The sequence below is a fragment of the Zingiber officinale genome, chromosome 1A (genome assembly GCF_018446385.1).
Source record: "Zingiber officinale cultivar Zhangliang chromosome 1A, Zo_v1.1, whole genome shotgun sequence".
Lineage (NCBI taxonomy): Eukaryota > Viridiplantae > Streptophyta > Magnoliopsida > Zingiberales > Zingiberaceae > Zingiber > Zingiber officinale.
Window position 1 is genome coordinate 7,524,944 of NC_055987.1, and position 72,089 is coordinate 7,597,032.

The following is a 72,089-nucleotide window of genomic DNA, read 5'->3' on the forward strand; positions in this document are numbered from 1 at the left end:
TAATCTCTCCTAAGGGGAGTAGGTGAGGACGCGTTCCCCGAAGAGGGAACAGTAGGCGTCGGGTCGACCTAGGGTTTCCGGTTGGGAATCCGAAGTCAGACTCAGACAATCCGAAGACTGTCAGTTATTCCTTACCGTGTTTTATCAGATTCTAACACTGTCTTGCAGGGGATTTTGCTCGGACTAACCTGGTTTTGCAGGTGAGGAACCTGCTGGAAAAAGGTGGTCCGGGCGCCCGGAGGTCCGGGCGCCCGGAGGTCCAGGCGCCCGGAGGTCCAGGCGCCCGGAACAGGTCCAGGCGCCCGGGACCAAGTTTTATCCCTGCCGTGACTTCGCCATGTGGAGCATCCTGGTTGGTTGGCCACGTCACACTCCAGGCGCCCGAAAGAGATCCAGGCGCCCGGAAGGGATCCAGGCACCCGGAATGTCATATAAAAAGAGGGTCGAGGGTGCAGCCAAAAGAACAACGATTTCTAAGCTTTCTTCTGTGAAGTGCTGCCAACGAGACGACCTTGAAGTGCTACTACTCGACGTCGACAACCCAAAGCTCAGACTCTTCGATCTTTTGTTGTCGGTATTAGTTTTCTTATTGCATTAATTGTAATTCAAATTGTAATCTTTCCGATATTATAGTTGTTGCCCACCGAAAGCGGTCAAGGACCGCGGGCCTTCGAGTAGGAGTCGCCATAGGCTCCGAACGAAGTAAAACATCTGCGTCTGTTGTGTTTTTGCTTTTACTTTCCGCTGCGTTGAAACTCTGTGTTTTAAAATTGTTAAAATAGCAACGAGCGCTATGCACCACTTCCGACACTAGATCGCCTTGACTTCGCGTCACTCCTGGATCCAAGCCACCCTGACTTTTTGCCACTTCCGACTCCAAACATCCCCTAGCTCCGCGTCATCCCAACTTCGGGCCGCTTTTGTTTCCGTATAGTTTTTGACTCCATAGATAAGACATTGAGTTGTTACTCCCAAAAGATATGGGCAATGTGACCGTTTTCTTCAGAAAACGTAGGAAAACATAGACATTTATGTCAAGAAATATGGGTAACATAGGCATGAATCTTGGAGCACGTGGAGAATGTAAGGATGCAGCTACAACTCTTTAAGAGGTCATCCGCTCCTACGGGCATAGGTACGCGCACAGACACCATGGCTTGGATAAACATCCACTTTTCTTCTTCTTCTTCTTTATTCTCTCGTTAGAGATTTACTTGAGTGTCGGAGTGGTTGAGCCGGGGAACCCCTGGCCATTATTCTAACCCCCCCCTTTTCAAATTCTCTTCTCTCTAGGCTCCAATGGATACCTTTATAAATCCTGGCAGTTCTCATGTGATTAATGACTTAGTCAACCTAGATGCCAACTCATTGGAGATTCGTTTGTCGGTTGTCTCAAGCAAGATCACTCTCCTTTTATGAACTGGTCTTTAGCTTGACAATAATGAATTGAGAGAAGGAAATGTTTACCCTGAAGGAATTCATAAAAAATATTTTATGGAAGGAAACACTATTCTTTCAAAATAACTATTTGATATGGCCATATAAGCAACCATTTTCATATGGAGTGTTGCCCTTGTGTAAAAAAAATAGTATATACAAACTACATTGTACAATTTTTATGTAAATAAAAATCAGTCTTCGATATTATTGATGCCTTCATGCCAGTCCTATTTTGCATGAATCTAGTGTATTACAACAGAGCTAATGAAACCAAAGAAAGAGTAACATAACAAGCCCCACAATACGGTATTGATCGATCATCATTGCTAGCCAGACTAGATCTCACCCAAATCTTTCTATCAGATAAAGAGTAACATAACAAGCCCCACAATACGGTATTGATCGATCATCATTGCTAGCTAGACTAGATCTCACCCAAATCTTTCTATCAGATAAACTTGAAGGATTAAGTTCACATGGGTGGGCTTAATCTCTATAAGGAGAACTTGCACTTGATTAATACACACACAACTAATTATCATTAAGGAACTAAACTCCAATTAAATGGTCTAATACTTAATTGCATATAAAGAGGGTTTAGTTTGTCGTTGTTTTTGATTTCTATCCAATGTAACCTTATAGATGATTATAACTAGATCCTTAAATGTGTCCTTTAGTTTGTTTTGATGTATCTACATTACTTTTAATTGGTATCAGAGCTTAGTATTAGCTTATCATCATTTTTAAGGAATATGGAAAATATACATTGATTTTACATTAGATTTCATATGGATGAGCTAATCGATGTGTATCCATTGATTATAACATTGATATGCTAAGTTTTTACCTATATTTCAAGTTTTTCAACCTATTTCATGAAGAACACAAAGAATTGTGATGGAATAGGGTTTCTCCACTGCCATTCTCAAGTGTACAAGCAATAAAAAAAAATCTAAAATCGTGATTATCAGTCGACTGATGAGAATTACCAGTCGATTGATAGTAAGAAATTTGAGCATGGAATGCTATTTGACTTGATTGGAGCATTCTACAAATTCCATCAGTCGATTGCTATTAGGTCCAGTTGATTAATGTGCCTGAATTCGTGAATGAAAGCATATATCACTCGATTAGAACATTCGATTGATCTCATCAGTCAACTGCTATAGGATGACTGATGCTTATAAGGTTGCACATAGAAGTGAGTCGAACTTGACTATTACCATCAGTTGACTGATGCTTATAAGGTTGCGTATAGAAGCAAGTTGAACTCAACTGGAGCACTCGACTGTTATCATCAGCTGATTGTTACAAGATACCAGTACACTATGGCTCATGAGGTGGCGCATAGAATGGAGTCAAACTCGATTGAGAGACTCGATTGTTGTAGACCAGTCGACTACCATTCAACACTAGTCGACTGTTGTGTTCAAAACTTGGCACATGTAGTGTGCCAGTTGGCTGGCAAACGTGGGGACTCGACTATTGATAGTATTAGTCAACTGATATATGATATAGTCAATTGATGACTATTTAGCTTAGTTTTCAGCAATTTTTTCCTTTATTCTCCCTTACTCTTGCTACTTAGTTGAACCTATACTATCGTCAAAGTGAAAACTATTGGGGAGGCTAGGAGTATTAGTGTAGAGAGATGTATATCCATGATATGGATGGTTGGTGTTTAGCATGTTTTGACGCACATTCTTATGTTTTATACATGCTTTATCTATGCACTTTCATGTTCCTTGCTTTGCTTTTAGCATAAATATTTTTATTTATTTGAAGATATGCTTTTGTATGTTTTATGTTTTCAGGAGTCGAATTTGGAGAAGAATATAACCAAACGGAGGAAAAACGACTTTGGCGATGAGTGCCACACGACCTTGCAAAGGGGAATGGCCTTGGACGTGTGGTCATGACAGGGCTGTGTAGCATCAACAGCAAGGGAGAGTGCGTTGGCCGTGTGAGGTTACACGACCATGCCACCTTTTCCAGCCAGCCAGTACATGACCGTGTATGATTACACGGCCGTGCAGCCTTTCCAGAGCCGAAAAATGGCATGGCCATGTGTGCCACACGACTGTGCAACACTTCCAGAGACAAGAATTGGCCAGGCCGTGTGGTTTCACATGGCCATGCAAGCAGGCATAAGTGGAACATGGCACGTCCGTGTGAGGATCACATGGCCGTGTGACCTTGGCCGAGAGGAGGAATGCCTTGGCCGTGTGGATCTCACACGGCCGTGTCCTGGGCCGTGTGGCGCCCAAATCTCCTCCTCTATATATAGAGCCTCTTCCTTTTTGAAAGGGGGGCTCTCCCTTTGGGGAGATTGTTAGAGTGTATACTGAAAGCTTAAGCTTTTGTAAACATTTATTTTGAATAAAGAATCACATTTGGTCAAATTGTCTACATTTAGTTGTAGTTGTTCAATTAATTTATATTGTAGATAACATAGTATGTGGTGCCACATATAGAAGATGATGTTATCAGTACCTTATAAATTATAAACAGTAGCTCACGACCAAAATGGAAAGGAACAAACCATTGGAAGGTCGTAATGTAATTAGGAATTAGTTTATCTTAACTATATAATTACATTAGTACACTTAGAGTGTATTGAGTAGGACCATTTGAGGTCATTTCTTTTATACTAACTTTATAAAGGAACAAAGACCTCAGTTATTATGGAAGTGTGTGCTCTTAATCCTAATATAATAACAAGCACATATATTTGATATTTATTTCTTTAATTTATCAATAGGTGAGATTTAGTTCGATGAATCAATAAGCCCGATAAGTTGGGAAAGGATATCACTTATAGTGTGTGTTATTGATTATAGAAGGAAACTGTGTCCTAGTAATCTAGGTTGATAATGCCCCCAAGATGAGCTCATAAAGATTGTCATGTTAAACCCTGCAGGTGGACTTAGTCCGACATGACGATAAGGTTGAGTGGTACTATTCTTGGATGAAGATATTAATTAAATGAGTTGTCAGTAACTCACTTAATTAGTGGACATTTGACATCTTAAACACAGGGAGACTAACACACTCATAATAAGAAGGAGCCCAAAAATGTAATTTGGGATTGGTGCGGTAGTTCAATAATAGTTCTCTAGTGGAATGAATTATTATGGATAAAATTAAGTTGTGTGTTCGGGGCAAACACGGGATGCTTAATTTTATCAGGAGACCAAAACCAATTCCTCCTCTCGGTACCTATCGTAGCCTCTTATTTATAGAGTACTATACCCACCTATACCCACCTTCATACCCATGAGAAGGGGGCCGGCCAAGCTAGCTTGTGGATCAAGCTAGGGCCGGCCAAGCCTTGGTTCATGGGTGGCCGGCCCTAGCTTGAACCCAAGCTTAGGTGGCCGACCCCCATTAAATTAAAAAGAATTTTAATTTTAATTTTTTCTTATGTGAAAGATATAATTTATTGGAGAGATTAAAAATTAAAATATCTCTTTTTAAAAGGATCTACAAAAGATTAAAGAAAGAGATTAGATCTCTTTCCTTATTTGTAGATAGGAAAAATATTTTATTTTTTCTTTTTGTAAATTATTCACATGTTGAAAATTAAAATTATAGAAATTTCTTTTTATCAACCATGAAGGGATTTTAAGGGGAAATTTTATTTTTTAAAATTTCCGAAGACAAATAAGGAATTTTTAATTGTTGATTGAAAATTATCTTGTTTGATCTCCATGAGGTGGCCGACCATTACAAGGTTAATTGGGAAATTTTATTTTATTTTTCTTAATTAATTCATGTCAAGGAAAGTTAAGGAAATTTTATTATAATTAAATTTCCTTATTGCCAAAACCAAGGAATATAAAAGAAGGGGTTGGGGTGCCTTCAAGAGACACAACCTCTATTATTCTTCTCCCTCTTTTCTTCCTTGGTGTGGCCGGCCCCTTCAAGCTTTCTCTTCTCCTTGTTGTGGCTGAACCTCTTTTTTCTTTTGGAGATCAAGTTGTGGCCGGATACAAGCTTGGAGAAGAAGGAGAGAAAGCTTATATCCCTTGGAGCATTGGTGGTGTTTTTTTTCTTCATCCTTGGTGAAGCTTTTGTTTTGGCCGAACCTAGCAAGGAGGAGAAGAAGGTGCTTTGGTGGTTTCTCATCTCGGAAGATCGTTGCCCACACAACGTCCGAGGTTAGAAGAGGAATACGGTAGAAGATCAAGAGGTCTTTCTAAAAGGTATAACTAGTATTTTTCCTTTCCGCATCATACTAGTTATTTTTGGAAATAAATACCAAATACAAGAGGCATACGATTCTAGTATTTTGAATTTGTTTTCGATGTTGTGTTTTTTTTTTAGTTTTTCTTTTTCTTGTGATTTGATTGTTCTTTTCGGTTGACCTAAAGTTATTTAAGGAAATTAAATATTAACTTTCCTTAAAAGGCTTTGTCTAGTCGGTGGTGGTTGTTCCCATATCCAAGAAGGCCATGTGCCTCGCCACGTCAGTACTTGGAGCCAATTCTAGAAACTAATATTTAATGAAATTAATAACCTAGGTGATTTGGATCGAATGTGTTAAGTTCCGTAGGAGATCCGAGTCTACGCCTAAAAGAACAAATAGATTAAACTTTGGATCAAACGTGTTAAGTTCCGCAGGCGATCCAAGTTTAATTTAAAAGAACACATGGTAGCTAGGAAAAGGTTCAGACCTTTGTACAAAATATTTGTACAGTGGAACCATTAGCTTTTTCGAGTAGCATCCAACAGAGATATGTTCTTGGGTGAGTTTCCAGCATTCAGAAGATGATTTCTGTCCAAGATTTGACTCCAAGAGCGGAGGATTGGTTCCGAAGATCACTCGTTATATTGAGATAAGCATTCCTTTCTATTTTCTTGATTTGGATCGGAATGTCTTTAGCCTTCTTGTCTTCGATTCTTTCCTCACCTTCTATGGAGTAGATCTTTTTTTCTAGGAAGGAGGGAGTACTTGTGATGTAACTTGATGTAAGATTTATGGATTTGCCATATTCTTGATTCAAGGATATTGTTGTGTTTTGTATCAATCAATCTTGTATGGATTGTTGTGTTTTGTGCTTAATTACCATTCTTGATTGGTTGTTTGTATTTTTTATGGAATCTTGCTGAGGAATTCGCTAAATTGTATGACCGAGGGGTGTCGTGACAGGGTTGCCCCGCTAACGGACATTTTAGGGGATCACCTTTAGGGGTAAAGCAAGAACCTATAAAGAAGTAGGACGGATTGATTTGCTTAACTCTATATCTTAATGTGAATTGATTAGTGATGTGTTTCTATGTCGTATGACCGAGGGGCGTCGTGACAGGGCTGCCCCGCTAACAGACTTCATAGGGATCATAACTCTTTGATTACTTAAGGTTTAGATGTGAGTCCTTGGTCAGTGTTTTCTGCAAAAGATAACTAGTGACTTCTTACGAAAACATTACAATTGAGGACAAGAATTGGTTGATTGCATTACATCGATAAATATCACAAAGAAACCAAAACTCCTAGAGCCTTTACAAAACTAAATTTCTGCATTTAACCCTTCTAATCTTTAGTTATAAATGATCTTTTAATCGTTTGTTTAGCTAATTCATTTTTGAGACATCTTTAGTGATTATAACTAGTCCCTGTGGATTCAATATTCTTTTATTATTGACGACATAATCATACACTTACGGTTCATAATAAGTTTTTGGCGCCGTTACCGGGGACTACATCTATAACATTAGAGATTATTATTTGAGTTAGACTAAACTTTTCTTTTCTTATCTTACATCTAACTTGTAACTAGTTTTCTAATTCTGTTTTGCATTCTTTCATTACATTCTTTCATTGCATCTATTTTTTTCTTTCTTTCTCATTTCATTCATTCATTGCATTCATTGATCTTTAATTCTTTTTGTAAACTAAATTCTTTCTATTCTTTTCTTTTCTTTGAATCAAATTCTTTAATCTTGTTCTTGTATGCGAAGATCTAACTTTGCAGGAGATCTACTTCCTCTTGATCCCAAGATTGATAGAACATTCCATAGAAGGAGAATCTTGCAAAGACATCAAGAAGAACAAGAACAATCAAATATAGCGAATATACCACTTAAGGATTATGCAGCACCTTATGCAAGAGGATTTCACTCAAGCATTACAAGACCCTTTGTCGAAGCAAATAACTTTGAGATCAAGCCTGCAATAATCAATATAGTTTAGCAAAATCAGTTTGGAGGTGGACTGCATGAAGATCCTAATTAGCATTTGGAAGTCTTCTATGAAATCTGCGGACCATGAAAATGAGCGGTGTTCCTTCAGAAGCAGTTAGATTATTACTGTTTGGGTTTTCTTTAAGAGATAGAGCTAAACAATAGTTGAATTCTTTACCTCCAAATAGCATTACCACTTGGGAGCAATGTGAGCAGTAATTCTTAAATAAGTTCTATCCTCATAGCAAGACAGCTCATATGAGAAATCTTATTGCAAGCTTCAGACAATCCGATTCAGAATCTTTATTTGAAGCATGAGATAGATACAATAATATGCTCAGACAATGCCCACATCATGGATTAAAGAAATGGTTGGTTGTTACACACTTTTTATAATGACATAAACTATCATACTAAAGTGTCCCTAGATTCAGCTGCTGGAGTGACACTTATGAACAAAAGTTTAGATGAAATCAAAGAAATCATTGAGAGTGTAGCACAGAATCATCATCAATGGGCAATAGAGAGAAGTGGAGGCTATTCTTATTCAAACCCAACAAAAGCATCAGGAAAATTTGATGTAAATGCAGTCACTCTAATGACTGCAAAGCTGGATGCTCTTACAAAGAAACTAGAAAATATGGGGACTGGCACTAATACAACAAATGCTATAGTTTTCTGTTGTGAAACATGTGGAAGTTCTGATCATTCTCAAGACTCATGTCCTTTGGGAGCTATCTCTGAACAAATAAATCAATTAGAACAATGTGACGCTATCATGAGTTTTAATCAAAGGCAGAACAATCTATATTCCAACACATACAATCCTGGATGGAAGAATCATCATAATTTCTCTTATAGAAACAATCAAGAACAAGGACCATCCATGGGAGGCAAACAAAATTTCTAGTTGGGGCAACAGAATTTTTAGCAACAACAACAATCTTCTCAAAGCTATCAGTTTTCTAAAATTAAGAAGATCCTTGAGGAAATTATCTCCAATCAAAATGAATTGAAGCAAGATATTTTGAAGCTAACTCAGAGAATGGATAATTCTGAAAAGCATTAAAAGATTCAAGATAGCCAAATTGCCCAGCTAGCCTCGTCATCTTCAAGAGCACCCGAACAATTTCCTGGAAAACCTGATGTAAATCCAGTAGAGCATTGCAATCGAATCGAGCTTAGGAGCGAACGGACCTTGGGTAATCCTCAAGTGACTGCTCTAAAAGAGATGAAAACTAAAAAAGAGCTCTCTCCTCCTGCATTTGAACCATTTTAAATTCAAGAAAAGGAGGGGAGTACCAATAAGGTTGAAGAGACTCTTTCACTTAACCCACAGAATCAAGTAGTCCATTTTCCTCAAAGATTGGTGATGCTGAAAAAAGATGAAGAATTTGGCAGATTTTTGGAAAAAGTTAAAGAAATTTGTGTTGAAGTTCCTTTAATTGATGATATTCTACAAATACCAAAGTTTGCCAAATTTCTGAAGGACATCATGTCAAACAAGAGAAGAAGGGGAGATATTGAGACCATTGCACTTACCGAGGAATGCAACGCTTTATTTGAGAAGAACATTTCCCTAAAGCTTAAAGATCCAGGAAGCTTTTACATTCCTTACAACATAGGATCTGAATTCATAGAAAAAGCTTTTTGTGATTTGGGGGCAAGTGTTAACCTCATTCCCTATTCAATCTGTAATAAGTTAGGTCTCAAAAATATGAAACTTACTACCATGACACTTCAATTAGCTGATCATTTTTGCAGATATCCTATGAACATTATTGAAGACGTGCTGACAGAGGTTGGTGGGATTACAGTTCCCACAGATTTTGTAGTTCTGGACATGGTAGAGGACCCGAAGATTCCAATCATATTAGGAAAACCCTTGCAACGGCTGGAGCAATAATTGATGTTAAAAACCATAAGCTTTCATTGGTAATCGGTAAGGAAAGGTTGGAGTATGATTTATCTAACTCTTCTAACCATGTCTCTTCTTTCTTATTAAGTGTTCGCAACGGGGCGGACGCTTATCAGCTTGAGGATTGGAATTTCCATCCTCATGGGAGGCCACCGGATGAGGAACATGATCTGACAAGTGATATTGGGAGGAGACCTCCTAATAAAAATTAGAAATACGTCTACCCTCCTAGGGCAAGAAAAAGATGAAAGGGTCAAGGAGAGCTGTCGAGCTAAAGACCTTAAACAAGCGCTTCTTGGGAGGTAACCCAAGGATTCTTTTAGTATTTTCAGTTGTAGTTTTTCATTTCATTAGTTAGTACTTTTAAATTTGTTGTTACTTTTGTTTTCAGGTTGAAATTTACTGGCCATGACTTCTTCATGGGCATGGAAGCGTTGAAGAAGTTGGGAAGGAGCGAGATCGTCTAAGATTGAGCAAAATAGAGCTTGACCGTGTGTCATACACGACCATGTGTGACTTGCAGAGAAGGAGGATGCATGGGCCGTGTCTCTAAGACACAGCCGTGTAAGGGTTCCCGAGAAGAAAAACTGCCCGACCGTGTACCAGACACGACTGTGTGATGATTCCAGAGGAAGAGATGTGCTCGACCGTGTCCCACACACGGTCGTGTAAAAATCTAGAGGAGGAATTTGCACTGCCCGTGCCATCCATCACGACCGTGCAAGGCTACTCAAAGAGGAAAAGGATGAGGCCGTGTCTCACGAACGACCGAGAAGAAGATGGATGTGGCCGTGTCAATCAGCACGACCGTGCTGACCAACCCGAGAAGGAGAGGGTCGGGGCCGTGTAGATCTACACGACCCGTGTAAAGCATTTACTTTGGCCGTGTCTAGAAGACACGTCCATACCTAGGTTGTGTCGGCCATACACACCCCTCATCCTCAAGACATTCCTCTCTCCTAAACTCCTCTCTTCTTCAATCTTTCTTCTAAATCTTCTCAGATCTAGATCTCAAACTCGTTTCTGTCCACAAACTTCATCAAGATATGGATTTTAATAACACCTTTCTTTTCTCCTATCTTCAAGATCTACAACCCCTAGTCCCAAAGATCTTGTCTTTCAAGATCTATTCTTACAAGAACTTACTTCTCCAACAAAACAACACCTTTCCTTACTCAAGCTTGACAACATGTCCAATATTTTGAAGAAACTTCACAAAGGAAGCGGTGGATCTAGCGGAGGAAGGGAGCCTACCAAAGAAAAAGGAAAGCAACCGACAAAGGGCAAGGGAAAGAGGATATCAAGCGACGAAGGTAACGATAATGAATTCAATATTATTTTTAGAAATGAAGATCATAAGTCTAGATTTGAAATTCTTGTCAATAGAAAGATTGTGTGTACACGATATATGGACCCAACTGTTTTGGATATGCTAGGAATTAGAGATGATGTAGATTGGATGATTGGGTCCCTTGATTGAAATGATATTATGTACACACATATACCTACATATCCTCGTATCATACTGAAGTTTTTGAGTTCACTAGATGTTCACTTTGCTAATGAAGATGATTTTGTTGGAAAAATAACTTTTAGACTAATGAATCAAGAGTTTTAGTGGACATTTAGTGATTTCAATAATTGATTTGGATTATCTACCGGTAACTCTTACAGGTTTGACTCAAGATTTAATTGGAATCATTTTTAGAATTTGATTACTGGATTAGATCAACCCTATGGGCCCTCTAGAGCTAAAGCTTCTCATATGCAAAATCTTATTTTTAGATACTTGCATCGTGTTATGTGTAAAACTATTTTTGGTAGAGGGGAAAGTGACAGAGTCATTAAGAAAGTGAAACTTTATGCTTTGTGGGCTATGCTACATAAGGTTGACTTCGATTCTGATTTTCATTTTTTGCAAACCTTGGTGAGAGCCAGGAGGGCATCCTCGGGATCAATTATTTTTGGTGGGTTGATTACTCAAATATATATAAATTTGGAACTTGATCTAGATGGGTTGGAAGTCATTCATGGCAATGACATGATTGATATTGGATGCATGTCTTGCTATGAAAATGATTTGTCGGGATGAGAATGATTTTGCTTTTCCTAGGAAGAATGGTTTTCCATTACCTCTTCCTTATCCCGAATGTACTTCTATCCGTAAGCCTGCTAATTGGGTAATCACTGATAGAGATCCTGAGAATGTTCCTTCCATATCCGGAGACACAGAGCCCCACCTTGAGTCCTCGTCATCTAGACATCTGCAGCCTTCCGAACATCCGAAACATGCTAGGCACTCTTTTGCCTATGGTTCGGGTAGTTCCAGATTTGATTTCTCTGATTTTCATGCATCTCTAGACTCGCTTCATGAGAAGCAGGATGCCCAACGAGTAATGTTGGAGGGTCGCTTTTCTTTATCAGATGACTAGTTTAGAGAAGTACGGAATCATTTTCAATTCACGAGGAATTTTCAAGGTCAAGTGGCCGAATTTGTTCAGGACTATGATACTGATCAAGCTAGAATGAGAGAATTTATACAGGGCATAAGTATTACTAGTCAACAAGTAGATGCCCTCTATGAGTATCATAGGATCCTGAGTGAGACTCCAGGTTTTCCTAGCTTTCCTATTGGACGCCCACGCAGACCTCCTTTCCCTTGTCCACCTCCACCACCATTTTGATTTCATCGGGATGATGAAAAGTTTAAGTCTGGGAGGGGGTGGTTTGTAACCTGATTTTTTTTTGCATTTTTCTACACTTTCAGTTTTTAGTTCTACATTTGTTTTGCTTTGTTTGGATTGTTTTTGATAGTTATTTGACTGTCTTTTGAAAAGTTCTGTGGTATTCCTATTGAAGGAAACATCAATCCTCACTTTTATGCTTACTTGTTCAAAAGCAAAATTGTTAGCACATTCTCTATCTTGATTCATGATATTGTGAAAAATATAGCTTGACTATATTTTCGAGCCCTATTTCGTTCATAAATTTTGTCTCAAAAAATGACACCTATTTATGATTCCACTATGCTTGTATTTACAAGTGCAACATTCTCTTTTCTTCTTCTTTTTAGCTTTTGATTTGTTTCATCATGCTCTTTGCCTGCTCTTTCTTCCTCAATGGGGTGGAAAAATCTGAATTTGTATTTTTGTTTTCCTAAAGTTTAATTACTATTTTCATAATCTGAATTAATTATCATCTTTATTATTTATGCTCATTTAATATTGTTTATATGCTGTGTATATAAAGAAGAGAAGAGGGGACACACTAATTGATGCTAAATGAACAAGCAAATACGTACATGCATGGTTGATTTTATAAATTTTTTAACAACCCGTTTAAATATTCCTGAGCGGTGCTAGTTTGCTAAACTTCATTGTATCCAAAAATCTATCCCAAACTTGTATTTCTGTCCAGTTGATTTATGTTGAGTATTACTCTATTATCTTGAATGTTTTATTATAGTATTTGGTACTTTAGATTGTGTTTTGAACTTGTATGATGAATAGTTTTTTGAAGGTAGGTTTTGACGCGTTTCGGGCTGATAGTTATAAAAAAAATAGACAAAGATTGGATGTCAAAGAATAGGTTATCACATGAATATGAGGTTGGGGTAGAGTCTTTCTTGCAATTTGCATTGTGAAACGCTACCGATCTGAATGAAATACCTTGCCCATGTTCAAGATGTGGTAATCTACAAAAGAGAAATGTTAACATTATAAGGGCACATTTGTGTTGTAATGGTATAGATTTAACATATCATAAATGGATTTGGCATGGTGAAAGATCTACGATCAATAACTCAATGAAAGATGAATAGAAATCTTTTGCCGAGGAACCTATTGATATGGTACATGCTGCATTTGATAGTTATGCAGAGAATCCAAACCAATTTCATAAGCTACTTGAAGATGCCGATAAACCTTTATATCCGGGGTGTACCAAATTTACAAAGTTATCTGCACTTGTGAAATTGTATAACTTGAAGGTAAAATATAGTTGGAGTGATAAAAGTTTCACAGATTTACTAAGTTTGTTTGGAGAAATGCTTCCTGATGATAATGAATTGTCTTCATCATTGTATGATGCAAAGAAAAGCTTATGTGCTTTAGGAATGAATTATGTGAAAATTCATGCTTGCCCTAATGATCGTATCTTATACCAGAAGGAGTACGAGAATTTGACTAATTGTCCTATTTGTGGGATGTTAAGGTGGAAGTTTAGTAAAAAAAGCTATGATAAATGGAGTTCCTGCAAAGGTCCTTTGGTACTTCCCGCCTATTCCAAGATTTCAAAGATTGTTTCATAACAAGGAGATATGTAAGGAGTTAACTTGGCATACTGATAAAAGAGTACTTGACGGATACTTGCGTCATCCAGTTGATACGCCTGCTTGGAAAGTAGTGGATTACAAGTGGCCAGATTTTTACTATTGAACCTAGAAATCTTAGATTGGCCTTATCGGCAGACAAGATCAATCCCCATAGTTTGATGAGTTCTGTATATATTTGTTGGCCAGTTGTGATGATCACTTACAACCTTCCTCCATGGTTGTGTATGAATAGAAAATTTATGATGCTCACTTTGTTGATTTTAGCCCCAAACAACCGGGAAATGATATTGACGTTTACTTAGCACCTTTGATCGATGACTTGAAAAGATTATGGGATATAGGTGTTGATGCATATGATGCATGTCGAGAAGAAAATTTCTTTCTTAGGGCTGTCTTCCTATAGACAATCAATGATTTTCCTACATATGGGAACATGTCAGGTTGTGTTGTGAAAGGATATTGCGCATGCCCTATTTGTGGTGAAGAAACATATTCGACAAGGTTGAAGTATAGTAGAAAAATGAGTTATATAGGCCATAGAAGATTTCTGTTGGTGCAACATCTCTCAGGTCAAGGTTGACCTGGTTGACCAAACTTGAGTCTTGGTTTGGGTTTCGATGTTTGACAATACAAGGTTGATTGAAGAAGAGTCAAGTAGGTCAAAGATTGACCGAATACTTGACTGGGAAAGTCCTAACTGGAATGTCAGGCAGTGAGAAAATCCTAGTGAGTGAAGCTAGGTGAAAGTCCTGGTGAGTGAAGCTAGGCAGAAGAAAATCCTAGTGAGTGAAGCTAGGTGAAAGACCTAGTGAGTGAAGCCAAGCAGAAGAGAAGTCCTAGTGAGTGAAGCTAGGCAGAATTGAAAGTCCTGGTGAGTGAAGCTAGGTGAAAGTCCTGGTGAGTGAAGCCAGGCAGAGGAAAATCCTAGTGAGTGAAGCTAGGTGAAAGACCTGGTGAGTGAAGCCAGGCAGAAGAGAAGTCCTAGTGAGTGAAGCTAGGCAGAATGGAAGTCCTAGTGAGTGAAGCCATGCACGGGGGAAAATTCGGATGGGTCAAGGTTGACCAGACATCAGGTGAAAGTCCAAGTAGGTCAAGAGAGTGACCGGATACTTGGCATGATGAAGGAAAGTCCAAGTAGGTCAAAGGAATTGACCGGATACTTGACAAGATGAAGTAAAAGTCCAAGTGGGTCAAAGGGATTGACCGGACACTTGGTTAGGGAGTCCTAGCAGGTCAAGGGTAACCGGATGCTAGACATAATGAACCAACAGGTCAAGTTTGACCGGATGTTGATTTGGGAGGCTTGGGACTTGGTTTTGGGCAAAAACCAGCTTCCGGATCGATCAGCCGATCGATTGACTGGAGCCCAATCGATCGGCCGATCGATTGGGGTGTCCCTGCGAGAAGCTTTCGTCCCAATCGATCAGTGGATTGATTGGGAGGCAGTCGCGAGTGCACAGTAGCCTGCTGGATCGATCGGTGGATTGATCCAGAGGTCCCAATCGATCAGTGGATCGATTGGGAAGCTGCGATTTATCGCGATAAGCTTGGATTGATCAGCCGATCGATCCAGGCAAACTTTCCAGAGCACATAGGCGCTCTAGATCGATCCGTGGATCGATCCAAAGCCTCCCCGATCGATTGGGAGCAATCCAATCGATCGGGATCCGACCGTTGGCGCAGATAAAGGCCGTTGGCGTGCGTCTTCTTCGGTAGAGACTTACGAATCATCCCCGATCCTCTCCAGCAGCTCTACACACTTCTTCTCCACTCTACCGCCAGTTCTTGAAGATTTCTTGGAGCAAGGTTTGCTAGTGATTCAAGCTCAAGAGGCGGGCAACAACAAGAAGTTAGGGTTAGGGTTTTTACTGCATAACTTGTAAGCTTTTGCTTGTGTTTTGTTTCCCTTTCCTTCTTCTTGTATTGAGAGTGTTGTAGGGCTTCTCCGCCTTTGGTAGTTACCATAAAGGAGTGTTATTCATAGTGGAGGGTGTGTGTGTGCGTGGATCCTTGGACTAGTCACCTCTTGTGAGGTGGATACCAAGTAAAATCCATTTTTTAGTGTTGTATGCTTTTGTTTCTTTGTATTTCCGCTGCACATCCTTGAAGAAACAAGCAACGAAGCACACGAGCACGCGACGAGCTATTCACCCCCCCTCTAGCTACTTTTCGGTCCCAACAAGTGGTATCAAAGCGAGGTCACTCTTCACCGGAATCATCGCCGGAAGGGGCAAACAAAACAAGCAAAGCTAGAGGGTGAAGAAGTTAGAGCAAATTCATCAAAGTCAAAGAATTCAAGAAGCTCAACTTCAAGATGCAATTCCAAGATGGACTTGGATTTGACACAAGGGTGGCTCCACCATTCACTTCAACAAATTTCGATTCTTGGAAATTAAGAATCGAAAATTTTCTTGTGATGGAGATAGAGCAATGGTTCGCTCTAATGGAAGGATTTGAAGCTCCAAAGAACTCCAAGGGCAAAGCTCTCAAGAAAAGCAAATGGAGCTCGGAGCAAATTCAAAGGAGCGAGGCAAATGATAAAGTGACCAAGCTTTTGGTCAATTTATTGCCAAGCAACATTTTGGCTCAAATTGGAGAGTTTGAAGATGCCAAAGAGCTTTGGAGCAAATTGGCAAGAATTCATGAGATCCCCTCCACTGTACCAAATCAAGAAGAATCCAAAGAGGGCGACTCAATGGATCAAGACCAAGAAGAGGAGGACTGCGAGGTTGAGAGATGCTCAACCTCCGAAGAGGAGGTCCAAAAAGCTTCATCCTCAAAGGAGAGTAATCAAAAGAGCAAGGAAGGAGTATATTCCTTGTTTCATGTACAAGAGGATGAAGATGAAGAAGAAGGTGAAGCCTCCACCTCTAGGATTGAGGGGGAGCAATCTTCATTGACACCGGAACAAGAGCAAGAAGAATCCTCCACATCCGGGTCAAGAGAAGAAGAGGATGATGTAGCTTCCACCTCCACAACACAAGCAAAATCAAATGGAGGAGTATCATCTTCGGATCAAGAGGAAGCCTCCACATCCACATCACATGGAGAAGATGCCATCCCTACAAGCAAAGGTATAAATATTTCAATAAATAATAAAAATCATATCATATGTTTTGAATGTAGGGAATATGGGCATTACAAAAGTAAATGCCCTAAATTGGCCAAGAAGAAGGGCCAAGTGGCACAAAAGGACAAGGAGAAGCCCAAGGAGACTATCCTCGGAACAAAGAAGAGCAAGGAGCACATTGTGTGCTTCTCGTGCAATAAAAAGGGACATTATCGAAGTCAATGCCCTGAGGGGAAGAAGGTGATCAAGGCTCAAGGAGGAAGCTCAAGTCAAGGGGGAGCCTCCAAGGTAAAAAGAAAGGTAACTTTTATTGAGCCTTAGCCTTTAAATCATGGTAAAAGGCATGATAGGTCTAACTTATATCATTTTAATGCTATTTACCATGAAAATATGAAGCATGATAGCGTTAAGGAAAAATATATAGCTTTTCATGCTAAAACTACCACACCTAGGGTTAGGAAGGTAGATGAAAATCTAGGCAAGAAAAATAAGGATTTTAGTTATAGGCCTAGAAATAAAAATGCTCATGGGTTTAATGAAAAACCAAAATCTAAGGATTTAATGGTAGAAAATCAAGTCTTGAGGTCAAGGCTTGATAAAATGGAAAAGACCCTAAAAAGGATGGAAAATATCCTAAAAGGGCAAAATGAGCATAGCCTAGGTCTAGGAGCACAAAGGTCATCCAATTGCCATAGAGGTTTGGGATACAAACCAAAGGCCAAGAAGGATGTAATTTTCTATCATAGGGTTCCATATAGTTATGGAACCAATCCTAGGTCTAGTGGGCAAGCCAAAAATACTAGGGAGGTCATCCCTAAGAGTATTTTTGCAATAAATGTGACTAAGGCTTCTAAGAAGTCTAAGAAAGTCAGAAACAAGGTCACAAAGGAAGGAATCCCTAAAGTTAACCTAGAAAAAGTGACCAAGGCTTCTAAGAAGCCAAACAAGGTCACTAGGAAGGTATCTAGGGAAGTTATCCCTAGTGAATACCTAGAGCATCCAAGGAGCACCAATAGGTTTTGGGTTCCTAGGAGCATCTTCTCTACCCCATAGATGGGCTAGAGAGTGTCAACTCTAAGAAGAAGGGTAGTTAGCCCAACTTTGAAGAAATTGACACTCAAGGAGCATTTTCAAGGTTATTATTAACCTTTGAAAATGAAATGGATTTATGATTTACTCTTTGAAAGAGTAAAATGTGCCAAATTGGAGAAGTATTGATTTTATTTTAAAGTGGCACAATTTGAGAAAACATAAGAACTACCAAGTTGGGATTTTGGTATGTTCTTAGGAAATTAAAGGCAAGCTAAGCCTTAATTTAAAGTGCTATTCTTATGGAAAAATGATATTTGCCAATATTTGAGGAATACGCTTAATTTCAATTGGCAAAAATTAATCAAGAGAATTTGAAATGCCAATATAGGTTTTGGCATTTTCTTGAAGCACTTTTGGGCAATCTAAGTTTAATTTTTAAGTTAGCTAAGATTAAGGATACTTAGATAGGTAATTTAGGTAATTTTATTTATGCTAAACCTTGCCATGTTATGTTTGCCCATCACATGCCATGACACCATATTTAGTTTTATATTTTTCATTCATGACTTATTATGAAAAATACAAAAATACCATGTCATGTCATACATACATACATCATGTAATTATAGGAATCTTTCTTTTGAAAGCTATTTCATTTTGATGTATGCCATAACATTATCATGCATTATGTTTAATTCCTTAAAAGCAAGGACAAATGACATTTATCAACAAGTGTTTTCAACAAGTGTTGTCAACAAGTGGTATTAACAAGTAACATCCTAAGTGGATGTTCAATATCCACAAAATACCTAGATAGATATGCATGATCCCTAGATTAGGGCAAAACCAAACTTTACATCTCACAAAGACCAATAAGATGACTTGTATGTGTTTTAGTGCACATTGGATACAAGTGAGATGTTAGGATGATGAACAAAACTCAAGATGTTGATTTAGTGCATTTTTTTTAGTTTTAAGTTCATCAAAACATATAGTTATGTGTTTTCCCATCATTGGGAAAGCTAATGTACAAGTCATGTGCATTAAGCCCAAGGAATATGGTGGGATATTAGTTTTAAAAATGTTTTTAAAATAATTTTGGAAAACCTTGGTGAAGGCTATCTTTTGAGAGTAATCACCATTGAATAGTTAGACACAAACTTGAAGAAAATACTAAAGTTTTTGCAAGGTTTCAAGTTTGTGTCAATCTTTGAAAATATGAAGTATTTTCTTATAAAACTATTTTTCCTTGATAGTATATACCCTAAATAATGTCTACACAAATTTTTAAGGTTTTTGGAATTTTGTAGATTTTTCTAGGGGTTTCTGAAATTCACAGAAAGTGAATTTCAGCAATTATCATACCTCAATCGATCACCCGATCGATTGAAGGGTCCCAATCGATCGGGCGATCGATTAAGAAGCTTCTCGCGAACAGAAGCTTTCTGGATCGATCCACCGATCGATCCAGCCCTCCTAAATCGATCAGTGGATCGATTCAACAAGGTTCAATCGATTGGAACCCAACTCCAATCAATCCAAGTTGCTGACTTGGGCTGGGAAGGCCTGATTTCAGCATCTTTGAACCTATTTTAGTCTAGGTAACCATTCCAAACCCCTCAAAATACATTTGTATACATAAAAAGGGAGTTTTCATGTTGAAAACAAGGATGGATTGGTTAAGGAAGACTATATTGAAGTTTAGGTTGAGGTTTGTTTCAAAGTTTTGAATATTTGAACCTCACAACTTCAAAATTTGGGTTTCCTAAAGGTTTAGGGATTTCAAGTCATTGTTGGTGCAATGACAGAAGTTATCACCATGTCTTTAGGGGGAGGGACTCTTTAAAGACATGAAAACTTATTTTTCATGAACCTTGGAAGGTGGTTAACCTTCTGTGTGAGAAAATGCTCAAAGTTGAGCGTTTGAACTTTAATGGGGAGTGGATATCCTCATTGTTCAAGTTGTTCAAGTGGATAATGCTCAAGGATGGGCATGTAACTACATTGAAGGGGAATGTAGGATTAAGGAAAAATGAAGGGTATGGGACCTTCATTTGGATCATTGAACTTTGTTATTGCTCCAGGGCGAGCATTATTGATAATGAAGGGAATGGGCCCTTCATTATCGTGTTGATCACAACGAGTGAAGTTGTGAACCATGATGAGCAACTCTTCAGGGGGAGAGTTTTCAATAAGTGGATTTGTTGATGTGTGCTAAAAAATGGGACATGGTTTGATGTGTGCCAATAGGGGGAGAATGAAAGGACTTATGAAAGGGGGTAAGTTAGGCTTTCATTAACTAAGAGGGAGTTTGCCCTCTTAGGGGGAGAATGAAGAGCTTAACTTATGCTTCCATTACCTAGTGGTATGAAGAAGGTTTAGACTATGGGATTAGCCTAACTTACATGTGGTATTGTAAGTGTTATAGTGGTATTGTCAAACATCAAAAAGGGGGAGATTGTTGGTGCAACATCTCTCAGGTCAAGGTTGACCTGGTTGACCAAACTTGAGTCTTGGTTTGGGTTTCGATGTTTGACAATACAAGGTTGATTGAAGAAGAGTCAAGTAGGTCAAAGATTGACCGAATACTTGACTGGGAAAGTCCTAACTGGAATGTCAGGCAGTGAGAAAATCCTAGTGAGTGAAGCTAGGTGAAAGTCCTGGTGAGTGAAGCTAGGCAGAAGAAAATCCTAGTGAGTGAAGCTAGGTGAAAGACCTGGTGAGTGAAGCCAGGCAGAAGAGAAGTCCTAGTGAGTGAAGCTAGGCAGAATTGAAAGTCCTGGTGAGTGAAGCTAGGTGAAAGTCCTGGTGAGTGAAGCCAGGCAGAGGAAAATCCTAGTGAGTGAAGCTAGGTGAAAGACCTGGTGAGTGAAGCCAAGCAGAAGAGAAGTCCTAGTGAGTGAAGCTAGGCAGAATGGAAGTCCTGGTGAGTGAAGCCAAGCACGGGGGAAAATCCAGATGGGTCAAAGTTGACCAGACATCAGGTGAAAGTCCAAGTAGGTCAAGAGAGTGACCGGATACTTGGCATGATGAAGGAAAGTCCAAGTAGGTCAAAGGAATTGACCGGATACTTGGCAACATGAAGTAAAAGTCCAAGTGGGTCAAAGGGATTGACTGGACACTTGGTGAGGGAGTCCTAGCAGGTCAAGGGTGACCGGATGCTAGGCATGATGAACCAACAGGTCAAGTTTGACCGGATGTTAGTTTGGGAGGCTTGGGACTTGGTTTTGGGCAAAAACCAGCTTCCGGATCGATCAGCCGATCGATTGACTGGAGCCCAATCGATCGGCCGATTGATTAGGGTGTCCCTGCGAGAAGCTTTCGTCCCAATCGATCAGTGGATCGATTGGGAGGCAGTCGCGAGTGCACAGTAGCCTGCTGGATCGATCGGTGGATTGATCCAGAGGTCCCAATCGATCAATGGATCGATTGGGAAGCTGTGATTTATCGCGATAAGCTTGGATTGATCAGCCGATCGATCCAGGCAAACTTTCCAGAGCACAGAGGCGCTCTGGATCGATCCATGGATCGATCCAAAGCCTCCCCAATCGATTGGGAGTAATCCAATCGATCGGGATCCGACCGTTGGCGCAGATAAAGGCTGTTGGCGTGCATTTTCTTCGGTAGAGACTTACGAATCATCCCCGATCCTCTCCAGCAGCTCTACACACTTCTTCTCCACTCTGCCGCCAGTTCTTGAAGAGTTCTTGGAGCAAGGTTTGCTAGTGATCCAAGCTCAAGAGGCGGGCAACAACAAGAAGTTAGGGTTAGGGTTTTTAATGCATAACTTGTAAGCTTTTGCTTGTGTTTTGTTTCCCTTTCCTTCTTCTTGTATTGAGAGTGTTGTAGGGATTCTCCGCCTTTGGTAGTTACCATAAAGGAGTGTTATTCATAGTGGAGGGTGTGTGTGTGTGTGGATCCTTGGACTAGTCACCTCTTGTGAGGTGGATACCAAGTAAAATCCATTTGTTAGCGTTGTATGCTTTTGTTTCTTTGTATTTCCGCTGCATATCCTTGAAGAAACAAGCAACGAAGCACACGAGCACGCGGCGAGCTATTCCCCCCCCCCCCCCCCCTCTAGCTACTTTTCGGTCCCAACAATTTCTTCCTGCAAATCATCCTTATTGAAGGCAAAAAAAAACATTTAATGGGAACCCAGAGCTTAACCCAACACCAAACTCATTAACTGGGCATGAAATTTTGGATCGAGTTGAAATAATTAATTATCATTCAGGAAAAGTGAATGAGAAGTTTCAGTTAAAGCAAGGCGAAATTGTATCCTGTTGGAAAAAGAAATCTATATTTTTTGAACTTGATTATTGGAAAGATCTTCATGTTCGACATGTTCTTGATGTGATGCACATTGAAAAAAATGTGTGTGAAAGTTTTATCGGTACTTTGCTTGACATTCCTAGAAAATCAAAGGATGGAGTAGCTGTAAGACTAGACCTTGTGGAGATGAAATTGAGGATTGATTTAGCATCGAAGATGGGGGAGAAGAGAACCTTTTTGCCAGCGGCTTGTTATACACTAAGAAGGATGAGAAAAAAAACTTTACAATTCTTTGTTTGGAATAAAGGTCCCCACAGGATATTCATCCAATGTTAAAAATCTGGTGTCGATGAAAGACTTGAAACTTATTGGCCTTAAGTCACACGACTATCACACTTTGATACAACAATTGCTTCCAGTTGCCATCCATGGTGTCTTGCCTAAACATGTTAGAGATACTATCACTCGGTTTTGTGGCTTCTTCAATGTGCTATGTAATAAAGTGATAGATGTCTCGAAGTTGAATAATTTACAAAGAGAGATTGTGACAGTGTTGTGTTTGCTTGAAAAATATTTTCCCCCATCTTTTTTTCATATAATGATTCATTTAACTGTTCATCTTGTATGGAAGGTCAAATTGTGTGGATCGGTTTGGTATAAGCAAATGTACCCATTTGAAAGATTCATGAAGATATTGAAAGGGCATGTGCGAAATCACAATCGTCCTGAAGGGTATAGCCGAATGTTATATTGCTAAAGAGGCTGTGAAATTTTGCTCGGATTACATGTCTAGTGTATATACAATTGGGATCCCATCAAGGCATCGGCAAGTACAGCTTACTAGGCCTCTATCTAGCTCAGTAATACACTCAACTTGTCATGATGAGTTGCATCAAACACATCGTTATGTCTTGGAAAATGATGTTAATGTCGATCCTTATATCGAGTAATTCTCTTACTTATTAATATTTTATTGCATTATTCTTACGTTCTACTAATTAACCTATTACTATTCTATTAGTTAACTTATTTGTAATCATTGCATTAGGGAGCGCATGGAATTTTTGAACTCAAGCTTTCCTCATAAAGCCAAGTCCAAAAAGTGGCTACAAGATGAGTATAATCGGACGTTTATTGGCTGGTTACGTGATCGTGTGAGAGTAGTTGGCAATTCCACCTGTCAAATATCAGAAAGATTGAAGTGGATAGCGCGCGGACCTAGCAATCAAGTGTTGAAGTACTCTAGTTATTTGATTGATGGAGTTACTTATCATACAAAAGAGCATGATGATACATGAGCTATTCAAAACTTCGGAGTAAGCTTAGTTGCAAAGATAATGCAAGTTGCTAGTGCAAAGGAAAAAATCCAATTGTGTCGGACATGACTTTCTATGGAGTTATTCAAGAAATTTGGGAACTCGATTATCACAATTTTCAAGTTCCAATGTTTAAATGTAATTGGGTTGAGAATAATAGCAGTATTAAAGTTGATGAACTTAGTTTCACATTGGTAAACCTCAACAGAATTGGATTTAAATATGACTCTTTTATCTTGGGGAGTCAAGCAAAGCAGATATTCTACATTGAAGATTCTCAAGATCCTACACGGCATGTTGTACTTGCCACTCCTACTAGGGATTACATGGAATACATAGATGGTGATGAGTTGGAAAATGCTACAATCCACTATCAAAGTTCTACAAGAGGGTTTATATCAATGGAATCAATGGACATTGACGACATAGATGAAAATGAACCATCATGCATTCGCGAAGACTGTGATGAGACATGGATTGACAATAATTAAGTATAATCTAATGTTTAACCGGTGTGTAAACTTTATTTACTGATCTATTTTGTCATCATATTTTTTTCTTATTGTAATATAATTATCGTTTGTCTTCATTCTCGCTTTATTTTCTTTGTAATTCAAATGCCTAACAGGCTGTTGGCTTTTGCAGGAAATGGGGCATCAAGGAGCTTGACAATATTCTAGAATTTAGGGTTCTCATCATTTTTTGTGGACACTATGGCAGCTCATACAAAGAGATTACTGAGGATTGAGAAGGCTAAAGAAAGTATTTCAAATTCTGCCACTAACAATAGTTGTAAGGGTCAAACAACAATGGAATCTACAGAAACGGTGTCAACAAGAACATCAAGGGGGCGTACACGTATGGATAGGCTTGTTAGGCTAAGGGTCCAAGGAATTAAAAAGCATGTTAGCTTCAACAAAATTGGACAACCAGTTGGAGAATTTGTGGGTGAAATGCAAAGCTACATTGGCGTTCTTGTTCGAGAAAAGATCTAAATAAGTTACAAATCATGGAAGCAGGTGCCAAATGATGCTAAAGAGTTAATATGGGAATCGATGAATGTAAGTTAGAATGCTTTGAGAACTTAAATTAGTTCTCGAATGGTTATGCTATATTTAACGTGTTTGTTAATTTTTTTTATGTGTTTTTACAGCTGACATACAATATTGACCCAAGTTGGAGGAAAGGATGTTTAAATTCAGCAAATAATAAATGATGTAAATATAAAGATTTTCTCACTCAAAAGTTTGTTTTCAGCAAGCTAGATAAACATGATGAGTTGAAAGATTCACCGATTGGCTATGGTATTTCACAAGATGATTGGAGTTCCTTTGTAATAACTTTCATGTCTGCCGACTTTAGGGTAAAATTCAAAGTTTGATTTTAATTTTTAGAAGATAGTCATAATGGTCCTTAACTGATGTTCTACAATAGGATCTTTACTTAACATAGTGTGATTAATTTGTTCGCTGTTAGTTTAAAAATTTCCAGTTCTCCACCTTTTGAAAAATCCATACTAGGGGATTTTTATCTTAAGCAAATCTACTTGATGCTAGGGTTCATACTTTTACTCCTTTATGAAATATTTACTTTTGTTATAACATAAAGTCGCACTTCCTCATTCTTGCGGATAATTCTTCCTCAAAATTTCCTTTTGTGATCACTTTGACATGCATTTTCTTCCACATCCGTGTGTGAATTCTTTCAGTTATTTTATAATTGTTTGTGCCATTCGAAAGAGAGAGAGAGAAAAACAAAAGGAGGGTGTAATTCTAATAGTCGGGTTCTCTAACTGTTTGTTTCCTTGAACCTTCCATAGATTGCTATTTTTTCTCTACAACATAGAGAATTTGTATTAAAGTTCATATATATATATATATAGTGAACTTAATTGATTTTAATTTTTAACTAGAGAGTACACTACAAGAAAAACCCTCATAGACATCGATGGAACAGCAGCAGTTTTAAGTCAATTTCGATGTCTTTGAGTATTTTACACTGGGTTTTCCAAAAGTCGGCGTCTATGAGCTCAAATTTTCGCTCATAGACATCGGTTTTTTTAGCCGATGTCTATGAGCGCCTTTTTTCGTTAATAGACATCGATTTTAACAGTAGTTTTTAAAATTAGGTGTCTATGATAGCTTCCTTGTTCTATCTACGAAATCAGATAGTAAAAAACCGTTGTTAAAAGTGGTGTTAATGAACCAAAATAAAATAATTTAATTTTTTCACAAATACTTAGCCACAATTTGCAATACTTCACTCTTCCCTCCAAACCTAAACCTATATCGCGCCGTCCACCGTATACCGTCGTGACGCCACCACCACTTTCCTCCTCGCAGCTGGCCGTCCGACCATCTCTCTCAGCCTCATCTCCCTCTTCCCCTTCCTAGATCGACGCCCCTTCCTCTCCCGATCAAGATCAACACATGACGCCCTTGCTTCTCCGTCCAACCACACCGCATCTCCTCCAACTCCTCCCTTTGGGTGAGAAGAGGAGCCCTTCTTTACATTCCGGTAGTTTTTCCTTCATCCATCCGTCCAGCATTCACTGCCACTGCTGGAGTCCTTCTTCGCATTCCGGTAATTTTTCCTTTATCCATCGTCGCTACTGAAGTCCTTCCTCATCTTCGATAGTTTCATCTTCTTGATCTCTTGATTACAAATATTAATTGATTGATGCATGCAATGTGTTTGATGAATTTCCTCAAACACTACCCTGAGTTAATTTTATCATTTTTGTTTGCTAGATTGAGGAGTTGTTATTTCCTGTTACTAAGTTGGTTTTATGTATTCCTTGAACTATCAAAGTTTATTTATTGGTATAATGATGAAGTGCAAATTTTGTTTGTCATACTAAGTTAATTATTGATTCTGAAAATATGAAATAGTATGTAATATGACTCATTGTTGTAATTGTCTTGATATTTTTGATTGATTTTAGATTCATTAGTACAACAAAATGGACAAAGCATGGATGGAAAAGGATAGATTATCACATGAGTTTGAACTTGGACTAGAATCTTTCTTGCAATTTGCGCTGCAACATGCTACTAATCCTACTAGTATACCTTGTCCTTGTACGAAATGTGGCAATCTATGGAACAATAATATTAATAGCATAAGGGCACATGTATACTGTAATGGTATAGAATTAACATAAAAAAAATGGATATGGCATGGGGAAGAATCTGTATTAGGAGATTTAAAGAAAGAGAATGTTGCAGCTGGAGAAAGTGAAAACTATTTTGCTGATAAACCTGTAGATATGGTACACACTACATATGAAAGTTCAAAGAATCCCGATCAATTTATAAAATTACTTGAGGATGCTGAGAAACCTCTGTATACTGGGTGTACTAAATTTACAAAGTTATCTGCAATGATGCAATTATATAACTTGAAAGCGAAATACAGCTGGAGTGAGTTTTACTGAACTACTTATCTTGTTTGGAGAAATGCTTCCCGTTGACAATGAATTGTCTTTATCTTTATATGATGCAAAGAAAAGCTTATATGCAATGGGGATGCCTTATAAGAAAATACATGCTTGCCCTAATGATTGTGTCTTATACTGGAAGGAGTATGAGGATTTTACCGATTGTCCTACTTGTGGGTTGTCAAGGTGGAAGTTGGCCAAGAATTCTAAGATAATTGAAGGAATCCCTGCAAAGATTTTATGGTACTTTCCTCCTATTCCTAAATTTCAAAGAATGTTTCGGAGCAAGGAAATATCTAAGGAGTTAACTTGGCATGCTAATAAAAGAGTATATGATGCCTATATGCGACATCCAGCTGATGCACCTTGTTGGAAACTTGTGGATCATAATTGGCCAGATTTTGCTTCTGAGACAAGAAATCTAAGATTGACCATAGCAACTGATGGAATTAATCCTCATAGTTTGATGAGTTCTACATATAGTTGTTGGCCAGTTATAATGATCACCTATAATCTTCCTCCATGGTTGTGTATGAAGAGAAAATATATGATGCTCACGTTGTTGATTTTTGGTCCAAAACAGCCAGGAAATGACATTGATGTGTACTTGGTGCCTTTGATTGATGATTTAAAAGAATTATGGGAAGTTGGTGTTAAAGCATGTGATGCACACCGAGAAGAAAGATTCTTGCTTAGAGCTGTCTTATTATGGACAATTAATGATTTTCTGACATATGGAAACTTGGCAGGATGCACTGTAAAAGGATATCAAGCATGCCCTATCTGTGGTAAGAAAACTTGTGTAAAAAGGTTGAAGCACAGTAAAAAAATATCATTTACAGGTCATAGATGGTTTCTTCGTAGATATCATCCTTATCGAAGGCAGAAGAAGGCATTTGATGGGACACAAGACTTTACTATGGCCCCAAAACCACTAAGCGACGATGAAGTTTTAAAAAAAGTAGAAGGAATTACATGCCGATGGGGAAAAATGAGAGCAAATCTTCAATCAAAGGAAAATGATGGTAATTCTTGCTGGAAAAGAAATCGATATTCTTTAAACTTGAGTATTGGAAAGATCTGCATGTTCGACATGTTCTTGATGTGATACACATGGAGAAAAATGTTTGCTAAAGTTTGATTGGTACATTACTTGATATGCCAGGAAAGACAAAGGATGGAATTGCAGCAAGAAATGACCTACTGGAGATGAAAATTAGGGGAGAATTAGCACCACAAAAAGGGGAGAAAAGGACATTTTTGCCCCCAGCATGTTATACATTAAGCAAGGATGAGAAAAGAAGACTTTGTAATTCATTGTTCGGAATTAAGGTTCCCACGGGTTATCCTCCAACATTAAAAACCTTGTCTCAATGAAGGACCTAAAACTGGTTGGTCTTAAATCACATGACTGCCACACCTTAATGCAACAGTTGCTTCCAATTGCCGTCCGTGGTGTTCTGCCCAAGCATGTCAAAAATGCTATCACAAGGTTTTGTTTCTTCTTCAATGTGTTATGTAACAAAGTAATAGATGCCTCGAAGTTGGATAATGTACAAATAGAAATTGTGACGACCTTGTGTCTATTTGAAAAGTATTTTCCACCTTCATTTTTTGATATAATGGTTCACTTAACAATCCATCTCGTGCGTGAGGTCAAGTTGTGTGGACCAGTTTGGTATAGATGGATGTTTCCATTTGAAAGATATATAAGAATATTGAAAAGTTATGTGCGGAATAGAAATCGACCAGAAGGATGCATGTCTCAATGTTATATTGCTGAAGAAGCTGTAGAGTTTTGCTCAGAATTTCTATCTAATATGAACACGATAGGGATTCCATCAAAGCATCGTGAAACAGTACTCACTAAGTCCTTGTCAGGTGCCAAGGTGCACTTCTGTTGTCACGATGAGTGGGAACAAGCACATCGTTATGTATTGGAAAATGATGCCGAGGTTGATCCTTACATTGTGTAAGCCCTCTAGTTCAGTAATAATCTCATGAAATTATTAACAAAAATATCTTATTAATCTCTTCAAAATTTTTTGATTAGGAAACATATGACACACTTGAAGCAAAAATTTCCTATTAAAGGTGCAAAGTGGTTACAAGATAAGCACCACAGAAGTTTTATTTCTTGGTTCCATGAACATGTAAGTACCATAAATATTAGCATGTTTATTATTGAACACAAGAACTTTATGAAATTTAATAATTAAACCCCCTTCTGATGAATTGTAGGCTACAAATACAACATACTCTTTCTCCAATCAATTATCAGAAAAAGTGAAGCTGTTGGCGAATGGACCTAGCAAGCAAGTGCTAAAATACTCTAGTTATATGATTGATGGGGTCACTTATTACACGAAAGAACGTGATAATGCAAAAGTTTTTCAAAATTCGAGTGTAAGCTTGCTCGCACAAACAATGCAAGTTGCAAGTTCAAAGGATAAAAATCCAATTATAACAGGCATGATGTATTATGGTGTGATACAAGAAATATGGGAGCTCAATTACCATGATTTTCGAGTTTAAATATTTAAGTATGATTGGGTAGAGAATAACACTGGTATTAGAGTAGATGATAATGGTTTCACCTTTGTAAATCTTAAGAGAATGGAATTCAAATCCAACCCATTTATCTTGGGCACTCAAGCAAAGCAAGTATTTTATATAGAAGACCCTCAAGATCCCATATGGTCTGTTGTACTTTCAACTACAAATAGAGAGTATTTTGAATACATCACTGATGATAAGTTGGGAGATCCTTCAATCCACTACCAATTCTTCACAAAATGGATGCCATCAATGAATATTGATGAAACTGATGACAATGAACCACCCTGTATTCGTGGAGATTGTGATGGGATTTGGGTTGACAATGAGAATTTTTAGTGTGGTAAATTTATTTATGGTTTATATATGTAACTATTTACTTTGTTTTGGTAACTTTGGTTCATTGTTTGGTAGTAGTTTTTTTAAAATATACGAATGTTTACTTTGTTGTGATTTTGAATGATATGCTTTGCTCTATTTCAAATTCCCATTGTTATGACTAGGATTTGGACACTATGAACACTAGAAAAAGGTCAAATCAGCACGTGATGATGAGATAGTTGAACATGATAAGAATTCACAAACAAATGTTGAGGATAGCCAGGACATAGGATCAGACGGGATGACCCAAACAACAAGATCAAAAAGCGGTCGTACACAAATGAATAAGCTTGTTGTTCAAAGGGTTCAGGGAGTTAAACAAAGTGTGAAATTTAATGAGTATGGATAGCCAGTGGGCCAAAAGGCTTCTGAATTGAGAGTTTTATTGGTGTGCTTGCTCGGGAAAAAGTTAATATTAATTACCACTCTTGAAAGCAGGTGCCGAATGAAGTTAAGAACATGATATGGGAATCTGTCAATGTAAGTAACATGATACTTTCTTATGTGATGCATTTTTTTCCTTTCTTTTATTTATGTACTTAAGATATTTGTTTGTGTAGTTGACATACCAACTGGACCCAAATGGAGGAATGGGTGTTTGAGCTTTGTAAATTCAAAGTGGCATCAGTATAAAACTCACCTCATAGGACATTCATCCAACCAAATAGAAATAATCCGAAGCTTCTCAACAAGGTACCTCAAGGGCATTGCATTTCACCCGAAGATTGGAGTAGTTTTGTGATTAATCGGATGTCTGAAGACTTTATAGTAAGTTGTTTAAGGTGGTCTTTTTTAACTCTAGTTGATATATGTGGTTATAATTCATCTATCACTTTGTAGAAAAAAAGTGAACTACAAAGTCAAAGAAGCAAGGCAAACTTATACCCTCACCGTCTTTCTCAAAAAGGATATGCGGGTTTGTCTGAAGAAATAGTAAGTATTTAGTAAACATTGAATTCCTACTTATGGTTGTTGAAGTTGGTGTTGAGTAGGTTGACTTCATGTGAGTTTTTGCTTACAGTCCAGTGTTTTATGTGATGACGATGTGATAAACAGAGCCATCCTCTGGAAGAGAGGGCGACTCAACAAAGCAGGGGAATTTGTTGGTGATGAGTTGAAGCAAACAGTGAATAAGATTGTAAGCAAAAGTATACATAAATTGCTTATTTGTACATATATGATATATGTATATTTAAAGTTATTGTATTTGGATGCATGGCAGGATGATTATATTGTCCAAAAGAAGGATGGTAAGCTGTCCTTTACCAAACCATTTAAAGATATTCTCATGAAGGCCTTGAATTCTAACGAACATGGTGGACGTGTGAGAGGCATAGGAGCAAATGTCACTCCATCATCCTTCTTCAAGGTTGCTAGAGGGAAGGTGCAAATTGATAAGGATGCCTATGATAGGCAACATAAAGAGTTTAAGGAGGCAAAAGCTATGCTTTTTGAGCAAGGTTAAAGAATAGAAAAATTGGAAGCAATGGTGTTTAAAATATCTGGTCGAGAATTTGAGAGTGAGGAGAAGGGTAGCTGCTCAGTCAAACCGCAATGCCTCCTCGATATAAAACCTGAAGTTGAACTTCAAAGGTGCCTCGCTATGAATGGTGGTGTGATGTCGGATGGAGCTCAGGAACGTCGGAGGACCACCGCCGAACGTCGCTGATGGGAATCGGAGTCGTCGATTGGAAGACCACCTCCAAATCGGCGCGGGAACAGAGAAGGACAGAAACACAGAATTTGCCGGAGGGAACACCCGCCGGAGGCTCCAGCTGATCGGGATGAGCTGCCGTGAAACTCTACAATGAAGTTGAAGCTTGATAGATTGATTGGAGGAAGAATCGGGGCCGAAATCCGCTGGAAGACGCGCGCTGGGACTGAGCTGCGCGAAGGGGATCGACGAAGAAGCTGGGACACTGTAGCTTCTCATTTAAACAGATCTGGATCTGATCGGACGGCTGAGATCATTTCGGGCTAAATCAACGGTGAAAAGTCATCCAAAATCCGATCCGAAGGTACTGATGTTGATTTAGGGTTTGGATCTACCCTCCCGTAGGTCGGATTGATCAGATCATCACTGGATGGCCCAGATCGGCCAAGTCTTCATTGAACGGTCCAGATTAAGTCGGGCTGGATCAATAGCTAGATGAACTCAGATCTGCATTAAAACTTCTGGATCTTCATCAATAGCTCAGATCTACTCCCCATTAAGTTGGATCGGTCAGATCTTCAACGCATGGTTCAGATCTGTCCTATTCTTGATGAACGGTCCATAATGCTTCAAAGCTTGATCTTCTTGTTTGGACTCCAATTCGAGCCCAATTTCGGTCCAAATAGATCCAAATCTAAGATCCTTTGATGCCTGCAAAATAAGAATTAAATATTAGCATCAAATAACACCAAAAATAATATAATTTGTAATTAAGTCCAAAAATACACACTATGCACAAAATGTGATATAACCATGATTTAAACTATGAAATCAACATCAAACCATGCATATATGAATCAAAATAATGCAGTAAAATCATGGTTATCACTTGGCCTCCAATTTCCACCACCAGCTGGGAATGACATTTGTTGGTCCACCATGTTCTGGAGTCCACTACCGGAAGCTACATTGCCGCCGGTGCTGGAGTGCAACAGATCCTTCATCGATGTTGAGGTGAGTTTTTGTGGTCAACACCGGCTAAGAATTATTTGAGAGTTCTGTAGTCATCTCCCACCAGAACTTGTTAGAACAGTACAAAAACAAAACTTGGCAACTCTACCATGCGCCAACTCTGACGAGCAGTCCGCAAGTCACACTCCTGTCGCTCTCACCCCCCCCCCCCCCAATGCCCAAATCTCCACCGACGCATTTCGTGGTACTGCCAAAGAAGACTTCGCACATGATTTTGCTTCTTTGATTTGTTCTCCAACATGCCACCAAAATACCCCTCAAGAATAACCCTTTCATGGACCTTGTTCTCCTCAATGGTTCTTCCCCACTATAAAATTTATGGTCCTTGTTCTCCTCAATTGCTCTTCCCAGAGCGAGATGGCCAGTCGGACCTGTCCGAGCGACAATATCTCATTGCTCGTGAAACCGTAAAGAGGCGTTGTCATGAGCAGTAACATATTTCGATCGATTTATAATTTATCAAATGTCTTCTTGAAAATGATATCCACCGAATTCTCTGTATCCATAAAAGTTTGGTGAATAGTGTAGTTAGCAATTACCGTCCGAATGATTAGCGTGTCGTCGTAAGAGATCTCCACTTCCTCCAAATCACTGGGGTCGAAGCTAATCTTGGGCCCTTCTGCCTTCTTCCTGTTGCATCTTACGGCATGAATCTTCAATCACCGAGCATATGACTTCCTGGTTTTGTTGAAGTCGCCGCTGGTCGACCCACCGACAATCATGCATATTTCTTCTCGAGCGGCGTTGTTTCGATTTTATTCTTCCCGAGCGGAGACACTATTTTGCTCAATCAGAACTCAGGAGAGATCAGCGTTATCCCTCCCCTTGCGCTGATGGTGCCACTCGGCCGCTCTTCTTTCGTCCTCTCATCGTCCAACAGATCATTGTCTATGTTGCCGATCGAGAGTGAGAGATTAGCAACGGTATCCTCTCGACGTCGGTCGGCTATCGATCGATGTTAGATCATAGCAATCGCGCCTGTTGTATGTCTCCGACGGATGAAAGGAGCAGAACATTGACGTCCATATCTTGTCTCTTGTCGTCTTCTAACGACTAAAGGCCACATACTGCACGGTATGTGTCATGTCCTCTTATTGCGATCGCGTTCCCTCTGCTCTTAACCCTTTGGATGGCTAGTGGCTATTTGACGGTCTCGGGTGCCGACGTGAGCTCAGCCACTGTCTCCTTCTTCATTGCTGCTTAGGCTTCTTTCACATTTATTTATTCATTAGCGTTTCTGAGCAGATGATCGAAGTCCTTGAAGGCTTTCTGATAAGTGATCGGAAGAACTCTCCTTCAACTAATCCTTGACTGAAGGCGTTCATCATTGTCTCAGATGAGACTGAAAGGTTATCCATGACTAGTTGATTGAAACGCTTAATATACACTTGGAGTGTTTCCTTGGGCTCCTGTTTTAGGGAAAAGAAGCTGACGCTCGTCTTCTGATAGCGTCGGCTGCTTACAAAATGATGCTGGAACACAACTCGAAAGTCCTTGAAGCTATGTATTGAGCCATCCGACAGTCTTCAGAACTAGCGCTACACCGATTCGGAGAGAGTAGTGAGAAAGACTCGACACTTCACCCCATCTGTGTACTGGTACAGCGTGGCCACATTATTAAACTTATCTAAGTGATCATCTGGATTGATCGTTCCATTGTATTCCCCGATCGCCAGTTGAGTATAGTGCTTGGATAGAGGATCACTTAAGATTGTTGGAACCCCAAGGTTGGTTTTGGTGTGATCAACAAGTTAAGTTAGGTTCTGTTGTTTTCTAACCTTTTGTCTAAGTGTGCTGGAGCTTAGGAGCACAGGTACTCGAGCGGAAGACGCAGCTAGCGAAAAGGACGGCACGCGGTGCGTCCGAGGGACGAGGCGCTGCGGAAGAGTACACAGGCGGACGAGAAGGAAGTGCGTGCGATGGTTCCGAGGGACGAAAGCCGGAGCGGAAGATTGCTCGGGGAGCAAGAGACGCAGCTAGCGAGAAGGTCGACGACCGAGGGACGAAGACTGCGGATGAGTACGCTGGCGGACGAGAAGGAAACACGCGGCAATTCCGAGGGACGAGAAGCCGGAGGGAAGCACGCTCGAGAAGACCGAAAGTCGGGTTCGGGTGAGCCCTTTTCCGGAAGTCAGAGATCACCCAAACGAGCGGATCCGGAGCGGAAGAACCGGACCGAAGCGGTCCCGGATGAAAAAGTCAACTGTGTTGACTTTCGGGGTCCGGGGCGCCCGGAACTGACCGGGGCGCCCGGACCCCTCCGGGGCGCCCGGAACCCTTCCGGGCGCCTGGAACAGTAATTTTGACCAGATCGAGAATTATCTCGATTTAAATGTTGGGGGATAAATTTTATCCCCCCCAGGGCGCCCGGAACCTTTCCAGGCTCCCCGGCCAAGGCTATAAATATAGCCTTGGTCCAGAAGCTCTTCATCAATTCAGAAATTGTAAACAACACTTGTGTGCTTCCACTGTTTAGATTAGCTTCTGTCTTTCTGTGCTTACACTGCTTCTCCGCCTGAAGGAGCTCTTAGTGCGATCTTCATCCTTGGATTAATAACCTCCCCGGTTGTAACCAAGTCAAATTCGGTGCCTCGTTTTTATGCTTTATTTTCTGTTTAATCTATTTTTTATGTGTTAGCTTAATTGTACGAGAAAGGGTTGTGCTTGATTTTTCAGGGCTATTCAACCCCCCCCCTTCTACCCGGCCGCATCGGTCCAACAAGTGGTATTAGAGCCGAGGCGCTTCAGGAGGACTAACCGCCGAACGAAGCAACAAGATGGCCGGATCCAACATCCACGCACCAAAATTCGAAGGGGACTTCCCTAGCTGGAAAAATCGAATGGAGGTATTTCTTGAAACAGATTATGATTTATTACTAACAATGGAATTTGGCTATGAAGCACCAGAGGGCAAAGCAAGAAATCAATTGTCAAAGAAGGAGCAGGCTGACCACGTGGCAAACAAGAAAGCAGAATTCCATCTGCTAAGTGTACTTCCAACACAAGAAGTCAATCGAGTCGGTACCTACAAATCGGCAAAGGAGCTTTGGGAGAAATTCCTGGAGTTACACGAAGGAACATCCGAAGCCAAACTTGCAAGACGGGATTTACTTCGTAACCAGCTTACAAACCTCCGATTTGAAGAAGGTGAAACAATTGCACATCTACACTCGAGGATTCAGGAACTCATCACTAGGCTTACGAATCTCGGAGAAGAGGTAAGTAACCGAGATTCGCTAAGGTATGCCCTAAATTCCTTTCCTAGAAACTCAAAATGGGCATCACTAGTAGATGCCTTTTACATTTCAAAAGATCTAGAAAAAATTTCATTAGACGAATTCTTTTCAACTTTTGAAGTGCATGAGTCAAGATGTGCAGGTCCGAAGGAGCCCAAGAATAATGTCGCTCTTAAAGCTTCGAGAGACCAACCTGAGTCAGAATCTTCTCTCGATGACGAGGAAATGGTAATGATGGTAAGACGATTTAAAAATATTTGTAAATCTAGGAAATCTAACCATATGCAGGGAAGAAAGAAAAGAACCATCCGCTGCTACCATTGCGATGAAGAAGGGCACGTCAAGGACAATTGCCCTAAACTGAAGAACAAAGGGAAGGACAAGGGTAAGAAGCCTATCCAAAAGCGCAAGGCCCTAAAAGCGACGTGGGACGAAACGTCGTCGGAATCGGAAGTCGAGGAGTTCTCCGGGCTCGCGTTAATGGCGAGTCATCAAGACGACGACCGCGAGTCAAGCTCTTCCGAAATGAGCATCGAAAGCATCGATGAAGGGGGAGCCACGTCCGAAGAGAGCAGCAGTTCAGGGGGAGAAACCGACAACGAGATCGACAAGGTAAGTGAGGTACGATCTCTTCCTCCTGATAAAATGTTTAAATTCATTAAAATTTTAACAAAAGATTACTGCAAATTAGAAAATGAAAATAAAGATTTAAAAGCAATATTAGCTACATCTTGTCCGTTAGAAATGCTAGATAAATCAAATTTAGAAAATGAAAAATTAAAATTAGAAATTCAAAATTTAAAAATTCAAGTAGAAAACTTGAAAAACTCTGCTTGCTCATCTAAAACCAATTTTAGAAGGTTCAATAATTTGAATTGGTATTATAGATATCACCAGGGACAAATTAAAAATATCTCTAGAAAATATGTCCCTAAGAAATTTTTAGTTAATCCAGTAGGTTGGAACCTTTATTGGGTTCCTAAATCTTGCTTAGTGTAAATTTTTTAGCGCTTTAAGTGAGAAAATTAAACAAAAATTTCTTTATGGGCTTTGACTAGAAAGTGGTTGTTGCTCCAATAACCAAGAAGACCTAGTGCCTCGCCACTGCCTGGAAGCCAAATATTGAAATAAATGTTTAATTAATAAAGCATTAATACTAGAATTATTTAATGCTTTAAAAAGTTATTCAAACATGTTTCAAAATTTTGACATAAATTTTTTTTAATTAATTTTTTTTAAATTCTATTTTCAAAAATAACTTTTACTTAGAGTGTTTAGAAATATTTTCAAAAAATATTTTTTTCCTAAGTTAAAATTTTACTTAGAGTTTTTTTTTTGCTTTTATTGATTCAAAAATATTTTTCAAAATATTTAATTAAGTTTTATTGATTGCAAAATTTGACTTAGAAATTTTTTTTAGATAGCTTTTCAAAATTTTCTAAGTCTTTAACCCTTAGATTTTTTCTTGGAACCCCATTTTTTTTGTGATCAAAGGGGGAGAAGGATAAGTATAAGTCTAGGGGGAGGTAGCCTAAAACTATTTTTTTCTATCTTTGTGCACTAAATTGTAAATTTAGTTAGTTTATCTTTTTGTCTAGTTAACCCTAGCTTAACCTGGGTTGATCACACCAAAAAGGGGGAGATTGTTGGAACCCCAAGGTTGGTTTTGGTGTGATCAACAAGTTAAGTTAGGTTCTGTTGTTTTCTAACCTTGTGCCTAAGTGTGCGGAGCTTAGGAGCACGGTACTCGAGCGGAAGACGCATTAGCGAGAAGGACGGCACCTGGTGCGTCCGAGGGGCGAGTCTGCGGAAGAGTACACGGACGAGAAGGAACGTGTGATGGTTCCGAGGGACGAAGCCGGAGCGGAAGATTGCTCGGGAGCAAGAGGCGACTAGCGAGAAGATCGGCAGAGGGGCGAAGGCTGGATGAGTCTGTTGGCGGACGAGAAGGAAACACGCATGATTCCGAGGAGAAGCCGGGAGGAAGCACGCTCGAGAAGGCCGGAAGTCGGGTTCGGGTGAGCCCTTTTGCAGAGATCACCCAAAAGAGCGGATCCGGAGCGGAAGAACCGGACCGGCGGGGAACCGAGAAGCGGTCCGGATGAAAAGTCAACTGTTGACTTTCGAGTCCGGGCGCCGGAATCGGGCGCCGGACCCCTCAGGCGCCGGAACCCTTCCGGGCACCCGGAACAGTAATTTTGACCAGATCGAGAATTATCTCGATCTGAACGTTGGGGGATAAATTTTATCCCCCCCAGGGCGCCCGGAACCTTTCCAGGCGCCCCGACCAAGGCTATAAATATAGCCTTGGTCCAGAAGCTCTTCATCAATTCAGAAATTGTAAACAACACTTGTGTGCTTCCACTGTTTAGATTAGCTTCTATCTTTCTGTGCTTACACTGCTGTAAACGAGGCTTCTCCGCCTGAAGGAGCTCTTAGTGCGATCTTCATCCTTGGATTAACAACCTCCCCGGTTGTAACCAAGTCAAATTCGGTGCCTCGTTTTTATGCTTTATTTTCTGTTTAATCTATTTTTTATGTGTTAGCTTAATTGTACGAGAAAGGGTTGTGCTTGATTTTTCAGGGCTATTCAACCCCCCCCCTTCTACCCGGCCGCATCGGTCCAACAAAGATCACCTGAAAGAACTGCAAATTGATCCACTTGGATGATGCATGACTTCTAGGCACCTTTCCTTTTTGTGCATCTCAAATAAGGAGCATCGCCCGAAGATAACCCCCTTTCCTAGTTTGCTTGAGCTATTTCTAAAGGAATTTGAAACAAAGCACGATGAAAAAGGATAGGCACGAGCAACACTTCCCCTTGCGTGCCGATCGAATATCTATTATGTCCTCATTATCTATTATGTCCTCATATGGAAACTGATTCCGGTTGATCTTCCAATCCTGCTCGTCCTCCTGTTGCCGACGTTGTCGGCTATTGTACTAGTCGATACGGCTAGTGCTTGCTGTTATTGCTGCTCGGACATCTTCACCGCTCGAGCTTGCATGAGCATGTCAAACTCTTCTTTGGTGAGTGTCACGGTGATAAATCGTCCAATATCCTCCATCTTCTCAACTCAATCAATTAGTTAAGAGGAGAGGTTCTAAAAAGAGAAGCTCCGAGAAACTCCAACTTCTTTCTAGAACCTTAAGTGAGATTCCACCTCTAAACTTCCCCCTAGCAAGTGAGATTGTTAGAATGTATACTAAAAGTCTAGCTTTTTGTATAAACATTTATTTTGAAATGAGAATCATATTAGTCAAATGTCTGCATTTAGTTAAATGCAGTTGTCCATTTAATTTATATTGTAGATAACATGATGTGTGGTGTCACACAGAAGATCATGTTATCAATTCCTAATAAATTATAAATAGAAGCTCACAACCAAGATGGATTGGGACAAACCATTGGAATGATAATACACTATGTGTGTATAGAGAAGGACCATTTGAGGTTGTTCCTTTTATACTGACTGCATAAAAGAATAAAACCTCTGCTATTATAGATGTACGTACTCTTAATCCTGATATAATAACAAGCACATGTACTTAGTAATTATTTCTTTAATTTATCAAAGGGTGAGATTTATTTGTTAAATCAATAGGCCCGATAAGTTGGGAAACAATATTATTTATATGGTGTGTTGTTGATTATAGATGGAAACTGTGTCCTATTTATTAGGATGATGATGTCCCCTTGAGGAGCTCATAAGGATTGTCATGTAAACCCTACAGGTGGACTTAGTTTCGACATGACAATGAAGTTGAGTGGTACTACTCTTGTAGCTAGATGTTAATTAAGTGAGTTGTCAGTGACTTATTTAATTAATGGGCATTCGATATCTTAAACACAGGGAGATTAATGCACTCATGATAAGAAGGAGCCCATAATGTAATATGAGATTGGTGCGGTAGTTCAATAATAACTCTTTAGTAGTATGAGTTATTATTGATGAACTTGAGTTGGTGTTCGGGTCGAACACAGGAAGCTCAAGCTCATCAGGAGGCCAAAACCAATTCCTCCTCTAGGTCCCTATTGTAGCCTCTATGTATAAAGCCTAACATCCACCCAAGTCATCCTTATGGCTGGCCACATCCTTGCATGGTGCCCAAGCAAGGGGCCGGCCACCCCTTGCTTGGTGCCCAAGCAAGGGGCTGGCCACCCCTTGCTTGGTGCCCAAGCAAGGGGCCGACTAAGATGAGTTTAAAAGTAGGATTTTAATTTTTTAAATCTTTCTTTTTGTAGCCATCTACAATGTTTTAAAAGAGAGATTTTAAATTTTAAAAAATTTTCTTTTTTGAAGTCATCCACATGGTTTTAAAAGAGAGTTTTAAATTTAAAAAATCTTTCTTTTTGTAGTAATCTACAATGGTTTAAGAGAAAGATTTTATTTTTATTAAAACCTTCCTTTTTGTAACCATGATTTAGAAGAGAGGTTTTAATTTTAAAAATCTTTCCTTTTTTAAGTCATCTATAATGTTTAAAAGAGATATTTTTAATTTTAAAATTTTCCTTTTGTAACCATCCACAATAGGAAATTTAAAAGAGAGATTTTAATTGTTGTTAAAATCTTTCCTTTTTAGCCATTACCAAGGATTATAAAAGAGGATATATGATCCCTTAGAGGAAATAATCATTTACACAATTTCTATTCCTCTTCTATTCTCCTTGTGGCTGACCCCCTCATATTCTTATTCTCCCCTTGCTTTCTCACCTAAGGTCGGCGACATCAAGATGCTTCAACCATCTTGTGGCCGGCGGGTTGCGAGGAAGAAAGAAGAACAAGAGGTGGTGTTCCTAGCTTTGATCCCTTAGTGGCCGAAAGTCTTGGAAGAAAGGAGGACTTGGGTGATTTTTGTGTCTTGGTAGATCGTCGCCCACACGATGTCCAAGAGGAGGAGAGAAATACAACAGAAGATCAAGAGGTCTTTAAGCTACAAAGAAAGGCATAACTAGTTAATTGTTTCCGCTGTGTACTAGTTTATTTTTCTTTTGTATGAATCCTGAAGTACCAACACAAGAGGCTAGTGATCTTGTACTTTGATTGAGGTCTCCGTAGTTTAACCTAGTGTTTACTGTAAGAAGTTTAAATATTCAATTTCTTTGAAAGACTTTGACTAGGAAGTGGTGCATGATCCCATACCCAAGAAGGCCGAGTGCCTCGCCAACGACCTGGAAGTCAATCCTTGAAAAAGATATTTAATCAACTTCTGTAATATGATGTAACTTCTAATGAACACATGGGTTGAACTTGGATTAATAATGTTAAGTTTTATTTGCAATCCAAGTTTAACTTCTGAAAAGCACATGGATTGATAGGAAAAGTTCTGTGTTTGTACAAATTTTTATACAGGGGAAACAGAATGGAATTTCGAGTAGCGGCGACAATTAGTATCAGAGCTAGTTTTCTGCCTCTATGTGTTTGGTTTTCGGTTAAATTATGCACTTTTCATACATAAATTTAGTCAGGATAATAGTAGGATGTGCATATAGATTAACTCTGTGGTTACAGGCATCCTAGTTTCAACTATTATGGTTTTATTGTGTTTGTATGTGATTTGGACCTTCGGGTATGTCGAGGACATTTTATGTGTGTGCATGATTGTAATTATTAAATACAGGAGGAGCTGTATTAGTTTTAGAATTTTACATTCTGTTCGATCTAGATTACATGTACATTCCCTTGTGGAATATAGGAACGATAAATGTAAAATTTTATTTTATCGCGGATCATATCCTTGCGAGGCGTGGTGCTATTTAAGGACTAGAGGCGCAACGGAAAAGGAAGCAAGATAGACGCGACGACATGACCCGTTGGCAGCAACTAGGGTTAGTAGCACATGGAGGACAGTTATGGATGAGGCCATAATAGTTGGAAAATTATTTTTCATATTTATTGTCTTTTATGTTGTTTATATGTGTTGTATGTGTACATGTTAAAATTACTCGTTTTAAATAACTAAGTGGGAGAGGAATTATTTAAATTCCACGGTCTCCATTACTGGTTTGTAAGTGATGCATTCAAACTTTCGTGTTGGCTTTAAGTGTCTTCCTCCACATCGGATGAGTTTGTTTGCGGATCACTAGATCAAACTCCCTTTATGGATGATTATAGGAAATTATTTAGGTTTGTGTGATCTTCTCCATCTAAAGGGGCACAATCCTATTTAATGGACTAAATATCAAGTAATGGTATACACTTAGGTGCATTTAATAGTATCCTCCCCATCGGAGTCACTGCTATTATTTGTGTGATCAAAGAAAAATTAACTATTAATTTTATTTGACATAAAGTTAGGTTGCCTAGATAATAAAATTAATGGGTAAAACCTTCTCTTACAAATGTTTGAATTTGTATACATACACACTATCGTGACATACAAAATTCACGGTATTTTGAGGTGTTGCTGAATTTAAATGATATTATTTGAGGAATCAATATTATTTTAAATTCTAAAGTTTTGACCAAATATTTTTTGATTCTTAGGATTTCAAATGACTTTCAATCCTCTTGCTATTATATTGAAAGAAAACAAACTTACTGGTCCCAATTACATTGATTGTAAATGAAATTGGACATTGTCTTAACTGCTGAAAGTTACAAGTTCGTACTTTTTGAGATCTGTCCAAGCCTGCCTAATAGCGATTCTAGTGAAGAGGAGATTAAGTATTATAAGAAATGGGTCAGGGCAGATGAGATAGCGCAGTGTTATATTTTGGCTTCTATGTCAAATGTGCTGCAACATCAACATCAGGACATGCCTACCGCTTATGACATGATGCACAATCTTAAGGAACTCTTCAGACACCAGAATAGGGCTGCTAGGCAGGAGGCTATGAAAAACTTGATGACGACCACCATGACTAAGGGGACACCCGTAAGAGATCATATCCTCAAAATGATGACTCTTTTGAATGAGATGGAAGTCCTTGGAGCATAAATCGATGGGGAAACCCAGGTCAATATCATTCTCCAAACACTGCCTAAAAGTTTTAAATAGTTCCGCCTGAACTACAACATGAACAAAAGGGTTTATTCATTGGCGGAACTTCTGACAGAACTTCAAGTAGCAGAAGGGCTATTTCGTCAAAGTTCTCAAATTCATATTGTTGAAAATATTTATGCTTCTAAGCTGAAAGGCAGAAAGAAGAAAACAAATAAACAAGTTGATTCAGCAAAGAAAGTGAATCGATCTCTAGAGACTGGGCCGCATGCAGGTGTGAAGAAGCCGAAGAGCAAGTGCTTCACATACAAGGAGTCTGGACATTGAAAAGTGGACTATCCTTGCAGAAACGAGAACAATAAAGGTATATCTTATTCTCTAGTGGTTAAAACATGTTTACTGGTGTTATCTACCGGTACCTGGTGTGTAGATACGGGAGTCATTGATCATGTTTGCAATTCATTGCAAGGGTTCCAGGAAACTCGATGACTACATGAAGGGAAGATTACTTTTTATATGGGCAATGCTACAAAAGTGGCGGCTGTTGCAGTGGGAGATGTTTATTTATCTTTTGATAGAAATAAAACATTGATTTTGAGAAATTGTCTTTATATAACATGTTTTAGAAAGAACTTGATTTCAGTTTCTAAACTATTTATGAATGAATATTCTGTTTCTTTTGATAACAAAGTAGTTGTCAAGAAAAATAGAGTAGTTATCTGTTCTGGTACGTTGGTTGACAATTTGTATACTCTAAATCCAATAACTCCCACAATACAATAAAAAAAAACAGCCCGGTGCACGAAGCTCCAGCCATGCGGGGTCCCGGGGAAGGATCCATTGTACGCAGCCTTACCCTGCTCTTTACAAGAGGTTGTTTCCAGGATTCGAACTCGTGACCTTTTGGTCAAATGACAACAACTTTACCGTTGCGCCAAGACTCCCCTTCCCACGATACAATAAATGAAAATTAATAACACATCTTCTAAGTCTAATACGAGAAAGTAACCTTCGGAAATAAACCAAACATATCTTTGGCATCTAAGGCTTGGTTATATTAACTTGAGTAGGATTCAAAAGCTAATAGCCGATGGAACTTTGAGTTCATTAGTGGTGGAAAATTTTCCAACCTACGAATCTTGTTTGGAAGGAAAAATGACCAAGTGACCTTTTAAGGCCAAGGAGTATAGAGCCAAAAAAGTATTGGAATTGATTTATTCTGATTTGTGTAGACCTATGACTATTCAGGTAAGAGTTGGGTTCAAATATTTTGTCTCTTTTATAGACGACTATTCGAGATACGGGTGTTGGTGCAGTGAGCACCAGATGATCGAACCTAAGTTTTGATTATGGCAAAGGGCTCAAAGTTAAGCTATGATGTTATCTAACAAGGTTCATGGAGCTTGCGGGAAAGTCCTAAGTGATACTTAGGCAAAAGTCCTAGCTGCGGCTAAGCAGGTGAAAACCCTAGGGGGTGGTAACCCTAGGTCCTAGGGGGAGGTAACCCTAGGTGGAGGAAAACCCTAGGGGGTGGTAACCCTAGGTCATAGGGGGTGGTAACTCTATACGGAAAGTCTTGGTGGGTCGAGTGCTTCAGGCAAAACTCCTAGGGGGGTAACCCTAGGTGGAAAGTCCGGTGTCGCGAACCAGGTGAAAGACTGGACCATCCGAGAAGCGGAAGTCCAGCAGAAAGTCCGGAAGCATCGAGCACCGAGCAAAAGTCTAGTCGATCTGGAGGATCCCATTGGCAACAGGTAAATCTCCTGAATGTAATAGGTGAGGGCGCGTTCCCCGTAGAGGGAACAGTAGGCGTCGGGTCGACCTAGGGTTTCCGGTCGGAAATCTGAAGTCAGACCCGGACAGTCCGGAGACTGTCATCACATTCTATTATCATATCTATATTATTTTGTGCTAACTTTGTTTTGCAGGGTATGTGTTTGGGACTAACACTTTTTGCAAGACCAAAGGAGCACAACTTAGCCTCGGATGAACAGTGTCCGAGGCGCCTCCATGGAGCTTGGAGGCGCCTCGGATGCAAAGTTGAGCTGTCCACGAAGCAAGCTTAGAGGCGCCTTGAAGGAAGCTCAAGGGGCCTTGGACCGGTGGATGAAGGCGCCTTGGAGAGCACAGAAGGCGCCTTGAAGGGATAAGTCACGACCAGCTCAGGCTTGATCCACGCGGGCGACTTGGCTAGTTTAAGGCACCTTGGATGGGCTTTAGGGCGCCTTGAGCATTGTTTAAAAGGGGGTTTCGAGCAGCACCTTCAATCAACGAATTCCAAGCAACCTTTCTTCAATGTGCTGTCAACGAGACGACCCAGAAGTGCTACGACTACTTCCCGACGACCCGGAGCTCCAAATCTGATATTTCCTAAGTGTCGTTGGTGTTTTTAATTACTGTTTTAAATTGTATTTAGCTTGTAATAATTTCGTGCTTATAGTTGTTGCCCACGGAAAGCGATCAAGGATCGCGGGCCTTCGAGTAGGAGTCGCTACAGGCTCCGAACGAAGTAAATCCCTTGTGTCTGTGTGTTTGTTTTTATTCCTCTGCGTTTATTTACTCGATTGTTTTTACGATTTCGAAATGAACGAAATAGCCACGAGCGCTATTCACCCCCCCTCTAGCGCTTTTCGATCCAACAATTGGTATCAGAGCGGGGTCGCTTTGAACTGGTGCAGCCACCATTCAAGCATTTTTTTCGTCGGTTTTTCGTTTGTATAGGTTAAAAATAAAACCTTACGCCTTTCATTTTTTCCCTCCAAATCTGGTTTTAAAAAATTAATTTTCATCTTTTCATAGTTGGTTGGGATTAACGAAATATCGTATTTTGCAAATTTTGTAATAACATTTTTTATTAATATTTTAATAATATTTTATTATTATTTTTCCTCAAAATTTGTGAATTTATATTTTTATTATTTCCCACACTACTAATCCAAGACCAAGTCTTGGAACAAGTTTTTTGTTTATATTGTGTGCTAGGTTTTTAAATGGCCTATGAAGATGGATACAACACCGCAAGCCTACCACTCTTGTCCAGCGAAAATTTTGGTTACTGGAAAGACCAGATGGAGCACCAACTGAAAACCCAAGTGGAGACATGGACCATAGTCCAGATCGGACTCATTCTCCCAACTGAAGAAGATGTATCCATCACCTATGACAAGTGGGATGCACAAACAATAAGAAACTTCGAGATAAATGCAAAGGCAACATGTATTCTCCTAGGCGGACTATCAAATTCAGAGCTTGATCGAGTCGGAAAGTTCGACACTGCTAAAGAGCTTTGGGAGAAACTACTCAAACTTCATGAGATTCCTTTAGAGTCAGAAATTGAGCAAGACTGCGAATCCAAATACGAATCTCCAGAGTCAACCTCCGAACCAGACTCGGAAGAATCAGATCAGACTAATTTCATAGCACTAATGGCCAGAGAGGAAATTGCTGAATCTGAGTCTAAACTCGAGGTGGAAACAGTCAAGGGGGAGGATCCTGTCATGAATTTGAGAGGTAAGATTGTAAATTCAAAATGCAAATGTCACATAACTTGTTTTAAGTGTAGGGAGAGAGGGCACTATAAAAACGAGTGTCCTACTCATAAGACTCGGCCGGTACAATCGAAGGAGAAGGAGAAAATGATCAAAAGAGGGAAGGAACAAATTAAATGCTCCAAATGCAAACAAATGGGTAGACAATGCCCAGAAAGAAGACCCAATAATCCAGAGGGAGAAATCAAGGTAAATAAATTTACATTATATGAAAATCTAGTTTTTACAACACATGATTGCAGTAGTTCAACTAATCTTGCTTGCTCTAGTATAGATTTTTCTTCAAAATTAGATACGCATGCTAATAATACCATGATTAAATTTGATTCATATCTAAACAAGAATAACTCAAAATTATTAAGTAAAAATAAGAAATTAACTTTAAGAAAATTAGGAATACAAAATAATTTTTTTAAAAGATAAAATTGATAAATTAGAGAAGATTGTTAATAATTTAGTCAAATCATAAAATCTAGACTTAGATTACAAGTCTAAAGTAAAACTTAAACACTACAAACCAAGCTATAATCAAGTACCTTTTATTTACTAAACTTAAGTTAAATATAACTCTAAACCTAATTTAAATAAAATTATCAATAATGTAGGGGGAGACTCCAGAATAGCTGGCACCTCCAAAACAAACTTACCCGGCAGGGTAACCCAAACCAAACTATCAGGTAGGGTAATTAAGACTAGATTAAACAAGGGCTAAGCTTAACTTGACCCACGGTACTGGTGAAGTATTGGATGATAGTACATTAGAGAAGCTTAGTCTATGCATGTCTAGGAAGATATGGCTTCGACCTGGTGCATTTGGCTAAGTGGAACTGACTGAAGCTACCCTTTATGGATCCTAACCAGTTAGATCAAGGTTTTGTACTAAGTTCAATGGGTAGGACTATTTGGAAAACCTCGAAGGCATGATTACTTTAATGATGTCCTTGTGACTCACCATAACCTAGAAGTTTATCCAAATAATGTCTACTTGTTGAACCCAAAGCTAAACTCAAATCTAACACAAAGTTAAACCAAACCCTAAAATTGAACCATAATTCATCTCACAAAAATTATAGGATTCCCTGATTGAAAATTTAGATCGGGTGAGATGACTAAGGAATAGAAATTCAAATCAAATTAATCAAATTACTAAGTCAAATCAAATTAATAACTCAAATCTAATTAATAATTCAAATCTAAACAATAATTCAAATCAAATTAATCAAATTACTAATTCAAATCAAATTAATAACTCAAATCTAATTAATAATTCAAATCTAAATAATAATTCAAATCAAAGTAATAATTAATAATTAAAATCAAATTAAAAATCAAATTAAATCATTTTTTAAAAAAATATTAAAAAAATCCTTTTAAAAATTCTTTTGAAAAATCTTTTAAAAAATCTTTTAAAAATTATTTTAAAAATCCGTTTAAAAATTATTTTAAAAATTCTTTTGAAAACTTATTGAAAAATCATTTTAAAAAATTATATGAAATATTCTTTAAAAATCCTTTAAAAATTATTTAAAAAATCCTTTTAAAAATCCTTTAAAAATTCTTTAAAAATCTTTTTAAAATTATTTGAAAAATTCTTTAAAAATCCTTTAAAAATTATTTAAAAAATATTTTAAAAATTATTTGAAAAATTCTTTAAAAATTCTTTAAAAATTATTTGAAAATTCTTTAAAAATTATTTAAAAAATCACTTTTAAAATTCCTTAAAAAATTATTTAAAAAACCTTTTAAAAAATATTTGAAAAATCATTTTAAAAATCCTTTTAAAAATCTTTTAAAAAATTATTTGAAAAATTCTTTAAAAATCCTTTAAAAATTATTTGAAAAATCACTTTTAAAAATCCTTTAAAAATTATTTAAAAAATTCTTTAAAAAACCTTTTAAAAATTATTTGAAAAATCATTTTAAAAATCCTTTAAAAAAATCCTTTTAAAAATATTTTAAAAATTATTTTAAAAATCCGTTTAAAAATTATTTAAAAAATCATTTTAAAAAATCATTTTAAAAAATCTTTTAAAAAATTCTTTAAAAATCTTTTAAAAATTAATTCTTTTCAAATTATGATTTCAAACTTAATTAATTGAAAATCTTCAAAACTTTAAATGTTTAGTCTTTTGAAAGTGTAACTTACTTTAAATATCAATTAAAGTAGAGTTAACTCCATCTCACACTCACTTATAAGCTGAACATGATTAGCAACCTAGAATAGGTGAGATAGAAAATTAGGAACATTATTTCATTACTTTTGTTTTTTAACCTCTCATGCTTGAACTCTAGGACCCTAAGAATTTATTAATTAAGGGGGAGTGATTTTGAGTTGGGTCTTAAAGTTATTTTTTCCAAGTTAGTTTTTCATTAAAGTAAATTTTTTTAACTTGGTCTTTAAAATAAAAATTATCTTTGACTTGACTTAAAAATTAAAAACTATTTTTTCTTTATCTTCAAAAATTCAGGTTATTTTTAACTCAGCTTTAAACTTAAAATTATCTATGACCTGACTTTTAAATTATAACTCCTCTAGAAACTAAATGTTTTCAAAGCTAAGTACTTAATTAAGTTTTCTCTAACTAAACTTAGTTAAATTATTTTCTAAACTTAGCTACTTGGCAAGATATTTTCTCAACGCAATCATTTTTAAGCTGAAAACATAGCTAAACATTTCAAATTTAGCTAAGTGTTTTTCAAAACAATTCTTTTTGAAAAGCTAAGTCTTTTTAAGACTACATACGTGACAAAACTATTATTTTCAAAAGCCTTATAAATTAAGCTAAGTACTTAACTATGCTACCCTTTAGGGGGAGCTTAAAATTAAATAGACTATTTCTCTCTTTTGTTAATTCTTTTTGATTTATGTCAAAGGGGGAGAGAAAAGTCAAAGTTAAGAAATCAAGAAATTAAACATAATGAAAGGGGGAGCATAAACTTTAAATTGCATTGATGCTCATGGTTAACTTCCTTTATTTATTCCTCTATTTAATGTTATATTTTACTTAACTTTGAACCAAGGTTGCCATAATCAAAAAGGGGGAGATTGTTGGTGCAGTGAGCACCAGATGATCGAACCTGAGTTTTGAATATGGAAAATGGCTCAAAGTTAAGCTATGACAGGAAAGTCCTAAGTGATACTTAGGCAAAAATCCTAGCTGCGGTTAGGCAGGTGAAAACCCTAGGGGGTGGTAACCCTAGGTCCTAGAGGGAGGTAACCCTAGGTGGAGGAAAACCCTAGGGGCTGATAACCCTAGGTCATAGGTGGTAACCCTATACGGAAAGTCTTGGTGGGTCGAGTGCTTCAAGCAAAACTCCTAGGGGGGAAACCCTAGGTGGAAAGTCTTGGTGTCGCGAACCAGGTGAAAGACTGGACCAGCCGAGAAGCGGAAGTCCAGCAGAAAGTCCGGAAGCATCGAGGACCGAGCAAAAGTCCAGTCGATCTGGAGGATCGCACTGGCAATAGGTAAATCTCCTGAGTGAAGTAGGTGAGGGCGCGTTCCCCGTAGAGGGAATAGTAGACGTCGGATCGACCTAGGGTTTCCGGTCGGAAATCTGAAGTCAGACCCGGACAGTCCGGAGACTGCCATCATAATCTATTATCATATCTATATTGTTTTGTGCTAACTTTGTTTTGCAGGGAATGTGTTTGGGACTAACACTGTTTGCAGGACCAAAGGAGCACAACTTAGCCTCGGATGAACAGTGTCCGAGGCGCCTCCATGGATCTTGGAGGCGCCTCGGATGCAAAGCTGAGCTGTTCACGAAGCAAGCTTAGAGGCGCCTTGAAGGAAGCTCAAGGCGCCTTGGACTGGTGGATGAAGGTGTTGGACCCTGTGGTAGTTTTGATGTGATCAACCAAGTTGGTTAGGTCTTGTGTTTGATCTCTGTGTCTGAGTGTGTAGGAGCTTAGGAGCACAGGAAGTCAAGCGGAAGACGCAGCTAGCGAGAAGAACGACACGGGAAGGGAGCCGACGGGCTCGGTGCGTTCGAAGGACGAGAGAGCTGCGGAAGAGTACTCCGGTGGAGCGAGAAGAATGTACGCGGCGTTCGAGGGATGAGAAGCCGGACGGAAGCCTGCTCGAGGAGAAGGCCGATAATTGGGTTCGGGTGAGCCCTATTCCGGTTGGCCGCAATCACCCAAAAGAACGGAGCTTCGGAAGTCAAAGCGAAGGAAAAACAAGCTGGAAAACAAGCTCAAGGCGCCCTCAACAAGTACTGGAGGCACCTCCAACTTGGAGGCGCCTTAAAGATTGTTGGAGGCGCCTCCAGCTTGGAGGCACCTTCAACAAGTCTTAAGGCGCCTTCAACAGATCAGTTTTGATCGTTTGCGCTGCAGATAAAACTTTATCCCCTGACCGAGCTAGAGGCGCCTTAAACCTTGTTGGAGGCGTCTTGGACCCTCGGGATAGACTTTCCAGGAGTTATATAAAGGCCCCTGGAGCTAGGAATTCACAACAACTCAAGCAATCAATACTGTAAGCAATTCCTAAGCAACTAGTGACCTTCCAAAAGTGTAAAAGGCTTCTCCGCCTTCAAAGAAGAAGATTTTTGTTAGTGAACTTTTCATGTCTCTGGATTAACAACCCTCTTGGTTGTAACCAGGTTAAATTCTATTTTTGATTTATTTTCTATCTCCTTAATTTAGTTGCTATTATTTTACTGCTGCTTTTATTTCTGAGTTGAAATCCGAGGAGGGTATAGTTTCTTTTTTATTTCAACAATTCACCCTCCTCTTGCCGACCTCCGCTGCACCTACAACTGGTATCAGAGCCTGATCGCCTGAGAAGGACTAACCGCCAACTGAAGCACTACGATCAAGACGATGGCCGGAGCAAACATCCATCCCCTAAAGTTCGACGGAGACTTCGCCACATGGAAGTGCAAAATGGAGGTATTTTTTAAAACGGATTTTGATATTCTTATTACAATAAAATATGGTTTTGCAGCGCCGAAAGATAAAGAAAAAAACACATAGAGCAAGAAAGAACAAGCCGATGTTGTCGCCAACGGAAAGGCTGAGTTCCATCTACTCAGTGTACTGCCACTTCAGGAGGTAAATTGAATCGAAAGCTACGACTCTGCGAAAGATCTCTGGGAAAAATTCTTGGAGCTACACGAAGGTACCTCCGAAGTGAAGCTAGCAAGGCGCGACATCCTCTGGAACCAGTTGACGAACGTCCTAGATGAACTAAGGCGAGAAGGTAGCGCAGCTCCAAGCAAGGATCAAAGAGCTGATCACGTAACTAACCAATCTTGGAGAAGAGGTAACGAACCGGGAGTCGATCCGGTACGCGCTCAACGCCTTCCCCAGAACTCTAGAGTGGGCCTCCTTAGTAGATGTGTACTACATCTCTAAGGACCTCGAGGTAAGTACTTTAGAACAATTGTTTTCCACTTTTGAACTTCACGAATCTCGAGTTTCAGAGCCAAATAGAGTAGAAAAGACCAGTCAGAACATTGCCTTAAAGGCAAAAATGAACAGTTTTGACTCCGAAGCCTCGGTTGACGAATCAGAAGCGGCACTACTGATAAGACGCTTCAATAAATTTTTTAAATCTAACAAATTTAGATCGCAGAGGCATGAGAGAAAAAGAAGAATGACTCGTTGCTACAACTGCAACGAAGAAGGGTACATCAAGGATGACTGCCCGAAATTGAAGAACAAGCAATAGGAGAAAGCGAAGACAAAGTACAAGAAACCAGATTCCTCCAAACACAAGAACCTAAAGGCCACTTGGTCAGACTCATCCTCCGAATCAGAAGTCGAAGAATTTTTGGAATAGCACTGATAGCCAACCATCAACCAGAAGAAACGTCTAGCTCAGAGATGAGCATCGATGAAGGGGGAGGAACATCAGAAGAGGAAAGCTGCAGTGAAGGGGGAACCTCACCGAGTCAGGTAAGTCAGGTACAAAATCTAACCCCGACTCAGTCTTTTCGATTTATTAAATCGCTTTCTAAAGACTTATTCGAATTAGAAAAAGAAAATAAAGAATTGAAAATGAAATTAGCAAAAGTATGCCCACTTGAGATGTACGATAGTATAAAATCAGAAAATGATAAATTAAAATTAGAAATTGAAAAATTGAAATATGATGCATACTTAAATAAATTTCCTAAATCAAAATTAAGAACTTATGGAAAATTAAATTGGTACATTAGAAAACACCAGAGTCAACTTAGAAAAGTGCCCAAAAATCATGTACCCCTTAAGTTTTTGACCAACCCTACAGGAAGGAACCTTTATTGGGTTCCAAAATCTTTGTTAGTTTAAATATCACTTTTAGTTAAAAGCTTACAGTGAGAAAATTAAACATTGAAATTCTTTATGGAAGCTTTGTCTAAGGAAGTGATTGTTGCTCCAATAATCAAGAAGGTCTAGTGTCTCACCACGACCTGGAAGCTGAAATATTGAAATAAAATGTTTAATTAACTTTCTGAAAAAGCATTCAAAACTAGAATTAAATAATGCTTTGAAAGTTTATCAAACATTTTTTAATAAACAAAAATTTCTTTTACTTAGAAAATTTTCTTAAAAATTCTAACTTAAAATTTTTTTAAAAAAATTTTTCATGGAGAAATTCTAAAAATTTAGTTTACTTAGAATTTTTTTTAATTAATTGACTTAGAAATTTTTTTTGGAAATTCCGTTTAACTTAGAATTTTTTTTTTAATTCTAAAAATTTATTTTTGCTTAGAAATTTTTTCTGAAAATCAAATTTAACTTAGAAATTTTTTTTCTAAAAATTCATTTTTGTTCAGAATTTTTTCTACATTAATAATTTGTTTAATATTCTCTATTATTGGTACCCCATTTTTGCTGTGATCAAAGGGGGAGAGAAAGGTAGTACAAGTTTAGGGGGAGTTAGGAATATTAACAATTAAAATTTTTAATACTTGTTTTCTAAACTTTGTTGCAATTTTATTTATTGCAAATTTATGCTTAAATATGATAGTTTAGTCATTTTTCTTTAAAATTACTTTTTTTGTCTGTTTTTTTTACCCTAACTTGAACTTGGGTTGATGCACATCAAAAAGGGGGAGATTGTTGGACCCCGTGGTAATTTTGATGTGATCAACCAAGTTAGTTAGGTCATGCTTTGTGTTTGATCCCTGTATCTGAGTGTGCAGGAGCTTAGGAGCACAGGAAGTCGAGCGGAAGACGCAGCTAGCGAGAAAGACGGTACGGGAAGGGAGCCGACGAGCTCGGTGCGTCCGAAGGACGAGAGAGCTGCGGAAGAGTACTCCGGTGGAGCGAGAAGAACGTATGCGGCGTTCGAGGGACGAGAAGTCGGACGGAAGCCTGCTCGAGGAGAAGGCCGGTAATTGGGTTCGGGTGAGCCCTATTCCAGTTGGCCGCAATCACCCAAAAGAACGGAGCTTCGGAAGTCAAAGCGAAGGAAAAACAGGCTGGAAAACAAGCTCAAGGCGCCTTCAACAAGTACTGGAGGCACCTCCAACTTGGAGGCGCCTTAAAGCTTGTTGGAGTCGCCTCCAGCTTGGAGGCGCCTTCAACAAGTCTTAAGGCGCCTTCAACAGGTCAGTTGTGACCGTTTGCGCTTCGGATAAAATTTTATCCGTTGACCGAGCTAGAGGCGCCTTAAACTTTGTTGGAGGCGCCTTGGACCCTCGGGATAGACTTTCCAGGAGCTATATAAAGGCCCCTAGAGCTAGGAATTCACAACAACTCAAGCAATCAATACTGAAAGCAATTCGTTAGCAACTAGTGAGCTTCCAAAAGTGTAAAATGCTTCTCCGCCTTCAGAGAAGGAGATTTTTGTTAGTGCGCTTTTCATCGCCCTGGATTAACAACCCTCTTGATTGTAACAAAGTTAAATTCTGTTTCTGATTTATTTTCTGTCTCCTTAATTTAGTTGCTATTATTTTACTGCTGCTTTTATTTCTGAGTTGAAATCCGAGAAGGGTATAGTTTATTTTTGATTTCAGCAATTCACCCCCCTCTTGCCGACCTCCGCTGCACCTACAGAAGGCGCCTTGGAGAGCACAGAAGGCGCCTTGAAGGGATAAGTCACGACCAGTTCAGGCTTGATCCACGCGGGCGACTCGGCTAGTTTAAGGCACCTTGGATGGACTTTAGGGCGCCTTGAGCACTGTTTAAAAGGGGGTTTCGAGCAACACCTTCAATTAACGAATTCCAAGCAACCTTTCTTCAACGTGTTGTCAACGAGATGACCCAGAATTGCTGCGACTACTTCCCGACGACCCGGAGCTCCAAATCTGATATTTCCTAAGTGTCGTTGGTATTTTTAATTACTGTTTTAAATTGTATTTAGCTTGTAAAAATTTCGTGTTTGTAGTTGTTACCCACGGAAAGCGATCAAGGATCGCGGGTCTTCAAGTAGGAGTCGCTACAAGCTCCAAACGAAGTAAATCCCCTGTGTCTGTGTGTTTGTTTTTATTCCGCTGCGTTTATTTGCTCGATTGTTTTTACGATTCCGAAACGAACGAAATAGCCACGAGCACTATTCACCCTCCTCTAGCGCTTTTCGATCCAACAACGAGTACATTTACTTGATACGTCGTAATTCTGAGTGTTTTGATAAGTTCAAAGAATATAAAACTGATGTAGAAAAACGTCATAATAAAAATATCAAGATATTACAATCTGATTGTGATGACGAGTGTTTCTTATGAGAGTTTAATAATTACTTATTAAAGACCGAGATTTAATTCCAACTATCTGCATTTGATACACCACAACAAAATGATGTGACAAAACAAAAGAATAGAACTTTTATGAAAATTATTAAATCAATAATGAGTTATTTAGAATTATCAAATTTATTTTAGAAATATACTCTAAAAACGATAATGTACATTCTCAACTTAATATCTTCCAAGTCAATAACATTTATTTCCACATAATTATAAAATGATCGAGTGTCTCATCAACAATTTGAAAATCAATTTTTAAATAAATATTTAATTAATTTCTATAATATAATTTAACTTCTGATAAATATATGAGCTGAACTTAATCCTATGAACAGCTCGTTGGGGAGAGAGCGTGCAGGAGTTGCCATGTTCTTGTCCGGGTATTTTTCCAGCAATTCCAGTGAAGTGTGGCTGCAGAAATCTTCAACAGCACTTTGCCGGTGGTGACCACGAATTGCTCCAGCGAAGAGGCCAAGCATGGGATGGGAGAGCGGCAGTGTGGTGGCTGTGGACAGCTCATACACGGCAAATAAGCACTGCTCTGCATCTGAAGTGGAATTGAAGGTGCTGGTCGGAGGTTGCAATTTTCTGGTGGCTGACAGTCCTCAAGGTAGCTCTGGTGAAGACGACGGAGGTTCTGTTCCTTGGGGGCACTCGGAGAGAGAGCCAAGTTGAGAGGGAATAAAGGTCAAAAAACGTGGGCGGGATTTCAACGTGATTTGGAAATTCAATTTTGAATCTCAAATTGGCAGTAGGCGAATTTCAAATTCGAATCACAAAGTCAAAATTGTGGGCGGTGCTTAAAGAGATTTCAAAATTCAAATTTAAAGTCAAATTGGCAGTGGGCAAATTTCAAAATCCAAGCACAAAGTCAAAGAAAGCGGGCGGTGATTCAAGAGATTTCAAAATTCGAATTTGAAATTCAAATTGGGGCCGGCACTTCAACGAGCTTTCAAAATTCAAAGTTTCGAAACTCAAATTTTGAATCCACCCTCTAATTGGTCCTTGAGAGGGAAACTCCAAAGATACCGGGTTTGGATTGTAGAGGTTCATCCAAATCACAATCCATACCCATTTAGCCAAAGACTACCTCAACACCAACGGGGTATTTTCTGCTGCACTTCGGCACCCGTGGCAAGGTTTTCCGGCGGTAGACTTCACAGCAAGGTGGACCACCAAAAGATTGATTTCCAGCAGGTGAGGAAAATGGAGACTAAGCTTGGAGCATAGGTTTACTGTTGAGGTGATTCTTGCCCGGCAAGTGGTGGCACGGAGCTGGATGGCCGGCCGGTAGGAGGTCATGCCGGTGAAAGGAAAGACCGCGGCAAGTGGGGACTACGACTGTGGGATCCGGAGAAGGGGCTGCATGGTGTTGTCCACATCAGGTTTACCTGTTGGACGGTCGCCTGAGATCTAGCACAAGTGAAGGAGGAGTTGCATGAAGGGTTGGAGCGTGGATAGGGTGCCGGAGTTCCTTGGATTCATCGAGCAACAAGGGAGCTCAGATTGGTGGGCTAGTGGCTATCGAACCGAGTTGGAATCGGAGGAGTGGAGCACATGTTGGATACCCACACGACCACACCGATTTAGCACTGGGGATCAATACCGAATTAGTCGTGAGTGGCCGAAGATATGAGAGGACGCTTGGACAGTGGACTGCGGAGGATGAGATGCCCTGATTGACATGATAGTGCGGATAATGACAGAGTGTATGAATGTGTCAGATCGGTGTGAGAAATACATGACTATGATGTATGTACATCCAAGTTGGGTTTGTGTTGTATTTGACTGTGATGTAGGTTGGTGCATTCGTGCGTACACTAGTCATATATAGTACTCGAGTTCACACAGTCGATCCAGTACTTGTCTGGAAGTGACGCATTGGGATCGTTTGTACTTGGCTTGTATATGCTTTTTCGATGATCTATTTACTTATTCATAAAAAAAAAGTTAGATTTTTACAGATGACGTTAAATATGATTCTGTCTAGAAGTCGATAAGATGAAAAGCTGGGAATGTGATGCTTTCGCTAACCGCCTGTATACTCCACTCTGACTTGCAACATAGATTATGTCAGTGTCGAGCCAAGGAAGGGGTTTTCGGTGTTAGTCCTCCAACGCTCAAGTCAGGTACCGACGATGAAGTAGAAGGTGGAGCAATAAGAATGAACAATAGCTACAACAGTGTCTATTGCGTATTGTGTGCCTCCGTTGATGCTTGGACCCCCCCTTATGTAGAGCTCCTATAGCGTGTGTGCATGCTCCCCAAGACGAGCACGCTTCCCTAGGTTTCTTCTGAAAAAATTTGTCAGTAAAGTATCTCTGATATAATACCTTAACGGATCGGGCATATCTCTGAAGTGATAGTGGAAGCTTTCGTCATACGATCTTCTGGTTGTCTATGCTCGATGTCAGCGACACTAACTCCCAAAAAAGTTGTTGAGAGATATTAGAGGGAGTATATTGCTAGGCCGAGCGGGTTGGTCGCTCGGCCGAAATTTTGTTGCTCTTGTGTCCCTCCCACTCGGCTGAAACTTCACTACTTCTGTGTGTGTGTGTGTCTGCTCAGCCGTAACTTTGTTGTTTCTGTGTCTCGTCCGCTCGGTTGTAACTCCCCTATGCTTGTGTTACGTCCGCTTGGTCGAAGTTTCCCTCTGCCAATGTCGAGTCTTGCTATATGGCTGAGCGAGATAGTCGCTCGGCCCGGCTTCTGCACATCGTCTCCTCCATCCGACGTCCAATACTCCATTGAGCATCGACGATTTGACACCTCCCCGTGTCAAAGGCAGGATTGAACCGGGACCTTCTCCCCCCGTTCGGGGCATACTCACCCGACTGACTTATGATATCTGAGCGTTGACCACCTTGATTTTGACCTCCACCGTGGTAGCTATCCTTCGCGAGATGGGTCTCCTTATCACTGCATCAATACCAATTTGGATTCTATCAAAAAAGCTCATAACCAAAAAAAAATATTAAAAGCAAGTTCAAAAATCACCCCTTGCCTGATTGGTGATTGCACAAATTCAAAGTAATACCTGCTCCGATACCACTTATAGAAATGCAGATATGCTAGAGGAGAGTGAATAGCGTATCTACGATCCTATAAGTTTTCATTTATTTGTTCTATCAGATCTAACATAGTATTCACTACCATGATTTGATTTTAAGACCTTAGTCTTTTTAACAAGTTAATTTTCAACTTTGACTTTAAAAGTTTTAAACATGTCCAGAGATTGTGACTTATCATAAACAAAGTACAAGTATTCGTATCAGAAATAGTCATATATAAAACTTATAAAGTATGCTTAACCTTTCCAAGAAGTCTTAGGGAACAGTCCATGAAACAACCCTAATTACTTACGTACGACTGAATCATACAACGTCAATGATACACTAGCATGCAATTTGCTAAAAACTAAACCATAAACTCCATAATGAAAGGGGACATCTTTGCATCACACAATTGTCTAAAGCAAAATAATAAGAGAATGGATAAGCAACCATATCTTCAAAAGAAAGACATTTGTAACCTCCTATCAAAGCAAGTTAACAAGTAGTCTCCATTTCGTACTAACATAACCAATGAAAGGAAAAAACACTAATAACTAGCACTTGGAGCCCCTAGACAGTGTGTCACATTCAACCTCATCTCCTCAATTACTCCACCTCCGTATCCCTCGTCCCATTCTGGATGGTATCTTCCTCACCTGTAATCATGATAGGATGAGTCCACAGACCCAGCAAGCATAATCCACTAGTAGGTATATAACAAAAAATAATGAATTTGGAACGTAAAGCATAAAGCATAGAATAGATATCTACTATACATGAATGGAAAACACAAGGTTTGCTTAAGGGAAGAAAAATTAGATGACATGGAGCATGACCATAGTAATATCTATATGCCAAATAAAATCACAGGTATAACTTAATGAACATGTATTTAAGGGAGAACTTGGTGGTAACCATCATTTAAGCTTGTTTGTTTAGTCCGTGATCAAAACTTTAGAGGTACCTCTTAAGAAAGACTTATAACCATTTTCCATAGTCATTTCGTATTGTCATTTCAGTCATGTTGGGAAGAGCCCTCCTCGGAGCACCCATCCTGTATTATCACCACCCGTGCACAAGTTATCATATAAGAGATACATGTCCCAACATAACATTTTATGTAGTAAACATGCATAATTCTTAATCTACCCTTCCAACGAGATAAACACATAAGCTCAAGAAATGCATATCCAACTTAGGTTCTTAAGAAAACGTTGAAGACAATGACATATACCACAAAAGTTTCAATTATAATAAACCAGTCTAGGATCTTGAACTTCGAAAAGAACAACCACATATTCAACTCCAAGACAAAACATCTCCACCAAAATTTTCTATGAAGCCGAAAACATCACAAAAATAGGAGCGCAAAGCCAACACCCTATCATCTACACTAAATCTGCCATGAAAACCAAAGTTATTGCAAATGCAAAATCACCAAATCCACACCAGACACCCATACAAAATCTGTTAAGGAAAACATAAACCTCCTCCAAGCAAGAACATACAGCCAATACCCAGCCTCCTACACTATGTTGGACCCCGTGAGTATTTTGATGTAATCAACCAAGTTAGTTAGGTCCTGTTTATTTTTGATCCCTGTGTCTAAGTGTGCATGAGCTTAGGAGGGCAGGAAGTCGAGCGGAAGACACAGCTAGCGAGAATGACGGCATGGGAAGGGAGCCGACGGGCTCGGTGCGTCCGAAGGACGAGAGAGCTGCGGGAAGAGTACACCGGTGGGCGAGAAGAACGTGCGCGACATTCGAGGGACGTAAAGCTGGGACGAATGACTGCTCGAGGAGAAGGCCGGAAATTGAGTTCGGGTGAGCCCTATTTCGGTTGGCCGGAATCATCCAAACGCGTGAAGCTTCGGAAGTCAAAGCAAAGGAGAAAGCAAGCTGGAAATGAAGCTCAAGGCACCTTCATCAAGTATTGGAGGCGCCTCCACCTTGGAGGCGCCTTCATGCTTGTTTGAGGCACGTCAGCCCTGGTCAAAACGATCGTTGTCGACCGGATAGAGTTCTATCCATTCACCTAAGCTGAGGAGCCTTGGACCTCAGTTAGAGGCGCCTTCGACCTACGGGATAGACTTTTCAGGGACTATAAAAGGGCCCTTGAACCTAGGAATGAAATATCAATCAAGCGTTCAACTCTGTATTCATTTCTAGCAATAGTTCTGAGCTTCTAATGTGTAAAAGTCTTCTCCGTCTTCAGAGAAGGAGATCTTTCAGAGCTTTTTCTACTGCCTTGGATTAACAACCTTTTTGGTTGTAACCAAGTAAATTGCTGAGTCTTTTTCTTTTAGTTTACTTTATTACTGTTGTAATTTTTGAGTTGAAAGTCTTGAGGAGTGTATACTCTTTTATTTTGCAGACAATTCACCCCTCTCTTGCTGACCCCGCTGCACCAACACACTAATCCTGCTATGAAAACTGAAATTATCACAACAGCAAAAGCACAGGAAACAACACTCAAGCATCTATACAATATCTTATATGGAAATACTAAACCTCACCTAAATAAGAAAATAAAGCCACTACCCTAATCTATCCCAGAAATTTAGCTAACATGAGGTAGTGTTCACATCACCGAGATCGAACCAAAATTTCCCATAATTGTCCAAAAATCCCAAAGTTTTCATGGAGCCACAAGAACAACATCATAATCGAACTACAACCTATGTATTCCGTTCCGGAAACAAAATCTGAAATCATCATGAAGAAGCAAAGCATCATCAAAAACCAAATTACATTCACCACAATCTAATATAGAAATCAGAGGTCATTGTCAAGAAACAAGAGTAGCCTCGAAGCAAATTACAACTACTAATTTTTGTTGGGAAGCAAGACTAACAACAAACTTGAACCACATCCCCTTTATCTGAGCCAAAATCAGAAATCCTTCCATAGGCAGTGCAAGAAAACCAAACCGATCTCAAATCCCTCAAATCTGTCCCGATGAATCAACCATTACGAGGAGACAATGCGAACATAAAATCCAAACAACATCTCCCGAATCCCGGCAGAAAATCGAGAAAACCTTGTGCCAAAATAGGGACATCATTCGGATCATTTGAAACCCTACAAGAAGAGACATTCATCCTATACCTACTAATGAGATCTACTTGCCTCTCTTCCCTTGATGTTGCTGTCGAGAGCGTAGGAGGAAGCATCGGTCGGTGCTGACAACGACGGCTTGCTGGCGACAAGGCGATGAAGGGGCGCGGTGCCGCAAGGGTGAGGGAGGATCGGGCAAAGGTAAGTGGCGAAAAAGGATTTCCGGGTATTAAATAGGAAAACTTTAGTTTTAATATTTTATTTATCCTATTAACTCCCAATTTAATTGGGTGTCCACATAGACGTTCATCATGCCTAATAAATCTATCCCATTAAAACATGTCATATGAATTCATTTAAAACCATGAAAAATCCTAAAAGTTCCATTTTTTTTTTTGTTATTAACCTGGCTAAGAAGATCTTACAGTTCATATATATCTGTATGTATAAATTCTATGACATCATTACTCTACCTTGAACTCGTATTACTTTTGTTAGTCATTTTTTCCTTGATACACTCAATGAAGATTCCAAAATCTGACATAATGAGAGAATCAAGAATTTCTAGTAACATTAACCTTTTTAGGCATTATTTAAAGATGTGCTCTAAACGCCTATACCACAACATGGATGAATTTTCATTTGTCACACTATGCTTTACACCTATACTATGCATCACACTATTGTCTATATGAGTTTAATGCCTAATATGTATAGTTTGTCAATCAAGGAACCAGTACCACATAAGATAGAATTTCAAAAAATACTAAACTTTCCATTTCCAAATAAACAAGTGTATCCAAATTTGTTCAAACATGAAATAGAAATTAAGTTTCGCCTAAAAGACGATACTACAAATGTATTTTCCAAATTCAAAAGTACATTATTCTCTAAATAAACTCTTAAGACACCTATTGCCTCTACTTTTCCCTTATTGCCAGTTCTCGTATAGATGAATATTTTATTGGTCCCTTTGGAGGCCGGCAAGAGGGGAGGGGTGAATTGCCCTACAAAAAATTAAACAAAAAAAATCTTTCTCGGATATTCAACTAATTAACAGACACTTGTAATAATAATAAAAATAGAAGAGACTAAATTAAAAGATCAGACACAAGAGGGTTTACTTGGTTTGCAATTAGAGGATTGCTAATCCAAGGCAAAGATGGCACACTATCTGATTCGCCTCTGGGCGGAGTAGCCTCTTACAGCGTTGATAGTAAAAGAATAGAAAGCACAGAAAGAAATGAATTACAAGTTCGTTATCTTGACTGTGCAGATCAGTGCTATATTTATAGCACTAGTCGGGGCGCCCCGAATGGGTTCCGGGCCCCTTGGGGAGATAAAATTTTATCCCCCAACGATTAGATCGCGTTTGACGCGATCCTGGTCAAAATCCAGGTCTGGGCGCTGGGAAGGGTTTCGGGTGCCCCGGAGCCCAAAGTCAACAACGTTGACATTTTCGTCTCCGGTTCAGCTCGTCTAGGTCCGAGTCTTGTTCGCTCCGGCTCCGCTAGCTTGGGTGATCTCGGCCATCCGGAATAGGGCTCACCCGAACCCAAGTTCTGGCATTTTCCTCGAGCAACCTTCCTTCCTGGTTTCTCATCCCTCGAACATCGCTCATGTTCTTCTCATCCACCGGTGTACTCTTCCGTGGTCACCTCGACCCTCGGACGCACCGAGCCCGTCGGCTCTCTCCCCGTGTCGTCCTTCTAGCTAACTGCGTCTTCCGCTCGACTTCCTATTTTCCTAAGCTCCTGCACACTTAGACACAAGGGTTAGACAACGCAGAACCTAACTTAACTTGTTTGATCACATCAAAACACCTTGGGGTTCCAACAATCTCCCCCTTTTTGATGTGAGCAACCCAAGTTAAGTTAGGGTAAAATAGATGCAATAAAAACAGTTAATTTTCAATTAATTTGCAAATAAGTCTAAAGGTTTTTCAATTAAAAAATTGTACCTCCCCCTAGACTTAACATACTTCTCCCCCTTTGATTACATAAAAAATGGGGTTTCTAAACAAGTCTAAGGTAAGTTCTCAAAAAAAATCTTAAGTGTTAAAGAAAATTCTAAGTTAAAAACATGGGGAAAAATTTTTGATTTCCAAAAATAATAATATTTTTTTTATCAGAATATTTTCTAAGTTAAACAAAATTTTCAAAACAAATGTTTAACAACTTTTAAGAATTATTTAATTATAACTTTAATACTTTTTTCAGAAAGTTAATTAAATATTTGATTTCAGTATTTTGGCTTCCAGGTTGTGGCGAGACACTAGGCCTTCTTGGTTATTGGAGCAACAACCACTTCCTTAGACAAAACCTCATAAAGAAACTATCTGTTTAACTTTCTTGCTGAAAAATGCTAAGTTTAATTTAAAAATTCAAGTTAAACATGTTTTCGGAACCCAATAGAGGTTCCTTCCTACAGGGTTAATCAAATATTTCCTAGGTATGTAGGCTTTTGATATTTTTCTAATTTGACTTTGATGAAACCTATAATACCAATTTAAACCTCTATAATTTCTAAAAGTAGAAATATTTGAACCATTAGATATTTTCAATCTTTCTATTTCTTCTCTTAGTTTTTCATTTTCAATTTTTCAAAATCCTCTATAAGACATGATTTTGCCAAAATTCTTTTTGTTTCTAAAATTTTATTTTTTAATTTGGTATTTTTATTTTCTAATTTATACATGGATTTTGTCATTGCCTTAATACCAAAGTAAAGTTCATCAGGGGGTAAGAGGCATACCTCACTTATCATATCAGACTTGAAGCCTGAATCTCCCCCTACTTCGCTACTTCCATCTGATGTCACTCCCCCTTCATCGATGCTGGGTTCTGATGTACTTTGTCCTTCGTAGCTTGCCATCAGTGCTATCCCAACATATTCTTGAATCTCGGACTCAGATGATGAAGTGTCGTCCCAAGTAGCTTTTAGGTTCTTGTGCTTCTTGGGAATTTTACCTTTGTCCTTCTTTAGTTCTGGGCAATCCTCTTTTAGGTGTCCTTCCTTTTGACACTGGTAGCAACGCATCCTTCTTTTATTTCTTGGATTCTTTTTATTCTGCATTTCTTTGAATTTATTAGATCTAAAAAACTTTTTAAAGTTTCTTACCATGTATGCTTCCTGATCGTCTTCTGAATCTGACTCGGGTTCATCCTTCTTGGTTGCATTTAGTGCAATCATCTGGCTTGCTTCCTTTGTTGTCCCGACACACCTGGTTTCATGCAATTCAAGAGTGGAGAATAGTTCTTCTAAAGTGCTTACCTCCAGGTCTTTCGAAATATAGTAGGCGTCGACGATTGATGTCCAATCTGAAGTTCTGGGAAACGCGTTGAGTGCGTAGCGTATTGTTTCCCGATTTGTTACCGTTTCTTCGAGGTTCTCGAGACCAGTAATCAGTTCTTTTACCTTTGCATGTAGACTGGCTACCTTCTCACATTTTTCCAGTCGGATGTTCATTAGCTTATTCCGGAGGATGTCTCTTCTAGCGAGCTTCGCTTCAGACGTGCCTTCGTGGAGTTCCAGGAACTTCTCCCAGAGTTCTTTGCATATAAATAGCTTCTGATGCGGTTGACCTCTTGAGGCGGCAACACGCTCAGCAGGTGATATTCCGCACGGCTATTTGCTACAGACTCATTTTGCTCCTTCTTTGTCCAATGACTCTCTTCTTTTTCTTCTCCATCTTGATTCATCGGAGCTACAAAACCATATTTCATAATAAACCGAATTTCGAAATCAGTTCTTAGGAATACCTCCAGACGTCGCTTCCAGTCTGCGAAGTCCCCCTCGAATTTTGGTGGAACGATGCTTGGTTCGGCCATCGCGTTGCTTCAATCGGCGGTTAGTCCTCCTGAAGTGCCTTGCTCTGATACCACTTGTTGGTCCCTTTGGAGGCCGGCAAGAGGGGAGGGGTGAATTGCCCTACAAAAAATTAAACAAAAAAAACATTTCTCGGATATTCAACTAATTAACAGACACTTGTAATAATAATAAAAATAGAAGAGACTAAATTAAAAGATCAGACACAAGAGGGTTTACTTGGTTTGCAATCAGAGGATTACTAATCCAAGGCAAAGATGACGCACTATCTGATTCGCCTCTGGGCGGAGTAGCCTCTTACAACGTTGATAGTAAAAGAATAGAAACCACAGAAAGAAATGAATTACAAGTTCGTTATCTTGACTGTGCAGATCAGTGCTATATTTATAGCACTAGTCGGGGTGCCCCGAATGGGTTTCGGGCGCCCTGGGGGGATAAAATTTTATCCCCAACGATCAGATCACGTTTGACGCGATCTTGGTCAAAATCCAGGTTCGAGCGCCCGGAAGGGTTCCGGGAGCCCAGGCTGCTCCGGGCGCCCCAGACTGCTCCGGGCACCGCGGAGCCCAAAGTCAACAACGTTGACTTTTTCATCTCCGGTTCAGCTCGTCTTGGTCCGGGTCTTGTTCGCTCCGGCTCTGCTAGCTTGGGTGATCTCGGCCATCCAGAATAGGACTCACCCGAACCCAAGTTCCGGCCTTTTCATCGAGCAGCCTTTCTTCCCGGTTTCTCGTCCCTCGAACGCCACGCACGTTCTTCTCGTCCACCGGTGTACTCTTTCGCGGTCACCTCGTCCCTCAGACGCACCGAGCCCGTCAGCTCTCTCCCCATGCCGTCCTTCTTGCTAGTCGCGTCTTCCGCTCGACTTCCTGTGTTCATAAGATCCTGCACACTTAGACACAAGGGTTATATAATGCAGGACCTAACTTAACTTTTTTGATCACATCAAAACACCTTAGGGTTCCAACATATTTCAACATCAATTGACATTCGGCTCCTGAGGTAACTCTGCATAGTTACACTTATGTGAATAGTTGCATCAATATCTATCTACTAAGTGTTATTAGGTACAGTAGTTACATTGACTTCTGAATTAATAAAGTTGAGAAATTTACCTTTCTTGATACACCAGTTGATGTATTTGGAGCAATCCTTCTTCAGATAATCTTTCTTTTTACAAAAGAAACAAGTTGGATCCTAATCTTGTTGCTTTTACACATTATGCCTTGAAGTCCCAGTCACTGCAAATTGTTTATTCTTACTCTTATCATTATCCTTTTTCTTTTTCTTGTTCTAATACTGAGATGAGGATGCATAGTGAGTATTATGAGATTTGTCACTCCTCAATCTCTTTTCTTTCTATACACACTGAGCTATGAGCTCATTTAGTGTTCACTTCTCCTTTTAAGTGTTGTAACTAATCTTAAAGGCAGTAAACTGTGTAAACAGAGAAATTAAGATAAGGTTCACAATGACCTTTTTAGACTTGTCAAACTTTAGTGTCTTAAACCTTGTAACCAAGTTTGACTTCTCCATAATGTACACCCTAATGTACCCTTCTCGTTATACCGCATGGACACTAACTTCATGAGAAGTGTAGTAGTCTCGACCTTTTCGTTTGAGGCGAATAGATATGCCAAATCCCTAATGAACGTTTTAGTATTCTCATTTTCTGTAATTTAACCTCTAAATGATTCCGGAATAGACATCTTCATAATAATTAGACTCATGTGATTTGATTACTTCCACTTGTCAAAAATCACCTTTTGATCCGCAGTGGAATCACTAATTAAAGGTGTAGGGCGATTATGCCTAAATGCAAAGTCTAGAGATCCATGTAGTCCAACAAAACTATAATATGCTCTTTTCATTGTCCAAAGTTTGTACTAGTAAGCACGAGGATGTTGATTAGATTAGCAGACATTGAGAGTACTATATAAACAAAAGCAAATAACACAGTTCAATTTAACAAACAAGACATGTATCTTTATAGTTTGTAATAACAAAATGCAACAAATAAAACATGAAATTATATGGGCATTTATAGAAATACCTAGTGTCACGCCTCAGAGAAGTCCCTGTCCGAAGAAAATTTCGGCAGCATCTCCCCTATACGGCGGACAATCTGAAACTTCTACATAACACATATACCTCAGCCACAGGCGACTGAAATTATAACAATAAATAAAAACAATCACCACGCAGTTTATATAGATATTCAGCCTCTGGCTGTCACAACCACGCAGTTAATAATAGTAATCACAAACAATAGTACTCTGACTCGAAATCCACCCTACTCAACTACACTCGTAAAGCTCAAATCCGACGAACTCACCTCTTCTGCCGTCCAGGCAGGCATGTAGTAGAATAAAATCCAAATCATACCAAAAGTCCATCAAACGGAAGGATTCATACAATATCCATATGTAAAATCCAAAATAAGACTAAAACAAAATCTGATAGAGAAAAGCTAAAATAAAATAACAACTCAAAAACCAGCAGATGGGGACCAGCGACTGGAACTGCTCCGGACAGCCTCAACCTGAAAATATATCAACAATGGAAGCGGGGTGAGTCCAACACTCAGTAGCTACAACTGATATGCATAATAAAACAAATAACAGACAACACTAATCATGCGTACAGTCTCCTGAATACAAGAAGGATAAATGCAACTGAAACGAAATCAGGAGATAACTGTACTAACCGGGATCAAAGTACAAAGGTAACAGGGTCATCAGACCGGGGAAGTCATAATCCTATATGCATGTCAATCATATGCATCCATATAAATGCAGCAAGTAAATGCAACAATCACAAACAATAAATGCAATAAATGCATATGGTGAGCGTGCACTCTGACATCACTGCTCCTGATGAGCGACCGAGTGGACGGAATGCTGTCGAAGTACTCCTGTCCTCTGACCCCAAATCATAAATGGGGGAGCTCAATGCTCTCATCTCTCGGTACACGATGACGGGGAGGATATCTCTGCCGGCTACAACGCTGAGTCATTTGACCAACGGAGCCAAACAGAGTCCACCATCTGCCGGCTACCACGCTGCTACACTAAATGCCAACGGAGCCAAACAGAGCGGAACTGACTGCCGGCTACCACGCTGAGTCACCTGACCAACGGAGCCAAACAGCAGAACCGCCACACACCTGCCTGATATACCACTAACCCATGGATGGTGGTGGTGTGTGCAGTACATGTAACTGGCGATGGGCTCAACCATAGTGGAGCCGACAATCGCACAGCATGCAATCATGATGCATGACACTAAGCATGACAATCTCATGAATAACATAGTAATGACCATATAAATAATACAAAGTGTGTACCACTGGAAGATGTATCAGATAGAAGGTACACAAATCAGATAGGGCATCAAATAAACCGTAGATCCAGAAGATAACATAGCATGTGGTTGGGTTACTACCTAAAGCATATATGATCAGGTAAATAATATGCAGTGCAGAATAAATAAACAAGCAACCATGTAACTATCATGTAGTGACCAACCGAAACAAAATGATTACACAATCACTGCTATATGTTAAACATATTATTATGCATATCAAAGACATAAGTCAAAGTACCCGCCTTCAATAGGAAAATAAGATCAGTCCGGTCCAACTCGGACGTCGAGATGCTCGTCTCGAATCAAAGTCCTGTGTCATAATATTTAGTTTAGTTAATTCTATCATGCATTCATTAACTAAGCTAAATCCTAATCCATTGATCAATTAGGGTTAATGAAATTAACCCTAATCGTTCCACCTTCTAATTAGGACTTACTATAACATAATCCATCACATATTCAACACAAAAACACATCTAAATCTGTACTTACCCATTGCTAGGGAAGGATGCTGCCGGACCAAGAACACTCCATAGTAAAGCAAACCCTATAACTCCTCGGCGGCAATACAACAGCGTGATCAACACCCAAAAACCCTAGCAGCAGTGTTTCTTCACTGCTCCAACAGTAAGACAACGAAATCAGTGACTTTTACCACAGTGAATCGTCAATCGGTTCATCACAGGAGCCCAAATCAAAATCCTACAGTGAACAACTCTACCCAAAATCTGCCTTACCTAATTCGGAGTTAGGCCTCAGAAGGGAGGAATCCAACTAGGGCAGAGGGATCTGTGGTGTGTCTGCGCTGCTCCGTGCAACGACGATCTAGGGCAGAGGAGTTTGGTCGGTTGCCGACGCTCGAAAGAGGAGAAGGAAATGTAAGAGCCGAAGCTTATACGCGAGGGAGGGGAATGAACCACCGCTTGTGGCGGTTAGGGCAAAGAGAAGGTCGCGAGGGAGAAGAAGATCTCGGGGAAGAGGGAAACGGCGAGGAAAACTAAAAGAAATAAAAGGAAATAAAGAAAAGGGAAAATAAATAAAGAAAAGGAATTAAGAAATTCAACTTTTCCTCATTTAAATGGGGTAGCCTAAACAGGCTTTCCCCGGGTCCCGTTTTATCCCCGTTAACTTATCCGTACGAGCTCCGAAAAATTCCCGAAAAATCTCTAAAAATTCCGGAAAAATCTCTTATTAATATTCGCCTATTTTCCGGTATTTTACACCTAGTGCATTACATTAAGTCTTTGGACTAAATTGTAACTTGCTATTCTTGCTATTGGTACTTTCCAAACAACTCATAATTACTTTCATTTGCCACATAACTCGTCTTCATTTGGGCCGACGCATTATGCACATGATATTTAATTTATGAGTTTTATTATTTAGCTTATGTTTTCAACTATTACTCACAATACTTCTAATTGGCCACATAGTACCCCTTCCTTTAGTTTATAGTTTTTTCCTATATATAAGAATGACTTTCAATTGGGGGTGATAGTTAGGTTTGACTAAACAGCAAGACCAAAGAAGAATATAGGAAAAAATTATTGAAAACTGAGGTAAATTCAGTTATTAATCGATTGATATCAGATACTAATCGATTGACACTCTTTTTAATCGATTAACAATAGGCGAGAATCGATTGATACACACGCTAATCGATTGCCCACCATTGGTAATCGATTAGTACATAGCAATCAATTCCTTGATTGATTCCAAAGGCTACTATTCGTGAGTTCATCCACTCTAATTGATTAATGAATGCCAATCGATCTGTCGATAAATTTAGAAACCCTCTGTGGATAACCTAATGAACCATAATCGATTGACTCCTCATGATAATCTATTGGTGAAAACTAATCGATCAACCGATCAATTCAGAAACCCTCTATGCCGAAAATCTGATTTAGTAATCGATTAGTCCTCATGGTGATCGATTAATGAACACCAATCGATCACCCATGGATTCATAAACCCTCTATGCACGAATCTGGGTATCCCAATCAATTTACCCTTATGTTAATCGATTGGTAAACACCAACCGATCAAGCCAATCGATTTGTTAACTCTCTATTCGTGATCCCAAGCATCTCAATCGATTGATCCTTATGTTAATTGATTGGTAAACACTAATCGATCAACCCAATTGATTTGTAAACCCTTTGTTTATGATCCTGGCCATCCCAATCGATTGACCCTTATGTTAATCGATTGGTAAATACCATTCGATCAATCCAATCAATTTGGAAACTTTCTGTGTCCAAATTCATGTTTACTAATTAATTGAGGACCTTCTCCAATCGATTGATATCAAAAAATTTGATTTTCTGAACATGATTTTTCAGCTCAAAAATATTAAAATCGCGTCGTCAATGACATTTTTTATGGATAATGCGAAAAACTTGATTTATAGGTTAAATCTTAACCTATCCATGCTACATTCAACAAATATATATCAATTTCGCTCATCCATATGAAATCATATGCAAAAAATCAATATATATGTATCAAATCGTTAAAAAATTATCTTTACATTTTAAATATTGACAATAAATTAATCCTTATAAAAGATGCATCTATAACAAAATCTAACTTTCATCAATTTTTAAAGTAATATTGTAAATCAAAATAATAGCTAGTAAATGATTGATCTGAATTCATCACAAATAATTATTGATTTTTTACTTATGGTCAAATATCCTATAAATATAGTGGAAATCTTCTACACATCCTAGGTCTTTCTCAATTAACTGTATATGTTAATTAAATATAAGTCCATCTATATGTATCTTCTTTGGATTTAGTCATCTAATACATCCTCTGTTGGGATGTACCCTACCAATCCTCTATTGGGAAGTATCTCTTTCCTAACTATCCTTTTGCTGAGATGTTTCTCCAGCCAGATCCTCTAGACCGTATGTTCTAGATGGCATTTTGCGATCTAAAGGATTCGGACTTATCTCTTTCCTAACGACGTGATTGCTGACGGAATTGGGCAGAGAGGATAAGAAACGTAGCCTCCTAGTCCACAGTTCGTAGAGTGAGTGCCATGCTGATGCAAGCCTCTGTATTTAATGGATAGAAGCACGCACAGTTTGCAACCTTGTGCTCAAGACCATGGCGGATGATCTGCATATTCTCTTCCTGCCCTTTCTCTCCCCAGGCCACATGATCCCAATGGTCGACTTGGCACGGCTTTTTGCAGGAAGAGGAATCAAAGCCACAGTCGTAACCACCACCGGCAACGTGCCTCTCGTCAAGCCTACCGTTGATCTCGCCAACACCGACGCTTCCCTCCGCCACACTATCCAACTCCTCCCCCTCCGCCTCCCCTGCTCAGAAGCTGGAATTCCCGAGGGCTACGAGAACCTCGCCGCCTTCTCTAACCCCGACGACCTCTTTCAGCTCACCGCCGCCACCGACAGGCTTGAGCCCTCCTTCTCGCTGCTGCTCAAAACCCACCGCCCTGACTGCGTCGTCGTCGATTTCTTCTATCCTTGGGCCACCCGCGTCGCCCAAGAAGCCTCCGTTCCTTCGCTCCTCTTTAATGGATGCAACTTCTTTAGCTCCGCAGTTATTAACATCGTAATAGACGGCGAGCTGAACCAGGGCGACTTGGAGACCGAGCGATTGATCGAGGTTCCCGGCATACCGCAGAAGATCCATCTCAAGCTCTCTAATCTCCCCTACGTTGTCCTTCATCCCAGCGAGCTCTCCCACCGGATGGTCGAAAGCCTTCACCGGATCCACGG

At 39.3% G+C, this 72,089-nt stretch overlaps 2 protein-coding genes and 1 non-coding gene across 3 annotated transcripts in view; 2 read left to right on the forward strand and 1 right to left on the reverse strand.

Annotated features, from left to right (window-relative positions):
• Window positions 1-7,878: 7,878 nt before the first annotated feature.
• Window positions 7,879-7,985, reverse strand: LOC122039213. The gene has a single exon (XR_006128093.1). It is a non-coding gene; the product is annotated as a small nucleolar RNA R71 (small nucleolar RNA).
• Window positions 7,986-28,376: 20,391 nt separating this feature from the next.
• LOC121996309 lies at window positions 28,377-31,405 on the forward strand. Its single transcript, XM_042550235.1, has 4 exons — window positions 28,377-28,495; window positions 30,781-30,856; window positions 30,962-31,078; window positions 31,163-31,405. The coding sequence occupies exons 1-4, from the start codon at window positions 28,377-28,379 to the stop codon at window positions 31,403-31,405; spliced, it is 555 nt and encodes a 184-aa protein (XP_042406169.1).
• Window positions 31,406-71,425: 40,020 nt separating this feature from the next.
• The window catches only part of LOC122016897 (UDP-glucose flavonoid 3-O-glucosyltransferase 7-like), a 1,595-nt gene continuing 931 nt past the window's right edge, over window positions 71,426-72,089 (forward strand). The window contains exon 1 of the mRNA XM_042574332.1: window positions 71,426-72,089. This exon is cut by the window's right edge and continues 931 nt beyond it. Coding sequence (XP_042430266.1) covers window positions 71,455-72,089 — 635 coding nt within the window. The 5' untranslated portion in view covers window positions 71,426-71,454.

Bases quoted from the DNA above. Each gene is read 5' to 3' on its own strand.
- LOC121996309 (XM_042550235.1), top strand. From the start codon at position 28,377: ATGAAGGACCTAAAACTGGTTGGTCTTAAATCACATGACTGCCACACC. The intron at 30,857-30,961 runs GTTTGTCTGAAG...TTTTGCTTACAG, and splicing joins TTCTCAAAAAGGATATGCGG to TCCAGTGTTTTATGTGATGA. The intron at 31,079-31,162 runs GTAAGCAAAAGT...GATGCATGGCAG, and splicing joins AGCAAACAGTGAATAAGATT to GATGATTATATTGTCCAAAA.